The sequence below is a fragment of the Chelonia mydas genome, chromosome 14 (genome assembly GCF_015237465.2).
Source record: "Chelonia mydas isolate rCheMyd1 chromosome 14, rCheMyd1.pri.v2, whole genome shotgun sequence".
In the NCBI taxonomy this organism is placed as follows: Eukaryota; Metazoa; Chordata; order Testudines; family Cheloniidae; genus Chelonia; species Chelonia mydas.
The window spans coordinates 11393643-11465731 of record NC_051254.2 but is presented as its reverse complement, the minus strand read 5'-3'; the positions used below and the strand labels follow the sequence as shown (position 1 = coordinate 11465731).

General features: G+C 40.1%; 1 long non-coding RNA gene across 1 annotated transcript; it reads left to right on the top strand.

Moving 5' to 3' along the window:
• Positions 1–20437: 20437 nt before the first annotated feature.
• Positions 20438–52043, top strand: LOC122462911. The gene is made up of 4 exons (XR_006285813.1): positions 20438–20500; positions 24354–24511; positions 42880–43045; positions 50579–52043. It is a non-coding gene; the product is annotated as an uncharacterized LOC122462911 (long non-coding RNA).
• Positions 52044–72089: the final 20046 nt, after the last annotated feature.

Here is a 72089-nt window from a genome sequence, read left to right as displayed (position 1 = left end):
GAAAGCAAAGCCTGACTGGTGCTTACATATTGTCATAAATATAAAGGAAAGGGTAACCACCTTTCTGTATACAGTGCTATAAAATCCCTCCTGGCCAGAGGCAAAATCCTTTCACCTGTAAAGGGTTAAGAAGCTAAGGTAACCCCGCTGGCACCTGACCCAAAATGGCCAATGAGGGGACAAGATTCTTTCAAATCTGGAGGTGGGGAACAAAGGGTTTGGGCTGTCTGTGTGATGCTTTTGTCGGGAACAGATCAGGAATGCAAGCCTTACAACTCCTGTAAAGTTATTAAGTAATCTAGCTGGAAAATGTGTTAGATTTTTCTTTTGTTTAATGGCTTGTAAAATAAGCTGTGCTGGAGGGAATGTGTATTCCTGTTTTTGTGTCTTTTTGTAACTTGAGGTTTTACCTAGAGGGATTCTCTGTGTTTTGAATCTGATTACCCTGTAAGGTATTTATTATCCTGATTTTACAGAGGTGATTCTTTTACCTTTTCTTTAATTAAAATTCTTCTTTTAAGAACCTGATTGATTTTTCATTGTTCTTAAGATCCAAGGGTTTGGGTCTGTGTTCATCTGTACCAATTGGTGAGGATTATTATCAAGCCTTCTCCAGGAAAGGGGGAGTAAGGGCTTGGGGGGATATTTGGGGGGGAAGATGTCTCAAAGTGGTCTCTTTCTCTGTTCTTTGTTTAAAACGGTTGGTGGTGGCAGCATACTGTTCAAGGACAAGGCAAAGTTTGTACCTTGGGGAAGTTTTTAACTTAAGCTGGTAAGAATAAACTTAGGGGATCTTTCATGCAGGTCCCCACATCTGTACCCTAGAGTTCAGAGTGGGGAGGGAACCTTGACACACACTCTGGAAGCACTTAAACAGTGATGACTGAAAAAAGAAAATACTGCTGTAGGAGTAATGCTTGGATCACCTAATTGTTTAGGCTCTAACCCTGCAAACATTTACTTACGTGCTTAACTTTACTGCCATGAGTAGTTCAGCTGAGTTCAATGAAACTACTCATAGTGGTAAAGTTAACCACATGAATAAGTGTTTGCAGGAGTGGAAACTTAGATGTCCAGATTCTGATCTTAGTTACAGTATAAATCTGGAGTAACTTGATTGACTTTAAGCAACTCAGAACAGAATCTGGCCCACTGTATGTATAATGGAGTATTGATAGATATATGCAGAGAGTCTCTTCAACATACTTTTCAAAAGTGGAGAAAACAAAGAATTGGACTGAGGTTTTTTTTGTCCAAAAAAACCCAAAACAAACAAACAAAAAACAGTTGGGGTTGGATCCTCAGAGGTGATAAGCCCTTGTTGACTTTAACTGGAGTTATAGTTGCCCATCAGCTCTTAAGATATAGGGCATTATTGGAGTCTTTTACTTTCTTTTTCTAGTCGTATAAATTTTTCCCACAGATCTGGTGTGTTCTTTGTTTTCCCCATGTACTGTATGTTTATTGTATGCTGTCCTATTAATGCCCTTGTCTACAATACACGGCAGATATTGTCTTTGGAACCCCTTAAGGTTGTATTGTACATAATTTCATGTTTTAAAAAACGGATTGCATATGTTGTTGATTCTCATTACATAGGAAACAGAAGCAATGGATGCTAGTTAACTCTCTTTGGGTGGATATTTAGACTTGTAGGCAATTCCTTTATCTACTCTTTTATTATCCTGTTTGAATACGCCATCGATTTTCCTGTAAGTTCATCGTATTGTTTACTGGTTCTTTTAGTCTACTGTACATGATGTTGAGCATTGCTTTATTGATTTCCCAACAAGACATTTTAGATTCAAAATATTAATGACTCAAACTGTAAGCATTGGTATATATGTTATCTGCTTCAGGACAGCATCAAACAATGAAAAATGAACAGGCAACATTCCTGCACCTTTTAATTTTTAAGTGTTTTATAACATTTACCTAGAATATCAATTTCTGGTAGACTTCCTCCCCTGAAGATTGCAGCAAAGAGTATCCATTAGAAAGTCATTATTTTTGTTTGAGATGTCTTAAGTTGGGGTGAGGACGACTGTTGTCCTTGTGATGATGCACTATCTGAAATATTTCATTGGGACCACCCTAAAAATGAAACCTCAAACTCTGGCCAAGCGACATGAGCCCAGATCAAAGGCGAAGTTCCATGTGGATCACCTGCACATTGATGAATATGAAATTGAGGGTCATGGTTGTGAATTGCCTGATGTATTTATTTCAACATTTCAGCTTTCTGGATTATTATTCAGAGCTAGCAACAAACCCAAGCCTGGTATACTGGGACATCCAAAAGTACACCTGTTGTAGAGTTAGGACATGTCTATGCCGGACAGTTTTTCTGATATAGTTATAAGGGTAAAACCCCCTATCTGAATCATTTACATTATATGGTTGTGAACGGGTATTCTCTAGGCTGGAAGGGTTAATGTGGCTCAGAAGAGGTTAAGTAACCTGATAGGCCACACCTGAGGGAGAGTTAGGTTTGATAGGCAAAAACTGGTTGGGGAGGGAGCCCAGTTGGGCAGAAGCAAGTATATGACCAGGAAATGAGGGCAGAAGGAGGCTGCAGTGTGGAAGTCTCCAATCATTCTTTGGGCTTCAAGTGGGAAAGGAGGGAACTCAGGGGAGAGCAGAAGCCCTGCGATACTAGCTCTGAAGGAAGGCTTTACTTAGATGGGTGGTAGAGCAGAAGCCTGCTAGAGGAGGAGGAAGAAAAGGCCTATGGAAATGGTAGCAAAGCTTGGGACAGTGCAGGCCTTTGCCACTGATTTTAGGGTCCTTGAGCTGGAATTCAGAGTAATGGATAGGCCAGGATTCCCCTACCAGCCACTGGGGAAGTGGTATAGCTTTGAGTTGGAGGACTGCTGGGAATGATAACCAGTCCAGTGAGATACTTTGATACACCAGGAGGAGAAAACTATAGTGACCTGTCTGGAGGACCAAGCCATGAAGAGGGAGCATCCTGACTTACAAAGAGGGAGCACTGTAACTCCTGGAGTGTGAGAGAGGTCACAGCGTGAATGAGAGGTGGAAGAGGGTGTCAGATGGGATGAAGCTATTCCCCAGATGCAGTCTTAAGGGAGATGCCCCAGTGATGAGTAGAGTGGCCTACTGGGAAATGGCCTTGGTGCTGCATTTGGCTCTTCAGGACTTAAAGGAGGTTAGCTGGTTCTTGAGGACTTGATAACATTTAGTTATGCAAGGATGGCCTGTTCCTGTGTTACTGAACTCTACAGAAAAAATGACATCCTGTCTGTCCAGCATGTCATTTTTGCTCATTTGAGGATTATCCTCTCTATGGAGTGAATTTTGGATGACATCCGCGTGTTGTTTATGGGCTCTATGCTTGCTACTTACTATTCAGTGCTGTCAGATTGCCACTATGAATACACTGTCTTGCACGTTGTTCCCCAGTGGTACCATACTCTAGTATATGCTGTCGCCTATGGATTTCCTTTCTTGCTGTTATGACGGGGGCATAGCACTTTTATATAGGTATTAACAGCTTCATTTCTCTCTCCCACCGAACTTTTCAGCAGCTGTCTTTGTACTGTCAGCCTGAAAAGCAGATGACTCAAAATCTTTGAAAGAAAAAGAAAATAATATTTTAACTCAGACCCCTCACTAACTTTCTGTTTCCTCAGTCGTAGTTCCACTTGATTGAGACAAACTGTCATTTTCACAGCTGGCTGAGACCCACACTGAATCTTGTGCTATCCTTTCTGAAAAATATTCATTCCATACTTGAATCTTTATTAGCAATGTTGCACAGTCATGGCTGTGGTTGTCAGACTGATTTAGAAGGAGTACTTCTACTTCCTTTGCCTATTGCTATCAGATTAAAAGAGTGCATCAGTCCTGCTCTCTCTGGCTTCCTGAATAAAAAGCCACAAGTACTCCTTTTCTTTTTGTGAATAAAAAGCGGAGATATTAACAGGAACCAACTGTTCCTCACTGCTGAATATTTCATATGGGCTTCTTGTTAAATGAATTGACTTCAGCACAGCTTTCTGCCCCTCTTTGTTGTCAGGATGAGCCAGATATGCTACATATATTGAAAATGTAAATGTGTGTGTTTGCTCTTTTTTCCCCCTGCCTACAGAACACTAAGAGCCCTGTTTTTATCAATTCAGAACTTACGATAAAAATTTTTAAATTGGCTTATTAGATTTAACCCTGTTGTAAATTAGTGGAGAATTCCCCTCTCCACTTTCCAACAAATAAAAGGGATAAACATCCTTTGCATAAACATCCATATTCAAATAGCTAACTACATGTTGGGCAAATTGCAAGCCCAGAAAACCAGGAAAATTTACAGATACTGCAGTCAGAAATAATTTGTGAGGCAGGGTGTTTGCTGTAAAGCAAGTCTTTTGTGCTGTTAGGATTAAGTATTTCTAACGTGTTTATGAATTATCTGGTGTAATTTTAGCATTTATAAAATCTACAGTGTACTTGTTATAGCATAATATGCTGTTTTCGTGAAAATATACAGCCCTGGTACAATAGTGTTTGGTTGCCACTAGCTAGAATGGTAGACTTGCTTAGGTGGAATTGCATTATTTTGTAATAGGAATGCCATGCTTGATTCTTAAAATAACTTTATAAATATAGTAGGCTATGAAAACTTCCCCAATATGTTTTGCATGAAAGTAAACATTAAATAGGACAGTGTATTTCAGTTATTGGTTTTGTGACGACCTCAGCTTTTGTGCTCTGCCTTGTTTGTTTATTCTGCAGAAATCTGAGAGCCTTACTGAGGGGAACTACACTTATATTAGCCTCTTTATTACCACTGTGGACCATTCTTCAGAAAATGTTCTTTCTTCTTTGGTAGGCTTTAGGAAACACATTGGACCCAATTCATATTCAGGCTCAGTGGACCTGAATACTACTGGGCTATGCTGTTCATTCTTCAGGGCAGGGACTGTGGCCTTGTATGTGTTCTGTTAGCAAAAGCCCTGTCTCATTAACCCCTTTAAGATTGAATTTAAAGAAATTCTCTTTGGAGTATTGTGTTCCTCAGATCTTACCTTCTCATGTAAAGTCTCAAAAATATCGTGTTTGCCCCAGTTCTAAAAGCAGTCATCTAGTTCACGGTCCAGAGGCAAAAAATAAAAATGCGGAGGAGGGGCGTTATTTTAAACAAACCATACAACCAGCCTTTGTTGGGAGCCTTTACTCCACCTGCTTAGACCTTAACTTGGACATTTTAAAGTGATCTCCTAAAGAGATGTCCAAAAAGACAATGCAGAATAAGCAAGCAGATTGTAGAGCTGGTAGTATATGAGTTGTGTAGCCTGAAACGCCTGAAATGCAGTTCCTGCTTAAGAAGTGACCCTATAGAAAGGCATTGCTGGATTCCATAATGATTGCGTGCTACTGATTTCCCAACCAAATCTGCTCTTTTTTCAAGGAAATGGCTGATTGAATTTCCAGCACTGAATGCTCACCCTGGGCTCTTAGCGTTCAAGCAAGGTTCTTTCCATGTCACACGTCAACACCAGCAGTAAAGGTTCTGCAGGCAAACCTCTGCAGCACCGGTTTCTTCAGATAGCCTCCTTAGTGAGATTTGTGTAACAATATTACAAATTGTGTCATCTCACTTCAGGGACAAGTTACGTACATCTGGGGGCTGGATGCCTCCTTTGTCTCAGCTAATTATTCCCAGAGCCCAAAGAGAAATACATGCAGAATCCTCAGCTGCTAACCATTCTAAGAGATCTATGGAGCATAGGGAGCTATTGCTTAGCTGAATAAGATGGTTTGGCCAAATCAAATCAAATACCTTTGCTGTGATTTCTTTGGTAAAGTGCTTAGAAATCTTTTCATCATTAACTTTCATGTGTGAATAGTGCAGAACTGAGGACCTGAGCTCTTTGATGTCCATAGGAAATTTGCCACTGAACAGGATTGGGCTGTAGTATTGTAAATCACTTGGGAGAAACTTCATTACATATGATATTAAAAACTTTATAATAGCTTTATATAAATGAAAGTCTAAATAGGCTTAGCGATAAACTACTGTAATGAACTCCACTATAGTCTTGGTTGAAGTATATAAATGTAGATGATGAAATCCAATATATAAGTCATCTTGACATTACTATTTCTGCGTGACGGGCTCTGTAAATCAGGCTTGTCTATAATATATATAACCAACATGCTGCAGAGATACCGTATGCTTCGAATACACTTCCAAAATATTTGGAAATTCCTCTGCAATTTAGAACCCTTTCTGAGAAAGCAGTATTAAGAATATTTGAGTCTAAACTTATTGCAGTTTCTTCTGGTTGGGAAATATGTTTTGAGTTCCAATTGAATGTGAGCATATTCTGCCTTTTGTAGCAGAAACAGATGTGTGGATCTTTTCCCAATACATGAGGCAAGTGAACACCTTAAAGAAGTTATTTTGGCAGATTGCATCTGTTTTTTGTTGGATATTATTACTTTTTCTGTCTCTGACAGTTTATCTCATAAACTTGGGGGTTTTAAGATGAACAGTGAGTGCAGTTTATATCGCCAGAATATTTTTTCTTTCTGATTGTTTATTATAATCACTTACCTGAGCAGTTACATTTCCCTTGCATTTTAAAATCTGTTGCCAGAATCTCTTTCCACATTTGAAGATATATGGATTTTATATATATTATTTTTATTTTTTTATATAATGGTCCGATTTATAATTTCTTCCCTTTTACTCTTTATTTGCTTGATGTGATTCAGACTGAATACCTTGGAAACAAGCTGAAGATGCTGATCTAGTACAAATATGCTGGTTACGGGAGGCACAGCAGTTTGTGTGTAGTGGTACATACCCTATTTCAACACCAAAAACATACGGTAGGATCATGGCAAAAAATAAATTTAAGATACCCCAAAACACAATGTCCTAGAATAGGTCAATTAGTAATGATAAGGCCTGCAATTAGGGAAAACATTTTTTTGCAATTAAGTGCTGTCATGCTTGCAGTGCATCATACGCTATGTTTTGTATGCTCTAACCATTTTAGCCATTTTCTGAACCACAAAATATTTTCAATTTGCATACTGCATATTAGGCTCTTGCTTATTAAGGGCCCAGTATTTCAGCTATCAAATGCTCATAAGGCAGCAGCACGCGGGATGAGAAAAGAAGGCTAGCATTGCATTCATATCGTCCTTTTCAGTTAAGAATATCCAAATGCTTTGCAAGCACAAATTAACTTTTACAAAACAGTGTCAGTGAGGTAGATTCATAATTACACCCCTGAGCTGCATCCAGATGTGCTATGATCCTGTCAAAAGGATGCAGCAAGGTTGGATGGCTGACCACCAAGGTGCTAGATCAAGTGCTCCTAGTTATTCAGTCGGTGATTTCCTGAGCCAGTCATGGAAACTGTGTCCTTTCCAGGAAATGCTCTTTTGGATAGGAGAGCAAACCTAAGACATTTCTAGTCATTAAATATCTCATGAAACCTTTATATGAGCAGTGGTGTTAAACATACTGTCTTAGCCAGATTCCAGCGCAGTTAATTTCATTCTGGCTGCTAAAATTTCCATGTGGATTTAAATGAATACAGTATTTGTTCATTCCTTAACCTTAATTGCTGTGGTTGTTTAGCTCCACTGTGAGATACTGAATAGCTTCAGCTTTGCATTGCAGAACTGTGAATATAGTGATCCTTGACTGCGGTACCTCACTTGGATACTGTGAGGCTTAATAAGTTTGTAAAACACTTTGAGATCTTTGGACAAAAGGTGCAATGCTATGTGGGTCTGATTCTGCTCAGGATCCACTTCATTGAACTTGATGGATTTATACAAATGTGAAACTCACAAGAAATAAGAATCCAGTCCTACTCTTTTTTTTTACTTAAAGGCAGAAAGAGCTTAAATGAGTTAACTCAGGCAATATCTCAGGTTAGTGACAGGGTTTGGAGTACAGGATAGGTACCTAGACTTCCAGACTATTGCCCTAGGAAGAGGAAAGAAGCAGTAGCATATCAATCAAGTCTGTACGCTGATGGGCTGCTAGCTAATGGTGTTGTCGATATGGATCGGTATTAATGTTGTCAGATTTCAAGCTTGCTTTTTATCTTGACCCAATTAATGCAGACTCAAAGGATGTCTCCATGTCAGACTAAATGGACTTGTGCACAACAGTTCAGATTCCTCATAAATAGCTTGCTGCCGTTCTTCCAGCTCCAGCCATTTTCTGAAGCCTCTAAACCAGGCATTTTCTGTTTCATTATATGTAAATGTGCATGAACAAAACTCTGCTCTCCCCTGATGGTGACTCTCTGTACACAGAAAAGGCTGCAGCCTTTGGTTTTCACTTGGAATACTGATGACAGTTGTTGCGATGACCGTAGCAGCGCTGCTTAAAATCTACATTAATTCAAGATTTGTAAAGGAGACTAGGAGGAAAAGTAGGCACCTTTTTTCCTTCTATTCCAGCCCAATTATCATATTTTTATTTTTCCCCGTCTGCTGCATGTGAACAGCTCCAGGCTCTGCTGCTGCGTCTGACCCAAAATTAAGGAGAGAGAGCTGATATATGAAGTATCAAAGAGGAGTTGAATAATCAGGGAGCGGTCTCAGTCATTTTTTAAGAATACCACTGCCCATTTCAAGAAGGATAACTTTTATCTTATCAGAAGTATGTGCCCCTTCTCTAGAGAGAACAGTCTTATCTTGTAGATACCCTGGAACTGATTCTTATCTCTCCTAAACCTGTGTAAGTCCCATTGGCTTCAATGAAGTTACTTCTTTACCTCCACCCCACTCTTCCATTTTCCCCCCTTGTAATCCCTCATTGTATGCTAGGAGTGTACGCACTGTAGGACAGAGATTGTCTTTCATACTACACGTACTTGCACAGTGGAGACCTGATCCCCTAAATGGGTGTTTCTGGGCGCTACTGCAATCCAAATAAATACTGTTCCTGATTTGCATTGATTTAACTGAAATCAGAATCAGGCCCCTTGCTTCTTTTCTCTCTCTTGCACTGGGGATCTAGTGCTATGTGTGGCTTTCATTAGATCATGTAGGATAAGAGCATAAACATTCTAAAAGGCTTACACTATCTATGTGCTCTAGACAAAATTAAGTGTCACACATTTACAGTACATAGCCAAAGGAAGAAAGGTGTCTTCTCAAGGGGGAAGACGTTTAATGGTGGTTTCCAGAAGATGTATTACTGAGCTATATGCCACTCCATTATCTGGGAACTATTTGTTTGAAGGGACTAATATATTTTGCTTTTATTAAATATTTCTCCAAATACATGGAAATTTGACAGCTACATTGTACTGTGGTTGTTTTGTATTTGATCTGAATACAAATTCACTGAAGAAATGGAGCGACCCTCCACATTTTTTGGAATAAGAATATGAGCCTCTATTTTGTGTTTGATTCCAAAGAAAAATAAAATAAGAAGTGTTATATTAATCAACAGAAAGAAAGGGAAGACAGTCATTCTACAACAAAAGTACATAAAAAAAATCGCACTGTAGTATTCCAACCAGAAAAGAAATGACCTTGGATCATAGTCTTGTAGTATTTCCAGTGATAAGTGAGCACTTCCAAACTCGTTCAGCTTTGTTCCTCAGGACTTAAAGAGAAAAGGCTTGGTTGTTGGAGAGAACAAGTTTATAATTAGAACTGGTTGAAATATTTTCAGCAAAGCATTTTTTGATGAAAGTGACTTTCCACCATAATGATTTTTTTCTGTGGAAAATTTTCATTTCAGTCAAAATGTTTCTAGGTTTTTTTTTTTTAGCAAACAACCAAACTGAAAACCAGACTTTTGGGTAATTTTTTTTACCAGGAATGGCTTTTAGTTTGGGGTTTTCATTTGGTGGTGGAGGGGCAAAGTCTTTGCAGGATTTTTTTAAAAAATATTTCCGTGGAAAATATTTGGCACTTTTCATCCATCTCTATTTACAGTAATACTTGGCACTTGGCCTTTTCTCTAATGACAACAAAATGTTTTATAAGTATTAGGTAAGCCTCATCTCTCTTAAGGAAGATAAATGCAGTACTATTATGTCCATTTATACCTGGGTAAACTGAAGACAGAACAGTAACCAAAGTCTCAGGCTCACACAGCAAGTAAGTAGCAGAGTCTGCAAATCCCCCTAAGATCTGTATAAGTTACTGTATGATATGGACTGGTTTCACTGCATGGCTGCTGTGACATCCAGCTCAATGCATCTCCAGGGACCACTGGCTTGGCAGCTGTGAGGCCTTGACCAAAGTTTAAAGCAGTCCTAGCCAGTTAACAGGTGGCAACATTCAGCCTAGAGGCAGGGGTGAAAGTAAGTTAGAGGACTTACCGGTACGCTGGAGTCCTGAGCGGGGGGTGGCCTCAACCGGAAGAGGCGGGGCCTTGGAGCTTTGGGGGCTCCTGGCTGCCACCGCTACCCCACGCTGAGCAGGGGGCGTGGCCTCAACCGGAAGAGGCAGGGCCTTAAATCCCCGGGCCCTTTAAATCTTGATTTAAAGGGCCAGGGCTCCAGCTGCAGTAGTGGCGGCTGGGAGCCCAGGGCCCTTTAAATCACCCCCGAGCTACCAGCTGCAGAGGTGGCTGGGAGCCCTGGGGCTCGGGGGCGATTTAAAGGGCCCAGGGCTCCAGCTGCCACTACCGCAGCAGAGCCCCGGGCCCTTTAAATCACTGAGGAGCCCTGTGGGCTCCTGGCTGACACTGCTACCCCGGGGCTCTGGCTGAGCTTTAAAGGGCCTGGGGCTCCGCTGTGGTAGCAGCTGCCGGAGCCCCAAGCCCTTTAAATCCCCGCCTGAGCCCTGCTGCCCGAGCCCTGGGGTAGCAGTGGCTGGGCTCCACTGGGGATTTAAAGGGCCCCGGGGTTCCAGCCGCCGCTACCGCCCTGGCCCTTTAAATGCCCACCGGAGCCCCACCGCCGCTACCCCAGGGCTTCGGCAGCAGGGCTCCGGCGGGGATTTAAAGGGCCGGGGCAGTAGTGGTGGCTGGAGTTCCGGGGCCCTTTAAATCCCCACCGCAGCCCCGCCGCCACTACCCCAGGGCTTTAAATTGCCCTCTGGGAAAGCCGGTCCTGGTACCTGTTATGTTTTGTGCCTTTGATTTTCAGAAGTGGGTCAGAGTTGCAAAGTTGAGATCCAGTTCCTAAACATCCTCAAAGTCCATGAGTGCTTGGATTAAGGATTTTGGTTTGATTCATTACAGAGACAAGAAGCAGCCACAATGATGAGATTAGTTTTGGGAATGTTCATGTCCAGGTTGTGGTTTGGATAGTCTTAATTTTTGTTGATGGTGTTTGAGATGTAATTGCACCCAGATGCTTAAGCGATGGTGCTAATGCTTGTAAATTTCAAAAAAGTAAATTTACAACATAGAGATTCAAAACATGTTTTTTAAATATAGTCTTATGTGCTTAGATACCACCAAATGGTATAACAACCTGAATAAAATGGACCAAAGTTTCATTTTTTTTATTGCAGAAATTAGTCTTCTATTCAGACCTCTTTTTTTTTTTCTCCTTTCTTTCTTCATGTCACCTTGTTTAAGATAAATCATTTGACCCAAACAGGGTTTTACTGAGTGATTTGTAGCTTGCACTAGCCAGGTACTTTAAAACTTTCCTTCTCTTCTTTTTTGAAAAGAAGTTTAAACTTGAAAATGGTTCCCTCTGTTTCATATTAGAGCAGGAGCAATGCTGTTGATTTGAAAACAGTGAGGAAAGCCTGAATGTATGGTCAGTAGTTCTCAAAGTTGCTGGTATCTTTCATAGAATCCTAGGCATGTTCTACCATGATCTGCCAAAAATGGGAAGTTCTATTTTTTTTTTTAAAGTCTGGATATGTACCATAGAAATTGAGATGACCTACATTTATAGTAACTGCTAGCCCACAAATATTTCTTGGGGAGGGGTACTATATTCAGAGTACTTTTAAAGTGCTGAAACTTTGTGATGGGGTCCTTAAGGTTTGGAGAAAACCTTGATGATGTAGCTTTTCCCTTTAAAATGAATTAGCTAGTCATCACTGCATTGATATCCTGGTCCGAGCAATGTCGGCCATGCCATGCCTTCCTGTCATAACAGAAATTGAGGGTGACAAGCAGAATTTCTCTGTGCAGTGACTGTGCTCTCTTGGAAATATGAAATGCATATCTTTGCTACAGCACCAAGTTTGTGCTGACAATGCACTTTTATACCCTGGTGGTCAGAAAAAGTATTTATTTTAAAGCACAGGTGGTACTGTTGTTTTCTGTTCATAAACAATGAAATCGTAACTTAAATTGGCAATGTTAACTCCTAAAACAGCTCCTTTCTCAGTTGATAAACGAAACATTCCAAAATGAGAGAGACATTCCAAAAATATGTCCAGATAATTAATATAAATATGAGCACTGTTCAGAATCTCAAAATGTTTAAAATCCAAGGCCAAACTCTGCCCTCTCCCACCTGTTCAGCTCCACTGACTTCAGGGATGTGTGTTCTCCAGTGGAGTTGCACCGGTATAACTAAGAATTTGGCCAGAATTTGGCCTAAGGAATTTATCCCTTCCAAGACACTAGGTTGAATGTGACCCATGCTGGTTCTGCTCAAGGTTGTTACCATCCGACAATGGCTGAATGTGAAATAAGCTTTAGTCTCAGTCAAGTTTCTAGTGGACAAGTGTCATGAATGGCTATTAGCCAGGATGGGCAGGGATGGTGTCCCTAGCCTCTGTTTGCAGAAGCTGGGAATGGGCAACAGGGGGTGGATCAATTCATGATTACCTGTTCTGTTCATTCCCTCTGAAGCACCTGGCATTGGCCACTGTTGGAAGACAGGATACTGCGTAGGTGGAACTTTGGTCTGACCAGCATGGCCATTCTTATGTATGCCCATGTCTAAAAAAACCCACACCACGGTTGCAACTCTCATTGACAGCCTGAGAAGAGACCAACGACTAAATGAGCATGTAGACTGAACTAACAGATCCCCTCATCCTTAGCAGGGATCCCACTAGGTCAAGGTTGGAATACATTTTGGGGAAGCTTGTACTGCCACTGTACTCGTAATTGTGGATCATTGGACCCAGCCTCGCCTTCCCGCAGCATCATGTTCTTGAAGTGTTTGCCTGTATGGAGTTGATACAGAGATGTTCTCTGAATTGTGCAGTGTTTTGGAGGTCTGACTGTATGGCCATCCTGCCCTTGCTTCTGCCTGTGCAGCCCTGGGCTTAAGTGGTGCAGAAAGCTTCCTGTCGTGGACTGAATTTTGCCTTACCTGACTGGAACTTAATTCATCAGCAATTCCTATAGGATATAATCTCTTCTCCTGTGCCTAGCAAGTGAAAGAACCTGCCCAGCATATAAATGATTTAAAACAGAAGATTCTTTATAATATACTCTGCCCCTCAAGGAAACTAGGCCAAATGGGAGTTGGGAGGAATTCTTCTTGCCATCAGATCTCAACACTGTGTAAATCAAGGCAGGGTCAGATGAGGCTGACCTCTCCCAGGATACGACCTGATGAGTGTCAGGTCTCATCTGAGAAGTAGGAATTCCAGACGCTTCTCCACTTGAGCCATGAGCCCGGAACAGTCTGCCTCCTTAATGATGGCTGAACGTAAACTGTCCCTATGGAAAAAAAATAGAATAGGAAAACAACATTATATTTCAGAATGTGCTCGTGTCACTCAGAAACACTTAGACTGCATGCATAAAGCTGCATTCAATATGTCAAGAGTGTGAATATCTCCATGCACTGAAAGCAAAGTGCATCAGCTCTGCCAGTGTCATGATAGCAAGCACCCCTAACTATTTACAATGGAATTTTAGAGAGTTCAAAAGTGGGTCAGCTATACAGTAAAAAAGATCAGAAAGAACAATAATAGGAAAGCCCAGGAACTGCATCCCAACAGTTCAGCATCTCAGGACATAGTCTATGTAAACAGAAATGCCATTCTTCCTACCCTGGACAAAAATAAATACATAAAAAATATCAGACCTCCTGGGCCACTTTAAAGGGTACTTGGCTTGTCCTATGCAGTGTTGTTGTAGCCATGTTGATCCCAGGATATTAGAGAGACAAGGTGGGTGAGGTAATCTCTTTTATTGAACGAGCTTCTATGGGTGAGAGTGACAAGCTTTTGAGTTTACACAGAGCTTGTCTTCAGGTCTGAAACTTGTCTCTCTCACCAATAGAAATTCCTCCAGTATAAGATATTACCTCACCCACCTTTTCTCTCCACTAGGCTTGTTCGGCAGCTTTGTCAAATATGGTGTGGCAAATTGCTGCAGACTATGCTCGATTCCTGAAGCTTGTTTCTTTTTGACAGTAGAGAAGCTCCTTCTCTTGTTAAGCAGTGCAGGCCTCTAACCTGGGGCAAAACCTTAATCCTGACAGTGACGGTTCCTTTCAACTTGCAGGGTCAGATTTAAAATAGAATTTCTGAAAGGAAGAGTTTGACAGATGAGCAGCAAGGCTGCTCCTCACCTCGTCGCGCCTGGTGAGTGATTGTTGTGTTTTCTTTTAAGCACAGCAGCAGTCTCTGAGCCTAGAGCTACCTGCCTGTCCAATATGGTGCAGTGTAAAGACTCAGCCCATTGCTGTAAAGATAAATAGGGCTTGTATGTTTTGTGCTTCAGGAGCCATGTTATTCCAGAGGCTGATTTAAAGCAGCCAGAAAATTCAGGGACTGGGTTAGAACATCCAGCCCTTTAAATTCACTGTAGGCCCCAAAGCAGGAATCAGGGGAGGCAAAGAAAAATATAAAGGGCTAGACTGTGGCTGGCCTGGTGAAGGGAATGGGGGATAAGGGTCAGAGAGTCTTTCCCAACCCCATCCCCTGGAGGAACCAGTCACAGTTTTGGGTAGTCGTGGACATTTTGCATGGAATCTTTAAAATGAGTTTGTTGGGGGACAAAGACAGGACATTACCTCTGCTCACATCCCTGCTATCAAGGTAACCAACAAGGGGAGCACCCGATGCATCCAGCAGAGGAAGGATGATCCAGCAGTAAGGGAGAAGGATAGTCCATGGTTAGGGTGCTAGCCTCAGCCATGGAAGACTCAGATTCAATTCCTTGCTCTTCCCCAGATTTCCTGGGCAAGGCTGGGTGTAGCCTCTCCGTGCTCCAGTTCCTTCTCTATCAAAATGGTGATAATAGCACTTCTCTAACCCACAGGGGGGCTGGGAGGATAAATACATTAAAGATTGTGAGGTTTCCAGATACTGTGGTAATAGGTACCATAGCTAGACTTACTGGTGGAGCTGTCATTCTGGTGTGAACTCTTTGAAAAAATAAAACCACCAACAATCCTGTATCAGCCAGGGCTATAGAATAACCTCTGGTCCAGTGCAGGCTAAGGCTTTAGGCCATAGTTTAGCCCAAAACATTTGGCTTACCACCTGCCCCATTATATATTCCTAAATTTGCAGCGGCTTGTAGCATACCATCAAGTTCTAGATCTTGATTGCACTGCATGACAATTATGGAGACCTTCTAAATGACAGCACAGTCTTTCAAATGTTCCCACATTTTCATTCGCTAATTGAAGAAAAGTTATGATCCTATTAGTATGATTTTTTTATCTAGAAATTATGGTCTTGTGATAGATGTGCTACGTACATACTCACTGATTAAATATGACAGTAATGAAAATATATTCCATAACGCAGGTTTGGGATGTCAGCCAAAGTGTTCATGGGTAATACCTGTGAATGAAAGAGGATTTGTGAGTACAGACACAAAGATTATGCCATGCCCTGCAGTGGAGCCTCTAGTTCAAAGCCATTCCTGTCTGCCCAGCTAATGGGTTCAGAACAATCCCACCCTCTACGGACTGGTTCTTTCTTTGCTTCAGTATGTGGAGATGCTTACAGAGTCTGTCAATGGAGGTGCTGCCTTTCAAATGAGATGTGAAGCCAAGATCCTGGACCTTGTGTTGGTCAAAGGTTTTCATGGCACTTTTGTAAAGAGTAAGTTTGTGATTCCAAGTGTGCCAGCTAACTCCCTTCTGGATAATTACATCCTCCCTTCCCAAATCCCCCCTGTGGAGTTTTGCTAGGATACCGAACTCTTCATTTCCTATCTTAAAACATTCCATAGTGTGGAAGTATTAAAGTGGTGCTATGGGTGTGCAAAGACCACAGCCTACTATGCTGACCAACATTGTTGCATTGTTTCTTTGCACTCCCCTTCGGTCCATGTGCATCTTTGTTTTCTGCTTAGATTGTAAACACTTTGGGGCAGGGACTGTCTTTTGTTCTGTGTCTGTACAGTGCCCAGCACAAAGGGGTGCTGGTGTGCAGTGCCATTGTTGATTATCAGAGACACAAGGTGGGTTGGTCCAATAAAAGAGATTACCTCACCCACTTTGTCTAATACCCAAGCGGCAGTCAGTGTCAGCAGGTATTACGGCTTTATGTAGTTAGGTCGAGACGAGCCTCTTGGCACTCTGGCCGGCTCCCCAGCACCCATCTCAACCCCTGCACGCTGCTGCTTTTCATAACTCTTCCCTTTCTCTGTTTTTCATACCTCTGAAATCTCATTACCTCAGCCGTCATAAATAATAAAATAATAATAACAGCAGTTCAGAACAAAGCTCAGTCAAGACTCAATACAGTGGGAAAAATGAAAATCATAAAAAGTGAAAGTTAATGGCCCTGCAACCGCTATTGGGAGCTTTGCCGAAACAGGCTGTGCAGTTTCTGCCATATCAATCACCGCTCAGTTAGAGATTCTGCAAGGGCTACCTTGTTGCTATTGTTACTGGGGAAATATCCAGGGCAAGATGACTTCCCAAAGCACAGCCTGCTGTCAGTGTGGCTTGTTAACCTGAGAGAACTAGGGATATGTAACCCAGTCTCAGGCCAGTTCCGATCTCTCCTCGTCCAGGAAACCAACTCTGTCAATGCTGCTGTCTTTGGAGGAAGTAGCTAATCTTAAATTAACAGAAGTTTGAGTGCTGAAAATTTGTTTTGGACATAACGAGGTGATCACAATGTTGTGTAGCACACAAGGTTGTTAGCAGGGGCAAACAACCACAAGTTCTGTGCTGAGGTTCTTTCCATTGATATTGGTTTATTCTTAGCTTTTTATTTTTAAAAGCTTCTAGTCCTTCTGGTTGCAAAGATAGCTTCCAATCTATATATCAATTAACTGGTCTTTCAACTAGACTAAAAGAAGACCATGTTTCTACATGTATTAGCTGGTTAACTAGGATTTGTGAATGCTAGTATATTTAGGATGTGATTTATAGATTTTTATGGTGTCAATGTTTAAATCATATTCATGTTTAAAGGGACACCATCGATTTACAATTGTATATTTATTATGTATTTATGTACCGTTGGCACTTTACAGTACAAACTGAAAGACATGGCCCCTAATTTGTCCATCTTGTGGTTCTTTGAATATTGAGGTTAAGTATACCACAGAGAGCAGTGTGGTATAACTTATGCATAAATACACAGGTCTACCAGATACTTCTTTTTGCAGTCGTCCGAATTAGGAATCTCAACCCATAGGAAGTAAACTCTTTGCACAGAATTCCACAAGTGGGGGGAGGGAGGGTTAGAGGAGTGCGGGGGGGGGGGAATTGAAACCCTCTCTAGACTATGTTCAAGATTCCTATATGTTTACACTAATTATTAGAGAGACAATCTTTCGAGCTTACAGAGCTCTTCTTCAGCTCTGTGAGCTCAAAAGCTGGGCTCTTTCACCAACATAAATTGGCCCAATAAAATATATTACCTCACCCATCTTGTGTCTCTCATATCCTGCGACTGACACAACAACACTGCATACGCTGATTATGGCATTTTGGCTTAGAGGTTTCAAAAATGCAGCTCCCAGTATGGCTCTACATTTGTATGAGAATTAGGTGAGATCTACACTAGAACTTGACTCCTTTGTTTGATATCCATCCTAATGACCTAATATTAACACACGTGAGTATATGCAAATATTTGCCTGCAAGTTTGGCTTCTCAGGATTGCACCTGAGTTTCAATTTCTAATAGCTCCCATGGTCACACTTCTTACATCAGAAAAGGTATGAAATCTTATTTTATGTTAACGCCATTCTAAAGACTATTGAGTCTTAGGGACTGATTCTTCATTGCCCTGTGCATTATGTAGTAATTCACAGCAATACAAAGGGGATACCGTATGCTATCATTCTGATCTGGCAGCATTTTGCACTGTATGGCATTGGTATAATTGACCCGGGGCCAGATCCTGAATGGTGTAAATCATTGCAGACCCATTGAGTTCAATGGAGCTATGCTGATTTACACCAACAGAGGATGTGGCCCTCTATGTCTAGTCTGCTTTAGAATCATGCAATCTGGGGACATATTTTTTTTTTTATTTAAGCCTTTTTGAAGATCTGGAATAAAACCCTGTTTCCACGTTTACATCTATGTAAGCCCACAAGTTGGTTGGATCATGGTGACCTTGCTGGGAATGACCCACTCTGCAATGACCAAACAACCTTGGTTTAAAAAAAAAAAAAGTCAACTCTTCTGCTTCTGATGCACAAAAGGGAATAAAATCCAGCATATGCTTTCTCTCTCTTAAAGTATGTCTACACTGCAAGTGAAGGTGTGATTGAAGCACATGTAGGCATTACCCATGCTAGCTTTAATCTAGTTAGCACAAGTAACAGTAGAGAAGACGGTGGCATGAACTTTGGCATGGTCTAACAACCCAGGTACAAACCCACTAGGGAGTTTGCGTCTGTACTCTGGTTGTTAGCCCCTGCTGCCATATTTTCACTATTATTACGTGTGCTAGCTAGATTAAAGCTAGCATGGGGATGCCTACAATCAGCCTTTCATTTGCAGTCTTGACATACCCTTAGCTGTGGCAGGCTTTGCTGGGCTAACAGGAGTGAAAAGCAGTAAACATTTATTTTAGTGTCAGAGGTGAGCAGATCAGGCTCTGGCTATGTACAAAAGTAGGTCTGCTGAGTAAAAAGTAAATAGCTTCTACTCAGAAAATTGACTCACTTTAAAAAGTACAGCTCCCCTTCATTGTGCAAAACTCCAACTGTTAATTTCAAGAGAGAACACTTTGGTTTAAAAACAGAGAGACAAGCGAAGGGATCATATATCTTAAAACCTTATAGAGCTGTCAAGCTGGTCAGTAAGAGTTTGCCAACACACAATTCAATATCTTGCTGTTACGTTTCCTTTTTATTGTTTTCATCGCCAAAGGACCAGACTTTACAGAATTAAGATGATTAAGCTTTAGAGAGGTTTATAATGAACATACAAAAATGTAACAATGTTTGGAACTCAGGTGTGGAGAAGGGCTCTTGGGAAAATACTACCAGGCTGTCTGATGCCATCGAGAGCACATTCAAACTTTCTTTTAAAAAATTGTGAGGAGGGATTTTCCTAATATAAGCTGCTGAATGCAATGTTTAAAGTGACAAGTGGTGATGACAATTAGAAAACGTGTCCAGTCTTTATGGGTGTGTTGCATTTAGTCTATTCTTTTGATCTCTTCGTAAGCAAGATGCATGCTGCTTGTGTATATTCCCTGGCATTTATTTCCATTAGTTAACTCTGGCAGCAGGTGTAAATATTATCCCAGAAGTAAAAGATTCACCTTTCAGTTTTAAGAACCAGTGGTTCATTATTGGAGGGGAATAATGAAACATTATTTTTCTATAACTGGGTCATTGCTTTCTGGTTGAGGGGAATGGAAGCTATTTAGCCAATTGCAGATTAGCTGCAGTAGTTACTCTCATAGCCATTGAGCTGAACGCCAGCTCAGCCATGCCAGTGAAGAACATCGCAGGAGAGACCCTGGGCTGTCTGGGAGGATGGAGCAGGAGGAGATTCATAGACTTTAAGGCTTAAAAAGGGACCATTATGATCATCTGTTCTGTCTCCGGCAGATCATATTAATGTCTTTCATGTCCCAGGGTAATTGTGTCTCCTTGCTCTCTCTTACCCTTTGGGCTTTTGAACCAAGTGAAGCAGTCTAATAGTTTATAGAGAGCATGGAAATGCAGTGTCCTGTCCTTCTATCTGCAGTCAGAAGTTTATGCTTGTCTTAGAGGCCAGGCAGAGAAAATCTGGTGGTCCCAACAGGCAGCCCTGAGCTCCACCATTGTTGAGCAATGAGTAAGTGAAAGTGGAGTAGGGATCAAATGTAACAGAGTCCCTTTCTAGATTTACCCACTCTAGGAATCCTGGATACAGATGCCTCCAAGATAGGATGGGAACCTCCATTGTTATCATTGCACTTTACTTTGCCAAACTAGGTGGGAGACAGGTTAGACTCAATAACGTATCTGACAGTGTAAAAAAAAAAAAAATTCAACATAGGAAGCAAAGTGTGGGCCAGGTCACTAGAGAGGAGACATTTGGAGAAAGGAGGGACTCCATGCAGCTCGACCGTCATTATTCATTATATTAAAATGTAGACTACAGCTTAAAAATGAACCCCTTTATACACAAGGTGGATTTAAACATCTGATGCATGGGATCCTCTGGTCTTCAACTGACATCAGCTTAATGGGGTGAGTGATAATTCAATTGTATAAATATAATTTGGTATTGTTCCTCTCCTCCATGATATCTGTGCCTGCCCTTGAGATCCCATTCTATTCCATATAGGTTCTTACACTACACTCATCACCACAGTATTCTTCAGATCCCACTGCAGCACCTAGCGAGCTCCAACATTCATCATTTGTGCTGGATTATTTTTGTTTTCTTCCTATAGAACCACATTGTTCTCTTTACTTTCAGAATTATATAGCTATTTTGTGCTAATCGGGGCACTGCCTACTTTATTTGATATTACTCTCATTTAGCAATTATTGCAATTATTGCTGACTATAACAAAGCACCTATGTCTTTCTAGCAAGACTTTATCAAACTCTCCTTTCCCATGCAGTCACCCGGAGTAGCCCAAGCACAAGGAGAAAGTATTGACTGTCCATTGAATTAACTTCAATTTGTAAAAGTTATTTAATTATATTTAGGAAAAAAAATAGGTCCTAAATATTTAACCAGCTCCCCTGTTGGTACAAATTGGTCTAGCTTCACTGAAATCAATGGAACAATGTCAGTTTACGTTGGCTCAGGGTTTGGCCTGTTATGTCTACTTGCCATCAAGTCTCGGTTCAGATAGCTATTTTCGGGGTGTGGGGAGGCAAGCGATGACTTTTGCGTATTAAGCAGCCTCACTGACAAATGTTCCATCATAGTTCATCTTTCTTTTATCATTTGGAGATGAACATAATTATCCATATTTATGGATTGGATACTATGTCATTGGAGCAGCTTCTGTGCAAATTGCATCAAGAATGTAATAGCACAGGGCTGTGTGAACATGCAATTACTTGTGTTTGTACTCAGCGCACACTGAAGCTCCACTTACTTCTAGCCCATGCCATCATTTATATTAAATGGTAACATTACCCAAACCAGGGCATTCTTCCCACTAACTGAAATTTGAATACCCTTTTTTAAGCCTCAGGGCTATTCCTCTTATTCACAGAACCTTCTTCACTTCTGATCTACTTCCTGGATGTCTGTGCTCTTATTTGGAATTTTAATCACCCCAAATCATAGTCATGCTGGAGCAGCCAACTAGCTCATGTCAAGAACAAATATTGATAGGAAGTACAAATTTACAGATGAAGAATGAGGCCTATAAAAGGAAATGGTGTTTATATTAAAAGGTCCACATGCAACACATAGTAACTTAAAATGGGCTGTGTCAGGTGAACGGCTCTAAATAGTTAAACAGAGAGCTGTCCTTAGTTGCACCCGGGGTCCACAGTCAGTCCAAGGGTCAAGTAAGTTGTGAAGGTGGCTTAGAACCACCTTTACTTCTCTCCAGCCCCCAGCGCTTCACCGAGCATGAGCTTACCACATCTCAGGATGAAGCCCAAGGTGTGTGTTTTGTTTTTTTACCCAGAAGCATGGCCAAATTTGGGTTGGTGAGAAAGTTCAAGTAGGTGCAAGATGTTGTGTGTCCAAACTAAAAGAGTAGCTGTTAATAGTTTTTGCAGCAGTTGTCACTCAGTGGTGCCTGATTTTTGCTGACAATAGGGTTGTATCTTAGGGTATGCCGACACTGCAATTAAAAACCCGTGGCTGGCCTGGGCTAAGGGGCAGTTTAATTGCAGTATAGGCATTCAGGGTCAGGCTGAAGTCAGATCAACTATTTTAGCTTCTTGTCGACATTTGCAGAAACTCTGAGACATATAATCTGTGAGTTGTAGATCTCACACCAATGTAGATTAACTGAAATATTCTCTCTTTTGTTGCTTCTATGTCTTATTCTGTTGAGTGACGTGAACTGTGGCTGGCAGTGGGGAGAAAAGAAATACATGGAACAAAATTCAGAGTAGCATTAACTTCCTAAACTTTAACACAATAAAAAGTGTACCAACACAAGTGAATTATAATAATCACCCATCCCTGACTTTGATGGATGTTCTCCTCTCAAATTCACCTCATACTGTTTTATGAACTAGATTATTTGCCTAAATCATCAGCCTATGATTGATTAGGGAAGAAAAATGAGTACATAATCACCTCTCCATATCACACTACAAATAAGAAAGTTTTGTTCAACAGGCTGATTAGATTAAAATAAATCTTACATTTAGTCCTGATGAATGCAAATTTTGTACTGAAATGTTGTGCTAAAATCACATAAGCCACTTACCCCATTGTCTTTCAGATAGTTATTTGCCCCCTTCTCCATATTCTTCTCCTTTAAATGCCTTCATGGCTATATCTACTTCCCAAACTGTGCTGTCAAAGAGGCATTGCCTTAGCTCATCAAAATATTGGGAGCAGCAAAATATGTATTATGTGAGTGACCGACAGACAGTAAGCAAGATGCATTTACTTGTTTACTTAAGACAAAACTTTGATGACCTCTTTAGAAGAATTGTACTGTTACCCAGGATTTTAAGGACCCACAGCACGGGCAACTTAACTATTTTACTCCAGGCCGTGTCAGGAATAAATCAATAGGGACACAGCAATTCTGTCTGATCAAGGATTAAATGCAATTAAGCATGCTCTTATCTAACACTGCAGTTTATTATATTTAAGCACACACAGACATAAGCAATGGGTTTAGAACATCCCAGATATTTACCTCCATCTGGCACGGTATTGAGTAATTACCAGTGGATTCGCAGTGGCAAGTCACTCACCCACCAGGGAGAAAAAGTGTCAGGGAAAACATCTCTCAAGATGACTTCAGAGGACTGCTCCAAAATACACTCTATTAGCTAATCTTTTATAACTAACGGCTACAAAACACATAGGTCGTAATGACTCCTACTGGATCATCACTTTTCTAACTTTCAATACACTTTCAATATCAGAGGCATCTGTATTCAAGGTTTTCCAACCACCCACCAAGGTTTTCAGCCTCAGTTGTTTACTTGTCTTTCCCCTCCTCCCATTCTGATTAGCAGAAACTGTAGCTAGTTTTGACCTTGCTTCTGAAACACTGTCTCCAAATTAACACTTAACTGTATGGTGTTCTATTTTATTAATTCAGGGTGGCTTAATGCACATAATATGGTTGTAATTAGCTTGGTCACATTCAGGGGTATACACACCCCTCAAATCCAGGGCAACAGTACCTTAGAAGAGATGGGAAAAGTACAGTGAATGTTCTTATTTGCTCGGTCCACATTTTAATATGTGAGAGGGAGGCCTAGGGTGACAAAGAAATTAGAAATCCTAAATCATAATTTCTCCTGGCATCCGAGCTTTGAACTGTCTTGAAGTTATACTGAAGGAAGGATGATTACATTTTGAAACTTGTTTTATGTAGAATATATATATATATATATATATATATATATATCCTGTTGGAGGGGTGTGTTTGTTTGTAAATTAAAACATAAGGTTAAAGTGGAAATCTTTTGCAGTGTCCTCTGATTTCTAGGAAAGAACTTGGGGAGATTTTTTTCTCTTACAGACCTTTGAGGTGTTCTATATTTTGGTGAATAGAAGTAATCTATAGCGATTTATCTATCTGAAGGTGAAGGAAAAAAATACCTATAGCCCCGCCAGGGGTTCTGCCAAGTAAAGGTGATTAAAGAAGGGGGGGGTGATTCTACATGAAAGAACTTTATATTTGAAGAGAAATATGCAGTCAAGAAACAAAAGTCAGATTCAACTCAAAATACACCCCGCCTTAAACACCAGGGAAACACTGACTCGAGAAAGTTTTGTGAAAAATGTAGTACCTCAGGGACAGGTCCCTGTCTTTACCTGAGTCTTCTAAAGCATTGTGAAAGCTTCGCAAATAAAAATAAGTTGGCAGTGTGAATATGGAGAAAATAAATGGTAGGAAGTGTTTATACTTTCATTCTCTAAATGAGGGAGACAAAAGTCTGCTGCAGGAGAAGAGAAAAAACTTTGGGGAAACACCAGCTTCATCAGCAGCTAATAATGAAACAGAGTAATTTATGGGGTGAACATAATGAAAAGAAGGCAGAAAAGAAGTATGATGAAGTGTCCACTCAGCAGTGTTTTCCCTGAGTGTGAGTGTCATGATGAGTTTTCATAGGCTGGATTGCCATTCCCAAGGCAAATCCTTCTATCTGCAGAGTGCTAGCCACCTTACCGGATCAAGCCCTTTCAGAGCTCTGAGAATGAAAGAGTTAATGAAAAGTTAATAAAGAAAATATGCTTACAGAGTATCACATCTTTATCAATCAACTGGAAATTATCCCTTGAACTATTTATTAAAATTCCCCTTTAATCTTTTCTATTAATAGAAGGGAAATAATGGACTGGAATGTTTGATACAATTTTGCAGCTGAAAAATAGCAACCTGTTATCCCCTTTTAATGAATCCAGCCTCGTGAGGTGTGCCTTGGAAAAGACAGACTTATTAATGTCTCTGTGCTGTAGATTGACATGGCACATCATTAAAGCGCAGACATAGTCATTACTTTGTGCCACAGTGCTTTGCATTATTAATGTTCCCAGTGCTGTGGGGACACAGGAAATGCATCAGTGCTCTGTGCGTTTCTAAGCGCCATGATGGATTACAAAGGAGATGCCGAGATTCAAAGCCTAGTACATTTGGCCTTTTAAAGTGATTTCCTTCAGCTCCTCCTTGGGTCTCATCTTGCTATAGTACCATATGGGAGTGCCAATGAAACCAATGGGAGATTTGAGCACAAACTGATGACGGTATATAGTCCTTAAGTACTGTGTTAAAGTAATAACATTAAATAAGACTTATTTAAGAAAAAACCTGAGTTAAGACCCAGGGATTCAGCAAAGCACATGATATCAGTGAGACTACTTACATGCTTAAAGTTAGGTATTTGCATAAGTGGTTTGCTGAATTGGAGTCTAAGCTAGAGGTGTGTGAATGACTGTCTTGGTTTTGTTTTTGTTTTGTCCCCTGCTTCAGTGGCCAAACTAAAAAAGCTGAAAAAAATTCATGAAACATTTTGGTTTTGAGGGTTTTTTACCCTTTTTATTAAAATTGAAATAAAATTAAAAACAAAAAGTTGTTTTGCATTGAAAAATAAAAAACATTGTTTAAAAATGTCAGTTTCAATTTTTTCAGAATTTTTTTCAGTAAATTCAACAAATTCATGAAATGTGTGTCAGTTGATCTGAATCTACATTTTTCAGCATAAAAAGGTTTCATGTGAAAAATTGCACCCAGGTCTACCGTACTTTAAAGAAATCCACAGAAATTCAGCAGCAGGCTTCTTAGTCCATCGTGAATTTATCTCATGTTTACTGGTAGGTATAGTACACAGCAAACACAACGTAGTACATAAGATAACTACCTCATCTGAGACAATCAGACATACTCTAATATGTGTGGCTACTGTGAGTAAGCACCACTCCCCTATCCTGGAGGCATTCAGAACGGTCTAACTACTGTATATCATAGACCCTATGCTGCTAACAGCTAAATGAATTTCTCCTTGAGCTCAACTGTTTGGTTGAGGTGTTTGCATTTGGAGCAGGAAGATCAGAATTCTCTCCTAGGTTTCATTATGCAGTTCTGAGCAGATGTAATGTGCAGCACAGTGTGACAATGGTGCTAGGTAACTGTAGATTTGTAACTCTACTTTTGGTAATATTAAAGTGTAGATTTTTGTGACCTACTTACCTACCTAAAGATACAGGCAAGTGTTTGGTTTGTTGAGCTACAAAGGTTGTACAAATATTATTGACTGAGTTTTACTTTTCAATATTTAACTTCAATATACTGTACTTTGCTGACCAAGTTAGCTGCTTATGCAAAGTTCTTATCCCTGACCCTTGCTGCAGGTCTGCATTCATTCTTTTCTTGCAAAACTCCCTTTGACAATAAAAGTTTGATGCATGGAAGTGAGAATAATGTACATTAGAGGCATGTTGTGTAGAACAGAAAGAGGAGAACGGGGCCCTTAATGAGCATGAAGGAAGTGGAATATATTCAACTGAAGTTGTGCATATGCATTTGGTTCTGCATTTTACATAATTTCAAAAATGACAGTTACATATTCAACTTTTTGAACTTTACACATTAATTGTCCGTTTTACTGAAGTACATCAGCAATTAAGCTATACTTCGACATTTTGTGATATTTATTCTTTATGCAAATACACTTCCAGGGCCAGATCCTCAGCTAGTGCAACTGGCCGTAACTGCATGGAAGTTAGTGATGCTAGACTGATTTACGCTAGCTGAAAATCTGGCCCAGACCAGAGTGCAATGTTCTGTTTCCAGCTATTTCTTTCCACTGCATATTAATTTTAAAAAATTACTGTCGTGTTCTTTTTAACTGAAAGGCATTAATTTGCATATGGATTTAATTGCTTCATATTGCCATTGTAAAGAAAAATTAAAATGACTAAAATACTGAGGGGAGCAAGATCGTGTAGATTTACTGGGCGGGGGAAGGGGGGGAGAAATAAGAGGAAGTGGAAATTCTGTGGCATGTTTGTCATACCACTGCATGGCTCCCCACATCCCAGCTCCACAAGGTAAAAACACTGGGGCTGAGGAAGTGGAAAAACCATGAGCAGATATGGAGATGGAGCATGCTCTGTGACCTGCTCCTTTCCAGATCCTACATTATCTGTGCAACACTAACTTCCACCAAGGACCTTGTCATGGCTTGCACTGAAAAGCTACAGGAATGCGGCCTGACTCTGGTGGTCCCAATGGATTTCTGTCCTCCAGAAGTTTGGAGGTCCACAGCCTGAGGAGACCTTTGGTAAGGACAGGCATGATGTGAACTTTGCAGATTGTCCTTGGCCCTGTGTCACCTTCTCAGCTTTATTTTTCTTTCTGAAAATGGGTACATTCTACCCTAATGTACAGTTTAGCTAGGATGTTCAGAGGTATCCAGAGTAGTTAGGCACCCAGCTCCCACTGACTTTTTTTACCTTTGGTTATTTTGATTAATCCTGATTATTTCAGCAGTAATGCAAAAGCAAGGAGCTCCCCAAACCACTGGCTTGTATTGCTGTCAGCTCTAATTGACTAGATGGCAACTTCAGACCTGTGTTATCTCCCATGATTCTAACCACGCAGCGGGTAGTAAATATTCTTTTCAGTTTAATGCACTGAATGAAATTTGTATGCAAGTATATTAGCAAAGCTTGTAAACACTTGACTGAACTATGCAGCTCAATTAGCAAAGAATAATGGGGCAATAAGTAAAGTGTATGCAGTTTCATCAAGCCTTCATAGCTCGGTAAAGTCTATAGCACAATCAGGAAAGCACAAAGAGCTACTGTCAGTGTATCTAACTGAATGTTTGCTTGTTACCATTGACGGGATCAAAAAGAGTGTGCCAGGCAATCAGGAAAATGAGTAGTGGCATCAATATGATCTACAACTCAATCAGGTGCTTATACTTATGAATTAGCAAAGTGTGACACTTCATTTAATTCAGACTATAGAAACGTAACACCTGAAGCAGGCCATCGGATTACTGTAATGTGCCGCTTGATCACTATCAAACAGCATCCAAACAGCTCCTTTAGTAAAACTATATACAGCATAATTTTTAAATTAAGTAAAAAGTAAACTGGTAAAAGCAACACCACGATTAGCATGTAAATATGTATAGTCTGAGGAATCTGTGTCCTGGATCTCAGGCAGGCTTAGCCTATGGTTTAAGGCCAAGACTCATAAACCGTTCTCATGAGATTGTAGACAAAAATAGTGGAAATCATGTGAGAAAAGCTGATCTTTTGCAAGACTTCTGCTATCTTCAGCTGCTTCTAAGCCTCTTCCAGAAAATAGGTCCTTCTCTGGCTTACTGAGATGAGATCCAAGACATCAACATGCATTTGTGGGATTTGGATCTGAGTTTCCAGTACGTGGTCTTCTTTAATGTAAATTTTTGTCCAGTGAACTGCCCTGCTATTCTGCAGTGCAGCATTAGGGTCAGTTCTACAAGACAAGACAAGAAATTGAATTTCGTTGAAGTGGAGTCAGAACAATACTAGTGCAGGTTGTTAAGAAAGGCATACCTACCAGAGTCTACGGCCAGGCACAGATGAGAGAAAAAAATGACCATGGTAAAAGGTGAGCTTCTGCATTCCACAGTTAATGGTCTCTGAAAGTCATGTTGTTAGTGCTACAAAGAAGAATGTAATTGGGGATGCTTGCCAATATCCCGAGTGTCAAAGTCTGCTTTTGAATTCATATGTGTCGATTAAATTGGAGTCATAAGTACAGCCAACAGCAGAATTTCCTCCTTAAAATATTTATAACTCAGAAAATGCTAGTTGTATTCTCTACCTGTATTAGAACCATCAAGGCTCCCTTAAAGTTTCAGTGCAGCAGGTTAGGATATTTTTCTGGATGATATAGGGTATCCAAACAGCTGCCTGTAAAACTTTTTAAATATAAGAACATTTTTATCCTCTGGAGGTTGTGTGGTAATAGTAGGAAGGGAAACATCTACCTGTCTTGATCTGTGTTCCTTATCTAATTAGGTTTCCCTCACTTCACTACTTTGGCACCTTATGTGACCTGAATATGCAACAGTTCTAAATTTCTCAAAGAAAGACCTCCTACCCCTTCTGTTTTATAAAGCCTTCTCAAAACAGAGAATGTCTTATTGCCCTTATATAAATCCATGGTATGCCCACATCTTGAATACTGCGTACAGATGTGGTCTCCTCATCTCAAAAAAAGATATACTGGCATTAGAAAAGGTTCAGAAAAGGGCAACTAAAATGATTAGGGGTTTGGAACGGGTCCCATATGAGGTGAGATTAAAGAGACTAGGATTTTCAGCTTGGAAAAGAGGAGACTAAGGGGGATATGACAGAGGTATATGAAATCATGAGTGGTGTGGAGAAAGTGAATAAGGAAAAGTTATTTACTTGTTCCCATAATAGAAGAACTCGGGGCCACCAAATGAAATTAATGGGCAGCAGGTTTAAAACAAATAAAAGGAAGTAGTTCTTCATTCAGCGTACAGTCAACCTGTGGAACTCCTTGCCTGAGGAGGTTGTGAAGGCTAGGACTATAACAGGGTTTAAAAGAGAACCTCCATGAATTTATCTAGTTAAGTCCATTATTGGCTATTAGCCAGGATGGGTAAGGAATGGTGTCCCTAGCCTCTGTTTGTCAGAGTGTGGAGATGGATGGCAGGAGAGAGATCACTTGATCATTACCTGTTAGGTTCACTCCCTCTGGGGCACCTGGCATTGGCTACTGTTGGCAGACAGGATACTGGGCTGGATGGACCTTTGGTCTGACCCAGTATGGCCATTCTTATGTTCTTAAATGGGTTTCATTTCAGTGCTTGTTTCCAGGAGATAATGTTGTTGGGCCATCATGTTGCATCATTATTATGGGAATGTCTGCTTAAAGGATGTGTTTACCACTTTGCCTTAAAATTGGCAAGACTCAAGCCCATTTCTCTAAACGTGTGCACACTGTTCACAGGAACTCATTGAAAAATGCTCTATCCAATGTCCCGGAAGATTAGACCCTTTACAGAGTCACTCTCTATCTGCCATGATAGGTTGCAAAGGCAAAAGCAATCTCTGAGACAGCTTGGCTTTTGTTCATTGAGGTCTTTTAAAAATGAAAACAAGGACCTTTCAGTGGACTAAGATTCAGATTATATATACATATATATATATATATATATATATATATATATATATACATTGGATACATACATATATATACTACTGTATTGGAGTACCGGTATACTATTTCATACTTTATTCATTTAATTGTATTCTAATTCTTTGAAAATTGGTATTCCATTGGTAAGTATAACTCTTAGATAACCAGAATTTTTGATTAACCGGCACACACCCCATTCCCCCAACATGCCAGATAACAAAGCTTTTACGATATATATATATATATCATTTTTTTCTCTCATCTCATATACATATATGTGTATATATGAGATGAGAGAAAGAAATGATATATATATCGTAAAAGCTTTGTTATCTGGCATGTTGGGGGAATGGGGTGTGTGCCGGTTAATCAAAAATTCTGGTTATCTAAGAGTTATACTTACCAATGGAATACCAGTTTTCAAAGAATTAGAATACAATTAAATGAATAAAGTATGAAATAGTATACCGGTACTCCAATCCAGTAGTAGTACTGCACTGCAGAGTGGTTGGTTTCTTGAAGCACTTAGGTGAATTCAGGTAAAGTATAAAGGTATACAGTAGGTTATTTTAGGACACTACATATCACTCTGGGCAGTGCATGGCATACACCCAGATCACTAAAAATACACTTAACACTAAAACTATACTGAACATAATTTAATGTTTCTTTCATCATTCAGAAGGCACTTCAGGATCTTGCAGTGCCACAGGGTCATCATTATCAACATCAATTATCATTGTAGATGTCGAAGGTGTAGGACAGTGTTTCCCAGATGTGGGACGCCGCTTGTTCAGGGAAAGCCCCCGGCGGGCCCGGCCAGTTTGTTTACCGGCCAATGGGGGCTGTAGGAAGCGGCGGCCAGTATGTCCCTCAGCCCACACCACTTCCCGCAGCCCCCATTGGCCGGGCACAGCGAACCGCGGCCAGTGGGAGCCACGATCAGCCGAATCTGCGGCTGCAGCGGGTAAACAAACCGGCCGGGCCCGCCAAGGGCTTTCCCTGAACAAGCAGCGTCCCAAGTTTGGGAAACACTTTTGTAGGAGATTGGGCTGAATCTGTAAGGACCTTATGACACACCCTGGAAGCTGCTTTTTTGAATAAATCCCTGATATCAGCCTGCTTGCTTGTCTTCTGCCTCTTTTGCATAAAAGTAGAGTGCAGAATGTGCAATTGCATCACCTCCTGGACAATATACTAGTCCTGGTTACTAGATTGAAGATTTGTATTGGGAGAGATCAGAAATGCCAGTTAATAGAGCTTCCTGGTTGATAAAGTGGAGGATAACATACAGCTTTTACTGTGTGTGTGTGTGTGTGTGTGTGTACACAAAGCCTGTAATGTTTGTGTTTTTTATTTATATTTATATATATATATAAACATTACAGTCTTTGTTGATGCTTTTATATGAGGATTCCCATAGCAGATGTTCTGTAAGCACTGGATTTTTCTGGTTGATGGCAGGAGATTAGGAGGGATAGGGAGAGATTAATAAGAATACTAAACAAGCCTAAATCTTGTGCTCTTTGAAGAGGTTTCCTTGCGTCTTTGAAGTTTTAATGGGTCTTAATGCAAAGCAATGTCTTCTTACACAAAACTAAATTCTTTAATGTAACTTTAAATCTAGAGCCACTTGTTGTCAAAGCTTTCATATAGAATCTTATCCTCTCATATTTTATTTAAAATATTTTTAAATGTAATGATACAGAATATATTAATTGATCAATAGGCTGTCTAGGGACACATAAAGCTTCTTATATTGATCTAACTGCTCAACTAGGTGATTATGGGTAGAGAAATCGATATGGTATCTTGCCAACTAATCTTCATCGATGCCGGGTTAAGTTAAAGAGCTCCCACTTAAGGCTTGATATATGTTCATTCACCTGGACAGTAGTTTTTTCAAAGTATCATTCTGTTGTATATAGAAAAAATGAAGCTATGGTATCAAGTAAAATTAAATCCAGTAAAGTCAATATGAAATACTTCGGTGTATACAGTTTAAATGGAAAGCATACCGTAAATGCCTAACATTATCATAGGGACTGGGGAACAACTAGTTCAGAAATAACAACTGCCCCCTTCTTTGCCCCCTTTCTAGGTTGGTAACCTACATCAAGCCTTTCTAAAAATTCCAGAATGTGAGGTTAGTGAGGTAATGTCTTTCTTTTATTGGCCCAACTTCTGTTGATGAGAGAGACAAGCTTTTGAGGCACACAGAGCTCTTCTTCAGGTCTGAAGCTTGTCTCTCTCACCAACAGAAGTTTGGTCCAATAAAAGATACTATCTCACTCTCACCATCTCTCTCTAATACCTATCTGCCTACTCCAGCCATAGCTACCAGTTAATGTGCAGTTCCATGGCTTATCCCCAGCATTTCTTGAGGCAGAGTGGTGTGACTATACACCAATGTTTACGAGTGACTGCAAATTACTTATGAATATGCAAATTAGCTAATCGACTACTTTGAATAAAATATCAATGTGGATCTCCATAAAAGTTGTGAGCTCTGCTGGTTCCGATCTCACTTACACTTGTGTAAATCAGGAGTAATTCTGAAGTCAATTAAATATTTCTAGTGTAAAAACAGAGAATTCAGGACCTAGGTTTCATTTTTTACCTCCTATTTTGTCTTCATTGAATGTTGTCACCTCTAACAAACTGATCATGAATCGCTAATATTTTTTTCTTAAAGCCTCAGCTCCTGGAGTCTTGGCGCTCATTTCAGCTTTCATTTAAAAAACAAACCTTCTAGCCCATGTGCTTACGGAGAAAAACTTGAAGATGTACTCCTAATGTCTCAAAACCAGAAGGAAGATTTAAAAAATACCCAAAAAATATTATTTTTTAACATTTCATGATTTGGCGGGGGGGTGCAGGCTTGGTAACTTGATTTTTTTTTTTCATCTGTAGGGTGCATTCATCAGACCTGTATTGACTAAGGATGAGAGGGCTCAGTACTTAAAACATTATTGAACTTGAATGTCTAAAAATGTGCATACAACAACTGTGTGTCTGATTTCAGTGTGCAAATATCACAGTTTTAGTTGCAAACTGGGTGTTGCTGAATACGGTTGATCTGTTATGCATCCAATTGGCCAGCTGTAGACGCAATCAAATAATTACTTCAGAGAAAACAGGCAGAGATATACTCACTTCTATGCAATTATGTGTCACCCTTAATCACACCCTTACGTTTCCTTCAGTTTAAACAGTGTTGCCAACTCTTGTGATTTCATCATGAGTCTCGTGAGATTGGGTGTTTTTCTTAAAACCCCAGCTGCTGGAGTCAGGTGATCACCTGAGAATCTCAGCTTTCATTTAAAAAAAAAAGTACATTTCTAGTCCTCATTGTTGCACAGAAAAGCTTGCAAACATGCCCTTTGTGTACCCTAAATGGCAAATAAAAAGAACCACAAATTTATTTTAAGCCAGTTTCATGATTTGGGAGTGGGGAGGGCTGTCCCATGATTTTTAAATGCTTGCAGTTGGTAAGGTATGTTTTAAATAATATAAATTTCTCTGAGTAACTAGATTTAGATAACTAGGAAGTGGAAATTTGGATTCATATGTGTGGGTGATTCCCTCAGTCAAAGCTATAGATATCTGTCTTGGAGCAGGATGCTAAGGAAAGCAAAACAAAACCTTAAAAATAACTAACCAAATTCATCCCAAGCGTAACTGGGCAGAATCAATAGAGTTGCACCAGGAACCTCACCCAAAGTGTTTATTTTCTTTCATTACTGAAGATCTGTCCTGGTTATGACTGAGCTATATATTACTGCAAATAACATGACACAGTATTGATTGCCAAACACTGTCTCTATTTGATTCTGTGCTCCAGGTGGGCAGGAATTCATTATTTCATATATCACTCTTAACTGGCTGTTGTGATTCCATAAATTCAGGTGGCTTTGCAAAGTTAAGAAGCAAACTTTTTTATTTTTAAAGGATTTTTGAGTGCCTCGTAGTGGCTAATATGACTATTGTGCACTAAGGGAGCAGCTCACTGCCACTGGTTAATTATAATTTATACTGCATAAGGATCCAAAATATCCTAGGTGCCAGACACACAGCAAAGACACAATCCCTGCCAGAGCTTACAGTCAGAAAACTGATTTGTTATTCTGATTTATCTGCCCTTATACCACAGGGCCTTCAAATGGACAGTGCTTTCCAAATCTTTCTTTTTTTAATGCAAGATGGCAGTAGCCAAGGTGCACAGATAGGTGAGCTAAGAAAAAAACTGACTGGCTGACATACACCTCCCTGGCCCATGTCTTCTTCAAAGAGCCTGGTGTTAATAAGGAGAAAAATGCAAAGCTAATGTTTTGCTTTCTTCATTAACTTCACTGCAGAGAGCTTCATTAATGCCTCAGAGAGTCACTCTCATATTTTTGGCTGATTACATTAATGCACAAATTTCTGAAGTGTATTTATAAGCATTTCTATTCTGCTCTGAAATACAAAACTATTTGTTGAACTCTTCAACTATTAAAAGCATTCTATTGTCAAAGCACTGGGAAGATGTTGGTATACCATTAAATTTGCCTTTTTTTTTAATGTTTTCAATTATTCCCTTTAACAGACAGATCTATGTGGGAATTTATTGTTTTGTATAGTTCTACAATTAGTAAACAGTTTTGGTTACCTTCACCCTTTTACTTGGGGGGTGTGTGTGTGTGTGTGTGTGTGTGTGTAATTAATTTAGAGCTCTAGTTAAGCTAACGCGAGTAGGTTAATAGGGTGAAAAACACCTACATCTCAAACACTTGAAATCAGCCCTGATTTCAGTTCAACCACTGTGCATGAACCAGTATTATTTTGCTCAGTTATTTAGTGTTCACCAACATAGAGCAAAAGCATATGTATCCATCTCTATGGAACTTGTCTGAACTAATGTTCATGAGGTGTGCCACAGGATACTTTACTTGTGACCCTCACTGGCTGAGCCTACTCCATGTGATTAAAAGAATCCAGGCAAGCCATTATTCAGGGTATTTTTTAACTGAGCTCTCAGTATCTGTTTCTGTAATGTATCACAAGTATCTGTTTTTGTAATGTATCACATTCAAAAGAATCACTTTTTTTTTTTTTGCACGTAATTAGGAAAATAACAGTAGGGCAGAGGAAAGGGGTGAATTTTGCCTTTGACAAAAATTCCATACCTATCTCATACAGGTGGAAAATCTGTATTTATTTATTTTATTTATTTATTTATTTATTTTACTTTTAGGGCACAATGCAGCATTAATGCTTATCCAAAATATATTCACACTGGTTTATTCCAGAAAATGCACTGTAAATCTTCCAAGGAGCTTTCCGGTACTTCCTGGTGCTGACTGGATCATAAATACAGCAAGAATGGACACTTTTGCAGTATAGTATTTCACTTAAAACTGGAGTGGATAAATCTCCGATATGCTCTTGGGAACAGTCATGCACTGCTCTTTAGGATGGACTAGGTGACTTAATAATGTAGGTCTTTAAGGTGGCTGTGGCAGGGAACATATCTTGCTATGTGGTGGTTTGGGGTTTTTTTTAAGCATCATGAAGATCTCTGGTATTGTATGGAGAACTGAGCCAGCAAATCCTTACTCATTTTAGTAACTACATCTGTCACCCCATTAAAGGCAATGGAACAACTTACATGATTATAGATTACTTATATAAGTAAGGAATGCAAGCTTGCGCCTCCTCCCCCCCGCAAAGATCTTTATTAATTATAAGACTACCACCGTGTTGGCCAACACATTAGGGGTTGAACTGGAGACCTCCAGAGTATATCGCTTGAGCTAAAGCTCTCTAGCTGGGGTATTAACACGCATATCCTCTGCAGATCAGGCCCAGAGGGGGACCTGTCTCACACACTTACCAATGGGTTATGGTAGCTGTTGTGATTTCACTAACTCTACTACTCGCTGAATAAAGGAAGGGTATTCTCCACAGCAAAACCCATGTAGGAGGGTGGAAGTGGAAACCCCACCTGCTCACCTCTCTTGAGTTCAACATCCTGCTAGTAGGGGGTTTAACAGCTGCTACCGGAGCAGGGAGGTGCAAATTGCCAGAAGTGTGGGAAGTAGCTACTTATTTGAGGCACTTCTAACTATTCCTGCCAGTGATCTTGGTAAAATTAATCCGATCCCTAAGCAGAACGTATGCATATTTTAGCAGTTGCTACTGCATATCCTGTGCTTGTCTTATTTTAAATGATAACTCTGTGTCTACAATTAATGGAATCAAGAATTATTTTTAAACCTATATGAAGCAGATGATGAATTCAAACACATTTTCACGTTATTTTCTGTCAGGAAACATCTGTGCAAAAAAAAAAAAGAAGAATAATACTCTCGAATATTGTGTTCCCTTAGTGATGAATGTACTCATGAGAATACAGTACATCCGCAGAATAATTTCATTACATTTTTCGTTTGACTGGTTTGTGCCTGACATTTTCCTCCAAGACGAAAACTACAGGAATCCTCTTTCCTTCTTGGCAAATGCTGCCATTGCTGCTGTATTGTTGAGCCTCGTCAGTAACAATCTTGGCTGCACAATACAACTGAATGGCCATTCAGAGCTGTATCCATATACTGGAAAATTAGGGCATTAGCCCTATGGAAAATGACAATCCATTTTCCAGGCATTGAGGACTATGTGACTTTTAAACCATCTGTTTCAAACCAAGATTATAAAACTAGTTATTCTGTCTCAGTTCCTGTTAATAAGAGCTCATATACATAAATTATCCAAGAGTGAAATTCAGCTCGGGGCAGAATGCCGGAAGAAGGTCTCTGTGCCTCTTTATTTATTTGTATTACCATAACTTCTAGGAGTCCCAGTCATGGGCCAGGACTCCATTGTGCTAGGTGCTGTACAACTTATGTCCTGCTAAAGTAGGATTTAAATGGTATACGGGCCTCAAACAGGGACTGGAATTGGGTGTGCTGCCATTTCTTTCTTTGTTTTTTTAGTTTCCCGCCAGTATTCTCAGTTTCTGACATTGCAACATTCAGGCTTTATTTCTTCCTCCACTATGCTGTGCTCTCTCATCAAGCCCTTTCTAATTTAGAGTTCTCTACGTTCCTAGATACAATCATAGTATAGTGCCCCCTACTGGGAAGCTGTTTATTGTAGCTGCATATGGGGTGAATTTCACAGTTATTTCAGCTCTGAGAACATAAGGTCACTTAACCTCTCTCTTAGCTGTCAAGCATAGACAGTGTCACCGTTTATTAGGAACTCGAGGATATATCCACAAGTGTAAACCTCATGTGTTCACACTGCTGATCAGCAAATTCATCTGACATCTGGCTGTAATCAGCAAGAGCTTGGATGTGTTATGCTGTACTTGCTAGCTGCATATATTTTTTCCAGTAAAGACAACAGGATTCCTTAAGGACACATTAGGTTGCACGATAGACCTCTAGAGCCCTTTGTGTCTTCAGGCTAGTCATTGTTTTCACCACAAAGCTATTAACTACAGCATATGAATAGGAACCAGAAGATTACAGCCATAAGGTTGTGTCAAGAATGCAACCCCTTTTTACATTATTTGAAATATATTTATGTTGTGTCAACTTATATTTTCATTACAAAGTAATTCCCACAAGTCACAGGAACTGAACTGTGAATGCCCCGTGTAGTGTGTGAAAAATGGAAGTATACTTATTACTTAAAGTTTTGATTGACTGACCAGTCCTCTTCTCCTGTCAGGTTAGGTTACCAAGACGAGGCATGAATGGAGGAGTGAGGAGGGGGAATTATATCACACTGCAATGGTTCGACTCTGAGGTGGTCGGAAACTTTCCAAAGGAATGTTTATTCCACACAAAATGCTGATTTGTCAAAATCAAAACACTCTGTGGGGAATGTGTAGATTTTGATGAAATTTCAGTGCAAACCAAGCAGGTTTCTGATGGAAATTTGCCTGGTTTCCTGCCAGGTTGATCTGCTTCCCTGGGTCTTGGGCAGCCTAGGCTTCCAAGTTGTTTGGCAGCCCACCTGGGATGCTGCAGTGCAGCTGGAACTCCCAGGGCTTCAAGGTTCCCTGGTTTCTGGGGCATCTGGCTGCTTGACCAGCTGGCCCAACTCCTTGAAATATATTTTCTGGTCCTCTCTCATTGGAATTGTGCTGGGTACCATTACGTGCTGGAGAAAACATAAAGCCATTGACATTATAAACCCGTGTCCTGCAAGCTGCTGAGCACTCTGGCTCAGGTCCGGCAAAGCACTTAAACAGTATGCTCAACTTTAATCACATCTATAGTCCCATAGACTCTACTCACATGCTTAAAATTAAGCCTGTATTTAAGTGCTTTGATGGATCAGGACCAGAGTTCAGCAGCTTGCTGGATTGAGTCTGTGTGATCCTAAGCACCTCTGTGATCCTAAACACCCTACACCTTACTGTAATAAATTTTGTACAAAATATACCTTGTAAGGTGTCAATGGAAAGCTCGTGACTCACTGGTTTTTAATATCATCACGTCATGTAGGTGCAAGCATCCGATGCCAAGTTATGGACATAAACTGAAATTATAATTCTTAAGAATGTGTTCGACAGTCGAGCAAGAATGTCCCCACCCTAAGAAAGCAATCTGGTTTCCCCACCTGGGAGTTACTTCCATAGTGCTTTGAAAGACATATTGTGTAAACAGACCCATCAAGCTAACAAGGGGTGGAAGCAAACCTCAGCTATTGTGGCAGGGAAGGAGATTGACAATCACATGTCTAAAGTTCATTCAGGTGTACTGGAGGGAGACAGGAACTAAATAATTTACATTTTAGTAGACATAACTCCAGCAGGAGATTAAGCAGTCAGAAACTTCCTTCAAGACAGACTCCATGTTGCCTACCTCTCAGCTGGAAATTGACTTTTATCTGGAGGTATCCTGAAGAATCATTTCAAAGATTCATTTCACTCTGAAAGAGGGGGACCGAGAAACCCTAAGTTATCTATCTTTCACCTAAGGAGACAATGGTACCAGTCCTTTGATTTTAGGGGATAGTTCCAGAGTGAGAAGTTTGGTCTGTCATCTTGATGGTAACATGTGGTGAGGATTTTACCTTGAACCAAGTCTAGTTTAAGATTTAATTACTTGAAGGTATGTTATCTTTATTTCTCTTGTAACCATTTCTGACTTTAATCCTTAGACTTGTACTCACTTAAAATCTCTCTCTTTGTAATAAAGTAAATTTGTTTTATTTTTAATCTAAACCCATCCAGTGCTGTGTTTGGACTGAACTGTTTGATAACTTCCATCAAAGTAACAAACTCTTGAATATTGATTCTTTAAAAGAGTAATGAACCTTAACATTCCTCTGATTGTTCTGGGACAGGCCTGGATATTTCAGAAAACACATTTTTGGGACAATTCAGGGCTAGGGAGAGTGTGGCGTCACCTTATCAGTTGTTAAGCAAAGCAGATGGAGAACAGTGGAAGCTGTGGTATTGCAGGCAGGCTTCTGGATCCAAAGGGTTGGAGTCATCACGGCTGCCCAATACATAAACATAATGCCTACTTGTGGACTGTGGGCATCCCAGGCAGAGAGCTACAGTAGCAAGGCATTGTAAGGCATTCAGGGTGACGGGTAAGAGGTGACACAACTCTTCGCTGGTCTGGATAACACTCCAGAATGTGACAATCTGTAGTTACATCTTTTTCTGATGGTGTGAGACAGAAATTGTTGAACAGGGAATTGACCTGTGTTGGGGCCATTTTCAGTAGTGTTATGAATTGGAAATAGTACCAAATATCACAACAACTCAAAAAGTCTTACAACTCTAGCACTGTAACATTACGATCCTCCAATGCTATCGGTATTCAAGATCTGTTGTCTTTGGATGATCTTACTATAGAGATGGGTTGTTTTTCTTCAGGATGGGTGACTGTCATCATTTGGGCTTCTGAGGGTTTTTTTAACCAGTGGAAATCTCCCCAGGAGTTGGGGTGGAGGTCAAGCTAGGTCAGGTTCCTAAACTACTACTTCGAATGGCCTCTGCGCTTTCCTGCTGGTGGGACAAAGGAACCTGAACCAGGAGCTTCCAGAATCTTCCCCAACCACCCCTCAGTTCTTTCTACTGGCTGAAACTGGAACTATTGCAGGTTACACACACGTTGTCCTCAATGCTTTCCTCACCAGTTTTTTTTTCTGATTATTTGGGGGCAAATTTTGTTTATAGCTAGTTTGTTAGTGTTTCCTTTTAAAAGAAAAGGGGACACTCCCCCTTTTTCTAGCCTCAAACCCCTCTAGGATGGGAGGGGGAGTGAGGGACGAAGGGCCCCAATGGACATTGCTTTCCACAAGGTTCTGCAAGCTCGCGGCACAGGAACCTTGATCCTATTATGCAAAGGCCACTCAAAGAACTCCCGTAATGGGTAAGTGAGCTTCATTTCTTTCCTGCCCTGTAATTTAAACACATCTCTCCCCACCCCTTCCCCCCACCCCTGACACACACAACCTCCTCCCAGGATAATTCAGTTAAAAGACAGAATGTTCCACTAACTAAAAGAAACCTGCGATATGTGTTGCCAGGATAGCACATGTGGGTACCAGATACTTAGTGTGTATACTTTATTCTTTTATCCACATTTTTCTCTCTCAACCATTCAGCCCTTTTTATTACTGACCTCTCTCTCTCTGTATTTGTTTTTCATTCTGCTCTTTGTCATATTCTCGTTTCCTTTATTTTTCTATAGGATTATTTTTCACAAAAATTGTGGGGAAGGGGGGAAGTGGTTTTTCTCCCCTCCTGCTCTCCTAAACTAAACATTCAAGTTCAAGATGAACTTTCAAATTTGTAATGTTTGTGTGTGTGAGGAGTTAGGCACAATGAGTCCTCCCACACCAATCCTGAGTTTTCGGAGCAATTTGCTGCTGGTTTATCTTTCATTTTAAGTTGGTAAATGGCATCTTTCCCTGCTGTCATACTGGCAATTTTTTTTTTAATTATCCATTGGTCTGAGTTGTCTGCTTTAAAGATGAACAGCTACAAATGCAACTGGAAAGCTGCATTAAATTATCCCGATCAGCAGTCTATTAATACACAAACTCTGGATAAATGTGTATAGTGTGTTATATTTGGCTTCAAAGTTTAGATTTTTTTGATGCATGGAACTATGGACCATGCACATAAATTTCACAAAGTGTCAACAATACCATTTAACAAATTAGTTAGACCCCTATATTTCAGATTTAGCACTTGATTACTAGAGTACCGCAAACAGTGGATACAGAAATACATCGATGGTGTATGATCCTTCTATTATTGTCAAAATTCAACACTCTTTTCATATTGCACATTCTCTAGTGCATTCTCTATGGGCTTGAATCAATGGCGTCAACATCAGACAATTATTTATCTGCATCTTGCAAATTACAAAGCTCCCACTGTAACAAGGTGGCATAATTAAATGTTTGGTAGCTAACAATCTTTTATGCATGTTTTATCAACTCCATATATGTTAACCGAAAGTTATTGCTGTAGCAGAAAATATTTAATCAATGTTTCATGCATATTTCTGACAAGGCCCACAACACCATAGGATAAGTACGTAAAAGGAATATATATTACTCTAATTCTGTTCAAATATCTAAAATATCCCATACTGAAAAACCTTTCTGAACTTTTGCAAAACAACTTAACAAAGAGGTCACCAAAATCTGTTCAGGTAGCAAAGGTATCAGACACTGTGTTCTGTTAATCCAGAAACAAAAAGCCAAATTCTCTGCTGGTGTAAAATTGATGCAGTTCAGTTGAAGTCAGCTTTCCAGATCTTTCATTATTCAATTGACTACCCAGGACACTCTCAATCATTACATTACTTTGACTGCTATTATGATACAGACTAAGGGTCTGAGTGAGCAAGGTGCTTGAAGTCATGCCATTTACGCCAGGGAAGTGGAGAGTATATTGCACGCACCGCTTTCAGATGAGGTATTCCATCAGCTTTCACAGAAAATGAGAAGAAAAAAAATCCTGTTCTGTGCAGTTTTTTCTCTTTTTCCTGTTTTCCACAAAAATATTTTTACAGGCTAAATTAAATTAAATAAAATGAAAATTAAATAAAATTCACTGTTAAGATACAAATGTCTACTTGGGGCAAATGTGGAAAGATCTAAAATGTGTTCTGAAGTAGAATTTTGTTCTGCATATAGATACAAAACATGAAGGGGAAAAAATGCCAGATGGGGATTTTTTAGTGTGGAAAATACATGCACCAGAATGCTCTTTATTAAAGAGACTTAATGGCTCAGGGTATCAGTAATGGGTCATGGAGCATATCATGTCTAGGACACTGGTTCAAATGTAAGCTAGGCTGGTAGTGACCAAATGTTGCTACCCTCTGACAGCTGTTTGAGTATCTACCTTTGAGTCCAGTGCCCAATGGACATATGTGAACATCACAAGCACAACATTATCCCTGTTGACCTACTTCTTGTTGAAATCAGCTGAAATACAAAGAAATGATTGAGACTGACCTACTATTTCAACTCTGGAGGTCACCACTCAAAGTCAAGATTTAGGGATAGTATGGAGAAGCCTGTATTACTGTTGTTGTTGTATCTCTTGTACTTAGACTAGACTTCATTCTCCAGGGCTGCTGCCAACAGTGATAATACTGTGAAATACTGTGGTCATTCCAAGAAACAGGAGAGAAGACGTTACAGCGTTGGGGAATTTTTCTACAAGGCTATATGGATGTCTTGAAAATGCATGTGCATTTTACCATCTTGTATCTTAGTCAGTCAATTCTCTGCTGCATTTGCAACATATTCTTTTAGTTTTGCAGAAATCCTCTCCAAAGATGCAGCTCCATCTATCCAGCTCCTTTGACGTGCATGACATAAATAAAATAACTACAAGGGAGCGTGAAAGGAGGAAGAAAACTTGGGGGTGCATGCCCCTTCCTGCTCCATTGGCAGGTTTCTCATGAGAGGTTTCACACAGGTTTGTTCTTATGGCTTTCCATTTACAAAATGGTTGATGAGGATGTACTTGAAATCCCTGTACCACCCAGCAAGAAGTAGAATTCTTCCCTCATTAACAGCAGGGCACCAGAAATCTACTTCTCCGCCTCACTCCCATACAATTTAACTTTCTTGAAGTATAGGATTTAGACTTGTCCTTCAAATACTTGGGGGGGAAAATCTTCAAGGTCTTTCATGAGAATATCTTCCAATGATGGGAGGATTCTAACTAAAAAGCTGGGTTTTTTAGCCTTTTAAAATCCAGAATCTGAATGTGGCTATTGAGTTACTTGAGGAAGTCACAGTCACAGTGATCAACCCAGCTGAAACAGTCAATCTTCTCTGCATGAGATCATCCTAAATCTTTTCCCTGGACTTAAGCTATTACAAACATCTGTGTATGTTTAAAACATACCAAGTTTATTTCAAAATGTTTTCATCGTGTTTTATTAGCAATGGGTGAAGCTCAAATGGTCCAGAGGTCTGGCTCAGAGAAGCATCCAAAAGTCTGGTTGCTTCCCCAAACCTTTCCTGAGCCACTTTGGGTTTCCAAAATTTGGAGTCCATATGTCTTAAAACAGTGGATTTGTTTTCCCTTTTATTGATCATCCAGCATTAAGAACCCTAGTCATAAGGGGCAAAGATAGAAGGCTGAACTGTTAGCCCTTGCTGTGCAGAGATTAGAGAAACGCAGGAGTCCAAGATCAGGGTGAATGCAAGACTGTCTTTTTCCTGTTTATACAGATCCTTGCCTCCTTGGCATATGTCTCCAAGTGGCCACCCTGAATAACAGCTCTAAATGTTCACAACTAACACCATATCCCCCTTTCTGAAAAGGGAAAGGTACTAATACTTTTATCCAAATTTCTCATTAAAAATAATGTATAATAAGAATGGACATATTAACGAAGTAGTCTCAAGGAGCTCTGGCACATCCCTGAACAATCCCCTGTTTTTGAGAATCCTTCACTGAAATGTGTTCTCCTGGATTCAGCACTGTGAAGGATTTGACTCTATGATGCCTGTCAAAGTCCCTCTTCTGATGGTTATTATACTGATATTCCTTCTTTTGTAGTCTCAGGAAGTAGGTTGCTCTAAATGTTCACAACTAATGTTTGCAGTGTCATTGTAGCTGTGTTGGTCCCAGGATAATAGAGAGACAAAGGTGAGATAATATCTTTTATTGGTCCAACTTCTTTTGTGGGAAAAACAAGCTTTTGAGCTTACACAGAGCTGAAGAAGTGCTCTATGTAAACTCAAGAACCTGTCTTTTCACCAACAGAAGTTGCTCCAATAATGGATATTACCTCACCCACCTTGTCTCTCATCTAATGTCACATTCTGGACCAATAGCAATTGGTCATGTTTTACAGTGTGTAAGATGGCAGTGCATAAGATTGTCCAGACTTCAGTGGACACACTGAGGCTGCTATTATGCACAGCATGTCACATTTAAAATAGAGTGTCTCAAAATTATTAGCACTTGTGTGTTTATCTTCTGTTCATAAAAGACAGACTAGTTGGCTATAGCTGCTAAATATAGGTTCCAATGTTTTAATCCACTAACAATCCATTATCCTGTTTGTTAGAATATGATTGATGGGGTGCAGGGATCCTTCTTATACCTTACTACCCCTTAGAACTGCAGTAATTAGATTTTGTTGTTGTTGTTCTGTAGATAAAGGTCAGAAATTCTTCCTTTTTAGTGAATAGACATTATAATGGACCTGTTCCTTGGGATGTTGAGCGCATCCTTGAATTGACAGTCCCCAGGGCAATTAGAGACATGCAGGAAGTGCTCGGTGGCATGTCTGATCAGACCCTATGGCATAGTATTCAGAGTAACTATTCTCCTAAAATGACATAAAATATATGATCAGGTTAAAAAAAAGAAAAGTCCACCATGGTGAAGACTCAAAGCTAGGTTGTGAGGCCCCCTATTGCTAAGACATTGTTATTTTTATTCTATATTAAAGACCATTTATAAGTGTCGTGGAAAGTGTTATAGTTAAAAACTAAATAACCTTGTCAAACAAGCTCTAGATTGCAAATGGCTCTACTGTGGCTATACATAGGAACAAGCAGCAAGCACCCCTCTTTGTGGCCTGCCTGGATCTTTGCTCTGTGCATGGAGGGAGATTAACTTCTGCTATATCAACTGCCATCACGTATACACATGGGCGGGAATGAACAGAGAAGGGCAAGGAGTGGGTGAGGACTTTGGCCTAGTTGATAGAGCACTGGACTGGGACTTGAGAATCCTGGGTTCCATTAGTTTTGCCAATGGTCTACTGGGTGACCTTAGGCAAGCCACTCCCCTTCTCTGTACCTTGGTTTCCCCATCTGTAAAATGGAAATAACAATACTGAGTTCCTTTGTAAAGTGCCTTGAGTAGTGATGAAAACTGCTATATGAGAGTTAGGTAATACTGTTGACTCCCTCCCCCCTCTTACTCTGACAAGCAGAGCTAGTGCCAAGGAAGGGAGCATGCTGCACCCTCTGAAAGGTTTTAGAAAATTTATTCTCCTGCAGGAGCAGCAAGGGGGAAACTTAGAGTTCCAGTTCATCCCTGGGGCTGCACCTGAGGTGGAACAGCTACACACTACCCTTCATGCAGGGTGAAACATAAAGTCTCAGATTATCCTGAAGGGCAAGTACAAGACTCTTCAAGGCACAGTGAGCAGCATGAGCTGCCGCCTGATGCCGGTGGCACGATTCATGGAGAAAGATACTATTCACTGGAATTAAAAGTGACAAAATCTAGTCCAGCCTCATCAGATGCAGCCATTTGTAATGGCTTTCCCAGGCGCTAGTGTGAATTGTGAAGGGTTTCCTGCACCGAAGGGTCTCTCTTCATGGGGAAGCTTTACCAATTATTCCAGTAGAGTTACACTGATACTGTTTTATACCAGTGTATGTCCCCATGTGGAGTAAGTGTCCATGTGGGGAGTTATACCAGAATAACCAGTATAACAATATGTGTTTAAGTTTATACCGCTTTAACTTTCCGATGTAGACAAGCCTTAAGAAAGTTTGGCTGGTTGGATTTAATTTTGTTTTCTCCTACATTCTGTAGTAGATTTCTCGCTTCCTATAAAGCACGGGCTCTTTCTCTTCACTGCATGGGTATATGATCAACTCCTGAATACAGCACTTTGATACCTTGTTCACATCTCTTTGAAAATGTACACTCCACCTCCTCTTCGCCTCCCACATCACTTTACTTTGTGGGGAAGTGACACCAGGGCAGTTTTTGCGCTTATCCTGACCTTTTCTTCTTTCAGAGGACTCTGAGTTCCCCTTTTCATGTTGTGTGCATGCACACGTCCCATTCACTGGGCTTTGTGTCAGTTCTTGATTTATTGATAAATAGAAGGTGTCTTGTTTCTTTATCCAACTTTGATCCCTTTAAAAAAAAAAGAAAAAGAAAACCACAGTCAGAAGAACAGGTAGATAGTAAGTATGGAGAATTTTCTGACAGTCACTAGTGACTGGAACATCCAGTTATGATTGTCCTGATTGTGGACACATGTTGCTTAAATGTTTTATTTATTTATTTATTCTCTCCCTCTCTTTTAAGTTAAGATGCAGTCACTGTCCCAAATTGTGAATGCTGATCAGTATAAAATAATTACAAAAATGTGATATTTTTCTGAACAGTAAACAGGGTGAAATGGCGAGGCTTTCAAATGAGATCCTCCATCAGAGCGCCCTAATAAACACACCTTCAACACATTCTGACCTCTTCATTTTTCCTTGCAAAGATTAATAATAGGTAGCTTAGCAACGATGCCTGTATTGTCAGCACATGTTAGAGACTTGGCAGCATTCAAGGTCGATGTGCAATAAGCTTGGATTGAATGCCATTAACTATATGCCACTTTGCCTCTGGAGTTTATTGCTAAATTTTTATTCCGGGGGAAGAAAATACAGTGCTGACACAGCTCATATGTGGACCACATTGGAAGGTGTGGAACAGTTTATCTAACTCAGGAGTGAAAAATGATCAGAACGTCTCATTTGAAATTAAATCTGCATCAGTTATCACTAAGCATAGTGGCAAATTCTGCATGCAACTTCAGATATTAATAAAATGTAAATAGTTATGGAAGAAATAATTATCATGCTTTTTAATTGCTGCTGCATGCAAAAATAACAACTCTGTGAATCTGGGAGAAGAAACCAGGTAGATTGTCATTTGGTCCAATCCTGTGAGATGCTGAGTGTCCTCTACTAAGTATCTTCAACTGCCAATGAGTTTTTAAAAAAATGAAAGAGAAATACAGAATCACTAAACCAAATTCATTACTTTTTGTCTGTAGCTTTAGACCCAGATAGGCAGGAGAACAATTCTCCATCTCCTTACACTTTATATAGGCCCCAGTACAGGAGAGCACATTCATCAAGTAAAGCATATGGCTAAGTCCCATTGATGTCAGTGGAACTTAAGGATGTGCTAAAAATAAAGCATGTACTGAAATGCTTTGCTGAATAGAGATAGCTGTGTGCAGGGGAGACATTTAAAGGTGCAGAACTCAGAAAACGAGCAGCATCTCAGCTTCATGGTTACATGTACCACATTGACAAAAGGCACATTTCTTGACAGGTAGCTCTTCTCACAAGTTCCAGCTCAAAGGGTGAAATCCAAACTCCCTTGAAGGCAATTGCAACACTCCCATAGACTTCAAGGGGGGGGCAGTATTTTGCCCAAAATGTTTCACCCTTTGGAATAATCGTACAAACTTTGGAATATTGATCTGAACAGAATCTTTGACGCTTCTAAGCTTTGCTATCCACGAAGCTTTATATCACTGCTGTGACCAAGTATATTTGCAGAACTATTTATGTTTAAGTTGGATATTCAAAACACTGGGTAACACAAGACAAAGGGTGGCAAACTTCTCACTGAAACTTCAAGCTTTAAAATGCTGTAATATTTAATTTCTGCCTCTGTCATGATTTATATCTAGCTAGTGCTGCTGGATTTATATCTATCCCAAATGCTTTGATTGCACATTCATTTTTTATTGCCACATCGCAGGTATCTCAAATCCAGAAGTCCTTGCTTCTCCTAGTGTATATTTTTTACATTTGCTCTTATGCATGGGGTATCACACTGTTCTAGAGCTTGCAGGATTGGATGGTAAGTGAGAATGACAAGCATATTTTGAATTCTATTTATGAATCTACCGTGAGCAAAAAGTAAATGACCCTGGTGCATCAAGAGTTTTTTGTCTGCACCTCCTACTAAATTCTTGCAGCTCACCATGAAATAAAGAAAAGCATAAAAATGTAGCCAGGAACACTAAGTTGGACATAAAATAATTTGTATTTGTTATCTAGCAAACATTCAAAGGGAAGTGTCAAAATGTGTTGTTTTTATAAGAATATGTAAACTAGAGAATTGTAGGGATTGGAACTGGAATGAACCCATCCAGTTCATTCCCTCCCCCTGCCCAATGCAGGACTGTAAAATTTTGGGTATTTTGTCTAAAATAATTTCAGTGTGATAGGACTGCCTGAACTATCCTGGGAGAAAAGTTCCACCGCTTAATGGATCTCGTTGTTGATGCTTTCTGGTCATGCAGCCTGCATTTCCCCCCATATTTTAATTTCATTCCATTACTTGTAGTTACAGACCCCCTGAACCACCAGAAATAACCTCTCCACCTCACTGATGTTCATACATTTCAGCTATTTGTAAATTGTCTCTGCATTAGAGGAATGGTTTAAAATAACTAACTAATGCTCCAATTTTGCACCAGGCTATGCTAGTATGGACCCCTGTGCCCAGTATGAGTACCATGATGTCATGGTCATGTACACAGGGGTCCATGCTAATGGAATCAATGCACATTGGCTGAAATATGTCTAACTTGGCTGAGCGACAGTGAAGGCTCTGGAAAATTTCCCATGGACTTCAATGGGAGTTGAAGGTGAAAATTGGATCACTTACTTTAGATTTCTAAATATGGTTCTAGAGCTATAAGTTTAGGCACCCAGGTTTGAAGGTGTATGTTCATGGGTACAGTCAAAGCTAACCAATGCATCTTGAATTTCAAATATCAGATACTCGCAATAAATTGCTAACAATCCATCTATAGTCCAAGAAGTCTTTACTGATATTATTTAGTGATTGTTTGCACAAGGAATAAACTTGAGGAAATAAAAAATCCGCTTTTGGGCATTCAGTAAACAGATATAAAAGAGTGCTTGAGCAAGAGCTCCATTGTGGGGAGGGGGGAACTGCTGGCAGGACATTCTCTGGCCCCGGTTAGGAAAGCATCCCTAGCAGAGGTGGGATGAAACATTTTTAGTTTTATTTTTCTTGGATGAAAAATAGCTTTTCAACCCAACTGAAAAATTTCACCAAACAAATTTCAGTTTTGGTTGATATTTTTCCAGTTTTCCATTTTAAAAAATGGAAACTAACCCTCCCACCCCCACCCCCCAAAAATTGGTAGTAATTTCTGAGTTTGGGGAAGGAAATTAAAAAAAAATGTTTTTTTCAATGCAAAACTGAACAATTCCACAGAAAAAAATTAGTAGCATTTTGGACTACCTCTAACCCCTAGTAAGTACTTAAGTACGTGCTTAAGTACTATAAAGTCAATGGGATTTAAGCACCTACTTTAAGCATGTGCTCAAGTACTTTGCAAAATAAAGACTTCTCAGAGGGCCCCACACCTTTGAAATTGGCTGTCTACTTGGTGCAAAACAATCTGAATCTGACTACCTTTAAGACACATTGCCAAGCTTTCCCACCCCACTCCAGGCACCTATGAATGTGGGGGAGGGATGGGACTTGTCAGGATGGGGAATTATTCATGAAAACGCTTGATTTCTGGCAAGAAACAGACAAGAGTACATAAAATAAATATATTCCCCATCATTTGCCCAGCGATCGTAATAAATCCATGTGCATTCAGTAGTCTTTGTTGTGTGGGATAATGCTGTATTAATTTCAGTGCTGTGTGTGTGTATCCCAGAGACAATAAAACTTACTCCTAGAGGAACAATATCTGAAGTGTCTTCACCAGTGATAGTCATGCATTCATTAATATATCATTCTGGTCAGTCTCAGCAATCATATGTTAGTTTCTGTGTCCCGTTGGGGCTAAAAAAATCTTTAGTCTGCTTAAATGAAACGTTGCTTGACTGGGCAGCCTTATGAACATTTGTGCACTTATCCCCATGGCTTGCTTTTGGAAAGAATTGAAGATTGCTTCTATACTGAAGGAGCTTTTTAAAAAAAACAAAAAAACAACCCTTCACCTTTTTGAAGTTCTTTTTGTGATCCTGAATGTTCAAATGAATATCAAGCCTCTGTGCATTTAAACATAATGTGGCTGCTTAGTAATGATGAAGGGGCTGCATGGAGGAAAGATTAAAAGGTCTAGATTCACCCAGTGTGGCACTGGGAGATGTAAACTACTTCTCCCTGTGCCATCAAATGATGTTTCCTCCATTTGGAACATGTTTAGTTTGTGCCAATAGTTCCCTTGTTCTTTAGACTGTCCTCTGCTTTATTGGCCAGGGAGTTGACGTAGATCTCACACTCACATTTGGTCATGGCCTGGAAAATGCCCCCTGGTCCAGGTGGGGTCGAATATGATGGAGAGTGTTGGTTAGTTCATGTACCTTGGCTACAAGCAGAGTTCAAATGGATGAAGCAAACTGGGCGTTCTTCGACAAATGGGTCTCGTCACCTGCTGTATGAAATCCATGTCTTGCTTATGGATGCAAAAACATCTTTGCACTGAGACAAAGTTCAGGACCTATCAAACCTGTGTACTATCTGTATTGCTGGATGGGTCGGAAACGTGGACTCTCTACCACGCAGATATGGACCAGCTAGAGGCATTCCATATGTACTGTCAGCACCAAATCCCGAGCATAAAGTGATTTGACTTTGTGCAAAGTGTCACAAACTCTCAAAGGGCTGGCCTTTCCTCAGTCACTCTCTATACTCAACAGCAGTGTTCTGTGCTCTTTGGCCATGTTGCCAGGATGGACAAAAATGCCCCAGCACACCAGGCTTTCAAACTGTCCATTGACATGCAAAGGGGTACAACCCGAAACTTACCAGGCACCACCTGCAGGGCCATTCCACAAATTTACAGATTCACAGGATTGAGCCAGCTCAGGGAAGTTCACTTCACAATGTCTGTTGTGACACCATCAAGCATAGTCACTCTTGTTGGTGCAATGGTTCTTAGTAGACAGTGTGTGTTCGCTTGATTATTGAAAGCTATCACCTTCCGCTCTCCTGGCATAAGGGAGTTTGTGGCCACATTGCACCACCATAGCATCCATCTGTTGGTCTTTGCACTGCTGGGGCCTCTGCTCCCAAAACCTTGGCTGAATGGAGCCCAATATTGGTAGCTTGAACAAATGGACAGCTAAGGGGGAATATGAAAATGGTCTGCATGTATTTGAATGGAGTTAACAAAGTGGGGGAGATGAATTGTTTAGGGGCGCCTAAGGAGAGATCAGTTGGTTTAATTAGTATGAAACTAAGCACTGGGAAATTTAGGCAGGACATAAATAATAATAAAAATCCTAAAAAGTATAACATATTGTGGAAGAGTCTTTGGTGGAAATGGTGGAACTTGAAACTAGAGTCATTTGAAACTAGAAAACACAGAAAAATATAATGTCAGGAACAATACTACACAGATATGGAGATAAGTTTTTTTTTTTCCTTTTTAATTTCCATGCTTCAGTACTTCAGGAAGAGATTTGCAGGCAAAGACTGAGGGGTAATGGCACCATGCTGATATATAACTATTAGATTTGGAGGGACTGCTATTATGCAGTGATTTCTGCTTATATAAGGTAAAGGCCTGGCTGAAATTGTTTTTCTCTTTTGCATATCTTCATACTTAGTTAGTAAAATGTCACTTCTGATACTTGTGATAAGAGAAAACAAAACCAGATCTAAATGTATAATCTTCCAATAAAGTCAACTTTTTCCACTCCTACTTCTGCACCTCAGTCAATCTCTGAGTTGTTTATGATTTAGTCTTGGCATCTCTTGTTAAAAAAAATCAAAGGCAAACCAATATATCCTGGGAAGAATTCACAGTTAATAAACCTAAAAGATAAGCTTGGAAGATAGATTAATGAATCATGCTTATGTTTCTATTTCTTAATTCCCATCACAGTACTGAATCAGAAACTCCATTTGGAAGGCTTCTAACATAATATATCTTCCCTTCCTTTTGAATTGTCTCATTGCTGGATGTTTCTCAAATGCATTTACATATTGACCAACTTGGTACAACCAAGTTTGGGTACATCCAAATAGTATGCCCATAGTAAATCAAATACAAGTTTATTTCACCTATTCATTTTACTTTTAGCATTGGAAAACCCTTGTAGATTTGGTTATGAAGTCTGAACACGCTTTCTTAAGCAGTAAGAGCTTGTGTCGTTTGGCAGTCAGTTCAGCTATTAATTCTTGGATTCAGAAATACAGTAGCAGTTCTCTACTCTTTCTATGAAGCTCAGTATACTGTGCATGTAAAAAAAACAAAACAAAACATTAATCACAACACACCCTCTGCTACTGCCCTGTGATCCATGATTAAACCGATCCTGCTTGAGAACATAGTGTAAAACCAGGCCTGGCTTTCATCCCATTTATCGACTTTAGGTGGCACAACCCTTCCATCAACATTAAGTAGCCCCATGAAATATGTTCAGAGTGAGCCTGATTCCTCTGTCCTTATGGATGTAAGTAGCCCCCCTGAATGTACTGGGGCTGTTCTGGTGACTGATGAACATTGGATCAAGCTCATGGAGGATCAATGTCAGTATTGCATAGAGCAGAAAATCCCTACATTCTTCAGTAGGTACAATTGGAATGTGTCATGATGTAGTTTCAAATTAGTCAGCAGATCATAATGGTTTATCTGTGTTCTTCGAGTAAATGTACAATGAATCTCGGGGAGATTATTAATTAAAATATGTTTTTCATTGATGGAAGAGTGGCCATCTAGATTGATGTGCAAACAGAATGTGTGAAAATGTTCCCTTTTGAATTGTACAAAGCACTGCATTTCAGTTTTTAATTACCCTGTTGAACCAGTACATGACTCATTGTCTAATGAAACTGATGCCTAAAAGCAATACTACAACATTTGTTAATGGTTTTGGAATGGTGACAGATCAGCTCCGTGGCTATTCTCGCTATCAGTAAGTCAGTGCATGTGATTTGACATCTGGGCAGCAAATCCACTTCAGGCACTGATCCCATCTGGTATGGCTAGAACTGGTCATTCTGCTGGAGCCAGGCAAAGTATGGAATGGAGCTGCAGGAAGGCTGTTTAGAGGCAGCATGGCCTAAAGAATAGGGCACTGGACTGGAAGTCAGGAGACTGGAGTTTGTTTCCAGCTTTGCCACTGGCATGTTGTGTGACTCTTGGCATGTCACCTCACCTCTCTGTGACTGTATTCCCGCTCGCACGCTCTGTCTTGTCTACTTGGATTTTAAGTTATCTGGGATAGGGTCTCACTATGTGATTGTACATCACATAGTGCAATGGAATCTGATCTCAGTTGGGGCCTGTAGGCTTAATGCGATAGTTATTATTATAATTAATAATAATCATTAATCAGATTTTGTTTGATTAATTGTCAGAGGTGATCTGTTTCCAGATTCATCCCCTCTCAACTACTGATTTATTCGCAAGTTCAACTGAATAATTATTTTTGTATCAAACATTTTTCACATTTTGATATTTAATGATATAAGCATCTTCCTTTGATACATGGTCTCGTATTCTTTAGCAATGTTATATGTGAAAAAGGGCTCCATTTTTGGTTTGTGATAATGTGTGAGGAAGAAATTGAATTTCAAGCAGTTTTGCATTTTGTAATGAATAGTTTGCATTGGGGACACATGGATAGGGGCAGGACCGGATTAACCCATCACTGGGTCCTGCGCAAACACACTTTAGGTTTGCTCCAGCCACCCATCCATCTGGTTTAGCCCATCCATTGTCCCCCCTCCCCCCCACCCCCCATCCTCTCTCTCTCTCTCTCTCTCTCTCTCTCACACACACACACACACACACACACACACACACACACACACACACACACACACACACACACACACACACACACACAAATCTGGGCCCTAAACACGTGCCTAATTTGGCTCTGTAGTATTCCGGTTCTGGGTAGGAGTCCTGGCACTTCCTAAACTGTATCTTTTGTGTGAACAGAGGACATCAATCTCCAGGGCTTCTCTGCTCAGTACCCTCACCAGATTCCCTCCTTTTGTACCTTTGACCTGACCTCCAGGCCTACTTTTTTTGCTGTTGTTGCTGCTTCTCTCTAAATTGTGTCTTTGCGGCCCTTCCCTACTCCTAAGCGGGAGAGGGGAATGTCAATGGTTCTGTACTGGCGCCATTTCAGGGGGCCCCATCACCTGTGCAGAGGTCCAAATAGGCCAGAATTTATCACAAGAATCTGTAGTGGGATCTCTGCTGTTCAGCATATTCATAAATTATCTGGAAAAGGGGGTAAATGGCGAGGTAGCAAAGTTTGCAGATGATTATTAATTATTCAAGATAGTTAAGTCCAAAGCTGACTGCGAGGAGTTACAAAGGGATCTCACAAAACAGGGTGACTAGATAACAAAATGGCAGATGAAATTCAATGTTGATAAATGCAAAGCAATAAACTTTGGAAAACATAATCCCAACTATACATACAACATGATGGGGTTTACATTAGCTGTTACCACTCAAGAAAGAGATCTTGGAGTCATTGTGGATAATTCTCTGAAAACATCTGCTCAGTGTGCAGTGGCAGTCAAAGAAGGTAGCAACATTTGCAGCCATTAGGAAGGGGATAGATAAGAAGACAGAAAATGCCATAATGCCACTTTATGAATCCATAGTACGCTCACACCTTGAATACTGCATTCAGTTCTGGTCATCCCATCTCTAGGTGTCCCTACACCTCTGACTGCCAGAAGGTAGAACTGGATGACAGGGGATGGATAACTTGCTGATTTCCCTGTTCTGTTCATTCCTTCTGAAGCATCTGGTTCTGGCCCCTGTCAGAAGACAGAATAGCAGGCTAGATGGAGCACTGGCCTGACCCAGTATAGCCATTCTTATGTTTTTAATTAGTATCATGGCACAAAAGCACAGTGACCTTTGCTGACTGACTTGTCACAAGGGGCAGCCCCAAGGAGGTGATTTATACCCAATAAATCTGTCACTTTCAGCAGCGATAGAGAATGTAAAGGACCATTCTTGATAGGATGCTCTCTTGCTTTTCTATTGCTTAGTAGTTTCACTGATCCCCTGTCTTAGCTGTTCGTTTGCCATCCACTTGTATTTCTTATTTCAGTTTCTACTCCTCTGTAGGTTATATCTTCCTGCCCCGTCATCATCTTTAGTGGCAGAAATTGACTACCTTTAAAGCTGTTGATCTAGACCTGTCAGTCTTTTTTTTTTTTTCTCAGCTTTATAAGTGATGCTGTCCAGGCGAAGGACACGATAGTAATGGACAGTGTGGATATGCATGCTCTACTTCAGGCTGCACTGTTTGTGAGATGCAAACACGTCCGCACAGTGTTCTGCTGAACACAAGGAAGCGGAAAAGAAACGGCAATATGAGGGAAGACCTGCACATCCTATACACTATGGATAGAAAGTTCATGGGACTCTTTATCACGAAGTTGGTAGTTCATAAGCTCTTCCTGTCTTTGTTTGTTTGTGTGTGTTTACACTAAAGAATGGATACAGAAAATCCTATTGTTCAATTTCAAAATGAAATGATCCTTTTTTATTGTTGTCTTCTGCTAGCTCTGTGGTGGGGTCATGCGGATGGCATCCTGAGGTTCGGTAACCACTTTGAAAGGTTGTAACACTCCAAAGGAGGGAGTGAGTAAGAGAGAGTGGTATAATTGGGTAGACAAAAATGGTGCTAGCTACGTAGCTCTCCCTTAGCTTAAACTTATGCCTGGACATTAAAGCCCAGATTTTTAATGGTATTTAACAGCCTAAATCCCATTGGCAGTTAATGGGATTTAGGTTCCTAAGTATCTAAATTCCTTTTCAAAGTGAGATTGTCTCCTAAATCAGTTATGCGCTGCAATGGCTAAGCACAGCAGTGTCTAAATATTTTTAAAAAACTGGGGCCTAAATGCCAGAATTAGAGGTGTGTGTAAATTAATCTAATGAATTCTAAAGAGAGACCCAACTCTGTGAAACGTGCACCTTCTTCCAGCTCCTCTTACTGGGTACATGATACCAGTGTAGGCTCCCTCTACACACAGCCTTACACTTAGTTATTTATATACTTTAAACTCCCACCTACTTTCCACCATTTGATTTACCTCTCATCATACACACCACCTCTGAGTTTGGCCTGCTGAGTTAGCCAATTAGGACTGGAAATGAAGAATCGGTGGATCATGTTCTGCCCTCACACATTTCATTGTTAAACTAAAACAACTATTACAGTTTGTCACAAAACAGAATTTCCATCCTATGGGGAATTTTGAGATTTAATTTTGTCCAGAATCTGGAGGAAAAAGTCAACCGCTCCGATTTCTCATGAAATGAAATATTCCAAAAATATTTTGTTTCAACCTTCTTGAAATATTTTGTTTCTGTAAGAACTCAAAATCTTTCATTTTGACGTTATCATTGCAGCCCTACAATATAATGTATAAAAGTCCAAATGTTTTGACTTTAATATTAGATTATAAATTGGATTGTAATATAAAAGTCAAAACAACAGTCTAAAATGAAACGTTTTGCACATTGCGGATCAAAAATGTTGACCAAAAATCAGTATGTTCCCGCAAAACGTTTTGCTCTTGTTGAATCAGCATTTTTCGAATGAAAAGCTGTTCTGTTGGAAAACTTTTAACTGGCTCTAGAAAATACATTGACTTAATGAGCTAGATTGTGTTCTCAAACCAGTGTAACTGCATACTGATGTACTGGATTTACATCAGGATTTACACCAGTGGCAGCATAATCTGGCCAAGTAAATTAATTTGATCTTTGTAATCCGCTGGTATGTCTCCCAAACCAGGAAACACTCGCTGCTGTGCCTGAGTCTCTTTCAGGGTAGTTTTATTCTTCAACGTAAAATTTAGGCAGAACATCAAGACAAAAAGGAGTTCCTCTGCCCACCATGGGCTACAGCTCCCAGAGGCTTTTCCCCTTGCTTCTAATTGCTGAAAGGAGGACCTATCCTTCTTTTTAATTCCTCTGCTTCAGAGCCTACTGCAGGAGTCCAATTCCTTCTCAATTGAGCCAGTTGCTGGCTTTTATAATCACATGCTCCCTCCCCAGCTGGGTCTGATGATTGAACCAGGATGGCTGGCCCCAGGCTTTGACCCTTAAAGGGACAGGCCACCCTGTAACAGTCAAATTCTTTTCTCATTTTTTCACCAGTGTAACATGGTTGACTTTAAAGTAGAAGCACCTGATTTACACAGCGCTAAGTAAAAGGATGTCATGGTCATTCAATGTAAAATTAACATTTCTTAATCAATTGATTGATCGTGGCATCCAGTTTGAATTTCTTTATGCAAAACATCCAAAAGGCTTATATTTTTTGTTGTCTGTTCTTTCCACTTTTTGTCACAAAGGCTTTCTTTGAAGATTGCTTTGAACCACTTATCACGCAACCCACCACTGTCAAATGTTCAAAAGTCTGTGTTCTCTGCTTTTGCATTAGATAGCAATTGATTGCTTAGTTTTTTGCCCTGTGTTATCAGTGAATCAGAGTTCAATTCAAGATGGTAAAAGAACATAATATCTTGAAAGAGAATTAATCAAATTGTAAATACAAGCTGAAATGATTTTGTCCATAGATCCATGGCCAATTTCCGTGGTGCTTTAAAGTAAAATATTTTGAAAAGTTAATAGCTTTCATGTAATTTAGAAACATCCCTTTGTTTGCAGGGGATAATCTGATGTGATGAAGTAACTGGAAATTATTTACCTGTTGCGTGTGAGTAACTTTACAGACAAGTTTTGAGTTCAGTGGGACTCTTCTTGTTCATAAAGTTACTCGTGTGAAAGTGTTTGCAGGACCTTAATTTTATGTCTTCATAGTATCAAAACGAGGGAACTAAAATTAGAAAAAGGTAAAGAAGCAATGGATCTCAGCTTGAATTATTTTATTGATATAAAGCTCCAGTATTTTTATAAGTTTTAATGGTACTTTGCAGGACAAAGACACTTGACCAAACCCTGCTCTCATTTAGGGTTAGTTTTAATTTAGAGTAACTCTATGGACTTCAAAAGAGGTACTCTAGATTTATGTCCGTGTAAGTGAAAGCAGAATCTGATCCACTATGGGCTTGATTCTGATATCAACTACGCTGGTGTATAATTGATACAGGATCAGACATCAGGTTCTGTATCTCTGTAGTGCTATGTAGTAGGAAGCCTTAAGATCCTGAACTTTGCAGTATTGTCTTTCTGGCTAGAAAGTACGGCAGGGATGTTTTAAAAAGTTTAATCGGGAGCCATACAAACTCCTGATTAAGCTTTTTAAATAACAAAGTTTAAGTTAAACCCTACGGGGCATAAGAAATCCCCAGTGCAGTGAATACAAAACCATTAATAGGAACCACTTTTAATTTCTGCTTGGAATTTGTTAGTGGAGTGGTGTGGTTAATTAAACTGTGATATCACTTTGATTAAAAAAAAAAGTACATTCATTTTTACTAATCAGAGATTTTCAGAAATAGTACAGCTAGCTACAGCTATCATTTTATTTTGGAATAGGAACTAAAATGTCTCCTGGAAAAAGCTTGCCCTCTGCTATGTATCAATCATCACAGCATAAGACCAGCATGAAAACGCACGTGCAGTACAAATTGCATGGTAATGAAATAGCAATCTGTGCTATATATCTCAGGCAGGCGTGAGCCACAGAGTTCTTACCTATACTCATGATTATATAGAGCTTTTGAGCACATCTGCAATAGTGTAAATCAGATGTAACGCCATTCATTCACCCTAGTGTGAAACCAGAGTAAATGCGATCAGAATCAGGCCGATGAACTCTATTGACCTCCCTGCCCATTCACCTTCATTTCAAACTGACATCTGGTACCATTCCCAATAAGTTCTGTCTGATATCAGGGGTTATTGCACAGTGTAGCTTGACCCAGGATATAGATTGAAAGCATGGTGAACCCCAACAACATTCTAGCCCAGGGTGTGATTCTCCTGTTGCTGAGACTGGGGTAAATCGGGAATGACTCCACTGAAGTCAATAGAGTTATTCTAGTGTGAGAAGAAACACAGTGAGAGTTAAAGGTGCGCATTGCGTCCCTGCCAGTACTTACATAATCAAGCCAGTAATCAGCAGGAGAGCTTGAAGACGCTACTGGTAGTTTGAGTCTCTGGAAAGAAAATAGGCAAACAGCACTAGGGAATTTTTACAAAATGTTAAACCCTTTGCGCTTTGGATCACAAAGGCCTTGCCTCTTGCATCATCCCTGGGAAATTAAGAATACTGTAAAATGTCTTGGTTGCCTGCAGAGTTTAAATCTAATGATCCTTTGTGTCAGATTGATGAAGAATAATTGCAAGTGTGTATGATCCTGACTGCAAAGGGTGCAGCTGGATCCTAATGTGGCTGGCTTAATTCTGCCAGGTTCTGGTGAGAGCTTCTCATGTCCTTGTCATGTCAAGCCGTATCCCTTCCCAGATAAAATATACCATTTCCACTGGCAAGTCTCTTTCAAGTGAGTTTCAGATTCCCTCTCCCTAAGGATGTAAATTTAAAACTTGCTTTTCCCAAGTATTAGTGAGAGTAGGGGTCAAATTCTCTGCTCAGAGAAACTCCTTCAAAGCCAATGAATCTGCACTTGATTCCACCAGCAGTGAATTTGGCCCTAAATTTCAATCATTTGAATATTCATGGAGAGTAAACACAAAGTAGGAGTGAGCTCAGCCAAAGTAAATTCATTGTGTAAAGTCAAGGAAATACTCAAGCGTGGTTTATTTTCCAGTATTCACCCACCTCTCCTTTTAATCCACTTTTCTAACTTCATTGGCTGAGCCACAAAAAGATCAAGTAATCTGCCCTGTCTCAGATTAAGTCAGTGGCTCAGTATTGGAACTCAAGGGTCCTCCTGGTTTCCATTCCTTTGCTCAAACCTGCTTAGTCCCTGCCTATGAAAGAGACCAATTATTGCTTGGGATAAAGGGACAGGCTTCCTGCTATTTCTATTCTATTAGAAGTGATGCTCTAATTTAGCAAAAATGTGAAATTTAAGGTGACTCCGACCTCTTTTTGGCTCTCCCATAGTGCCTGCTGCTCCATTATGCTGGGCTCAGTTGACAGTTTCATCACTGAACCTGCCAGCTGAAACTGTGAAAGGCCGCAGAAGCAAGAAGAGGTTATTCTATTAGGCCCTATACTGCAAGAAGCTGAACTGCTCCTTTGAGGTGCTCAGTGCCTCGCTCTGAGAATGCTCAGACAGAGCACCGCAATTCATTGTCAGAATCAATACTCCTATATAAGGAAAAGTTTTAGGATCAGATAAGTGTGATGGAAGGATCATGCATGGAATAGTCAACGCTGTCCTCAACTAAGCATGATCCTTGCATGCTTTGCATTATCCATGCGTGACCCTTGTTGTAATGGTCTGAAAGTCAGGATTGCCAGGTGCTATTCCCAGCTCTGCAACTGACGTCATTATAATCTCGATCAAGCCACTTAACCTCTCTTATGCACGTCTGTAAAGCAGCTATAACATATAGCTGTTATAGGGTGCTGTGATGCTTAGCTGTGCATTGTTTGTAAAACACATTTAGAAATTCAAACAAAAGGCATTAAAAGAAGCAATTATTACTTTTTGAAACTGAGCCTGAAGGGACTATGAATCTCTATGCATTTTTACCCTTCCTAATTTAGGATTGTGATTAACTTTACTGATTGATCAGCAAAGGAGAGAGCATACAGAAGGGAAGGGGAATGAAGAACAATATGGTTAAGACCATTCGTTGTGAATGAATTGTGAAAAACTCATTCCAGGCAAGTTTCAGAGCAGCAGCCGTGTTAGTCTGTATCCGCAAAAAGAACAGGTGTACTTGTGGCACCTTGGAGACTGACAAATTTATTTGAGCATAAGCTTTCGTGGGCTAAAATCCACTTCATTGGATGCATGCAGGCAAAGTGTTAGGCTCACAATATTTGATTGACGGGTTTCACTGGATTTTCCAGTCAAGTGTAACATACTCTTCTGAATGCCTTACGGGACGTGACCTGATGATGTTAATGCTCTGTTTCCAGATGAACAATCTTACATGCATATCCTGTGCAATGGGTATGTAAAAGGAACAATCTGTCATGCATATCCTGGGAAGACACAGCAGAGATTAAATTGGGCAGGGAGGAAGCTTTAAATTTAAAAAAAGCAAAAAGGGGGAGGGCTTGAAATGGGAATCTGACAATGCGGTGGGGAGCTTTGGGAGCTTACCAAGAAGTCTGACTGAAATGGGATACACCCATTCAAGATGGTGTGTGAAAGCTGGTACCTGAGCTAAGTTTGTTAAGCATTTGAAAGATAGCTATTCATCATCATTAAAGGGTCTATGTATTCCAGTGGTACATCTCCTACACAAAGCAGTGAGTCCAAACCCTATAGTTCATGTAGGACTAGTTTGGAAAGCAGGAGTAGTCACCCTGGATCAAGGGAGGCTTGATAAGAGAGAGCTCTGAACAAAGCCCAGGGGCTACTGGTTTCCAAGAGCACAATGCTGACAGGCAGGCTGGAGTGATCAGAGAAAGGGGTTTGCTTTCAAGGGATGTAAGTCGTTCACTTTCTTCTTTTTTGCTCCATAAATAAGCTGAGTGAGACTTATCTGGCTTAGCTTATGAGAAGAGTGAATCTAGATATGTTAAGCAACCTGTTTCTTTTGTTTTAAAAGCATTTTCTCTCTGTTTTCAATAAATTTTGACTTTACGATCACTGTGGTATGGGTAATTTCACACAGGGAGAATCTTGTAGCATCTAATGGAAGGTGATGATGGGTAAAGAGTTTTGATGCCCCTTTCTGAGTCTCAGTCACGGGACCTGGACAAAAGTGTCCTATCCCAATGGAACACATGGAGAGAAGCTGAAAGACCAACCGAGTGGCAAGAGCTGGTAGGGGTGCAGGTCACAAGGAGGAAAAGGAATGATCCAGTTTGTTTTTCAGTGATACTCTGGAGTGAACAGCTGAACTGTGGATTCTGAGCTGATGTTCTATGCAGGGCAGTAAAAGGCAGAATAGTTCAGATGTCTGGGGGAGGATAGGAATAGGCTCAGCATCCCTTACCACTGCTTTAGAAATCCCAGAAGGCAGATAGGGTGAAGGACCCAACTACACGCTAGCCAAACGCATTGGTAGTGTTCTTGTGCTCTGCGTATGTGTGTGTGTGTGTGGGGGGGGGAAATGGGTGCAAGATACTTCCAATATCCAGCCCCCAGTGAAGTCAATGGGAATCTTTCCATTGATTTAGTGGTAGCTGAGTAAGACACGTAGAGTCTGATTTGAAGCCCAGTGAAGTCAATGAGAATCTTTCTGTTGAGCTCAGTGGGCTTTGTATGAAGCCCTTGATGTAGAACAAGGCAGAATTGAGCCTACTAAGTGCAGAAATCAGTGAGTGAATATCTTGTCCCATTTCTGTTTGTCAAAGATGAACAAAGAGGCGAAAAAAAGCATATTTTGATACATATTTTTGAAGTCTAAATGCAGAAATCTTAACTTTGGAACTAAGTGTGATGTAAAGGTAACTAATCTGCTAGAAAGTATATTGCTCTGATGTGACAGTGCACAATTCTTATCTCATTAGTGACTGATATTGCGTATATGAAATGTGCAAATGCACTATGTTTTTGTCATATAAAATATGGTTAATTTTGCTCAGGCCCACGGAAATCTCAAGATAATTTCATCAACATGGTCTGTAATGAAGTAGATTTCAGGACATACCGGCTCAGAGCACTACTTTCTCAGAAGTAGAAATAGCAATTCTTAGTCCCTCTCTGGAGGATGCAGACAACTATAAAAACTATAAATATTTTAAACTGTCCCATTTAAAAGATTAGAAATCTGCTACAAAGAAATTGGCTTTCTTTTTTTGTAGGAGAGGAGGAGAATAACAGCAAAGGAAATCAAAATGGAAGAAAGTTGCCAGCTAAATCTAAGCAAACTCTGAGGAATGAATGATTGAGTTTGAATAGAATAAGAACTCACCTCAGTGTTTGTGGCTCTGGCAAAGACTGGTAGTGTAACAAACTGGCAATTTAGTGACTGGTCCTCCTAAGGATAATAGACTACAACGGCAGCCAGTTATTGGAGTTACCTCTTTAATTCAAGTAGTAGAGACCTGTGCTGAATGACTTGGGTTCAATGACTTGGGGAAGTAGTTGTTACAAGAGTGGAAATGTCATACAATGAGAGAAGTCTTTTCAGGGTATTTTCATTTGTAAAAGAAGCAGGAAATCCTTGTGGTTCTTGTATATGTTCATCTGTCCAATAATGTATTGCCTTTTTGTCTGTTTAAGTATTCAGCTTGGGGCAAAGCTTACTGCCTTCCCTGTAGCCATGGAGAGCCCAGCTGGAAGCAGAGTTGGTGTAATTTTCCTGTGTTGGGAGAATAGAGGTTGGCAAAGTGTGTACCCATTGCTCACTATAGAGTCTACCATGGGGGAGGCTCCCTGTACACATCTGCACTGCACAAAAGGGTTTTTGATGTGAGCCGGGAAGGGGTAATATGGGAAGGGCTGATGGACTTGATGCTAACAATATAGCAGTGGCAACATGTGTCCTTTTCAGTGCACGTAGAAAGACAATGATCCCCGATTCAAAAAGTTTTACAGTGCAGCATTGCCCCCAGCAAAGAGGGTACAGGCATCATGCAGCATACTCCAAGCAGGAGGTGAATACTGAGCAGCACTGATTGGACTCTGTAACCTCTGCAGTGAATAAACTGACTAGCTCAAGCTCTAATCCCCTTCTTTAGATAAGGGAATGGAGGGAGAGAACAGTAATCACCTATGTGTAACTTGCAAATGTTTCTGAATGGCTCTGAAGAGCCTGTATTGAATTGTTGTCATCGCTAATAACTGGCATAATTTCTAAAGCACAAATGTAAGGGCACTAAAGCATCTGTATTCATGTTATACTGGGAAAATAATAATAATTTAAAAAACACAGTAAAGAAACAAAGATGCTTCAGGTAGGCAATCCCAGTCACATGTCTTCTGCCTGTCCATACCGTGCCTATGAAGATGAGTGCAATGGGGATGCCTGTAGATTGTTTAAAAATGAAGCACAAATAAGAGAATTCTGCTACAAAATATCAAGTAACCATGCCCCCAACCTTGCAAAGTTCTGTCTCTGTCTATCACTATGCCCATCTGTCCTAAAAGCCCTCCCTTGGAATTGCTGTGCTTAGTTTATTGTATAAAATGTATTTATTTATATTAACTTTAAAAAGTTCTATGCCTGAAGGTTGGGCTTTTCAAAAGAGCCAAAGGCAACTGGCACCCAAATCCCATTGGGCTTCTGGCACCTAAATGCTTAAGGCTTTTTTGAAAATCCCAACTGCATGGTTACACTTTTCTACCTGGAGAAAGAGATGAAAATATCTCTTGGAGGGTGCTGCTGCACTCTTTAAGGACCTGTTACCAGAAAATGATCCAGAGCTACAGGCCCTGAATCTCATGTAAAATTCCGCTGGAGGATTAGGCCTTGTTTTATGCAGTGCCTTGATGCCTCAGTGAGAGGCAATTTACAAAAACCTAAAATAGACGGATTTGGACTAGGCCCCAAGTGTTTCCATAAAAATGTTACACATTCCCGGACAAATTAAAATTTCATGTTTTGATTGATATAGGGTTTGTAAACCACAAAGATAACATACTGAAGTGCTTAATTTCTGTGCTCCATTGACTTTAATTAAACTTGCCTCTGGCTTATGAGCTTTGATGAACTCGGCACAAATACACACAAACAAAAGTTTCCTCATGTGGCTGGATTTTCCTCACTAGGCTTCACTCTTTTGCCACCTCTTGGGAGTCTTATGTGTGTGTGTGTGTGTGTGTGTGTGTGTGTGTGTGTGTGTGTAAACAGGTTAGTAGTATGTGTCAGAGACATTACTGCAATGAAGGTGTCATTCAACTCCGCTACATCTGATTGATGGCCAGAGACAGAGGGTGTCTGCATTCTGACCCTTATCAGAAATCTGTCATATACAAGCCCCAATAGCAATGAAAATGAGGGAGTAACTACCCAGTTTAGAGCATGAAACTGAGGCTGTTGGTTGCACACTCTCTCCAGAGTGTGTGTGTGTCATGAATTACTGGAAGTAGCACAGTATTTGAGATGTATGGATAAAGAACAAATAAAAAAACCTGACATTTGTTTGCACAAAAAAAAATCGTATACCAAATTCTCAAGAATGAAAAATTGATGCCTCTGACTTCACAAATGTTCAGCAGCCTAATGAAAAATCAGAGACTTTTTGTGAAGTTTTAAGAGGGAGGCGGAAAAATAAAACACTGATTAAGATGGTGGGACATCGTACCCAGGGACGTGACAAAGCTGAGCTTAATGGAGGAGCAAGCCACCAACAGGAATGAATGGGGATGCTGTACTGCTACCTGTGTCTACAAAGGTGCTTTGGGATGAATGAAACAACAAAATATTCATTTATTTTCATCAGCTCTAATTCTGTCTCACTTAGGGCCTGATCCAAGGCCCAGTGAAATAAAAGGGAGTCTTTCCACTGACTTGCATGGGCTTTGGATCGGGCCCTTACACAAAGTCCGGAGTAGCTCTTTTGAAGTCAGTAGTCACATCCCTGCACAGCTGGCATGATTATAGAATCAGGTCCGTTATGTTCAAGGCGGAATGTATTTTTTTTTAAATAGTTTCACTTTGTGAGTGAGCGAAACCCTCCCTAAGAGTCCAATTCAGACTGGTCTACCTATCCTTCCTTGCTCAAAAGCTCACCGAATGGGAAACCTTGCTGTATTCTGCACAAATCCAGCCACCCCGCAGAACCGTTATTTAATGCGTTTTGTGAGGAGCCTACTAGGACCAGGTGCCGTAGAATACTTATTCCAGCCTCCTTGGAACACCAGTCTTGATCAGAACATAGCTTTTCCCTTAGCCAGCAACACAAGCTGTCTTTCAGTTGATCCTGCCAGGAGCAGCACGCCCACTCACTATAGTTTCAAAGCTTGGGTCAGATCGCTGCTACAATAATTCTGGCTGAGAATACTGTCTCAGTATGCACATTCGGTATTCCTAGATGGTTTATTGGCAGCCTGCATCCATGCCCTTCAGTTAGGATTTCACTGTGACTGCTCTGGAGGTAGCATGTCAGTTTAGCTGAGGTATAAATGTCATGCAAAGGTGGGTGCAGGTAAGATAGGTAGCTTGCACAAAGATGAACTTCCATCTGGATTACATAAGAATCCCTCCTCTGTGAAAACTAGATTGACATTGGGGCATATATTACTCCTACTTACATGAGTACATTGTGCTCAGCAGGTCCTGTTGAGTTGAACCAGTTCACATGGGAGTAGAATTTAACCCTCGCTTTTAACATCGGCAATGATAATTTATAACTGTTTTGTACTCCAAAGCTAAAACACATACCTGGATAGTGGCAGACATGTTTGGGTTTTTTTCAGATGTTTCCGACTAAAATCATAATGTATTTGATTGCAGCAGGTAGATAATATGTGGGTGTACGTGTACACACATGCACAGAGTGTGACCCTTTTGAGACACAGGGACAAAGCATTTCATGAGCAAACAATACTTATGGCATAAAAGCTCCAGGATGCAAGGTAGAGTCCCACTCCTGCTCCCTCTGAAATCCAGTAGCAACAGTCCCTTTGATTTCAATGGTGGCAGAATCAAGCCCTTACATGGGTTCTGGAACTAGGGGTGCTGCTGTATTGGCTGGCTTGAAGTGGTTTCCATCATATCCAGCGTTTTACAGTTTGGTTCAATGGCTCTCAGCACCCGCACTGTACAAATTGTTCCAGCACCTCTGAGCCTTTAATTACTGAAGTGGCAGAAACCAAATTGGATCAGTTTTATGAATGTCTTTGTTCTTTTTGGTGATCATTTTAACAGATTATCCTATGGGCAATAACTGCAATTGAGTCTAATTATATTATTAGGGTAAATGCATGTAAATCAGATAAATGGAACATAATCAGTTATAGAATTTGGTGGGGAACATGCACTGTGCATGGGAATTCCATGGCTTTTCAATTAATGGAGCTGTTAACGACCATTAAAGATGATAAAGCTTCATCTTCTCATGTCAAACTATAGTACTAGCACACCAGATGGGCATTAAAAATGTAGACCGGCTTGGGTGTTCCAGCAGGCCTGGATGGAGAGGGTAAGCATTCAGGGAATTCTATCAAACTCATTTCCGAGGATACTCAGATATACCAGAGACCCCATGAGCATGTGTATATGGGGCAGAGAACCTAAGCAATTTACAAGGTATAGAACTGGAGATACATTGGACTTGAGGAACATTATTTTCAGTATCACACTTCTACGTCAAACACAGGAATTTAAGGATTTTAAGTACATAAGATATAAAAAAGAGCAGATTGTCAGACTATGAAACTGATTTAACTGGCCCTTTATTCCCTACTTCCCCAAGGCAAAATCCTCTTTTCAGATCTGCATGGTACAGTAAATAGTCTGCTCTCTCTACATGTGTGACTCCATCTGAGGCTGAGAAAGATCAGGGTACCAAAATGGAGTACTTCGGTGAGAACCTGAAAGTATGTTGCCCTTATGGAGGACATTTGAGCCAGCTAGTAGTAACTCTAATTTAATGTGACAGAACTGAACCATCCCAGCACTGCAAGTTCAAGAATCATTTATATTATGCAGTTTAAGAATTGTATAATTCAATTTTAAATGTATGGGAAACGCATCACTGCAAAATATGAGTCACAAATCGTGGCTTCTCATCTACACAGACACCAGCAAGTCAAGTGGGGAATGATCCTGGGACTTTTCAGCACCAAAAAACACAGACCTCTTCTCAAGTCAAAGGAGAACAAGTCATATAGCTGGTGGAATTGGATATGCTCATGTGCAAGTGGGCCAGAGTATTATACTCTGCTCCTGTGAGTCTTATGGTGAAATTCACGCCGTGCAGAGGGCCAGAACAAGCCCTGTGCAACACTTACGGCCCCCTCAGTCCTTCAAACATTATTAGGCTACAAGGAACATAATAATAAAGGATTGAAGTGGTGCGCAGGTACAGGCACAGGGCTAATTTTCACCCTTTAAAAATGTTTTTGGTTTGCTATCCTCAGAAGGTTCCAATTCAGGACAGCACTTAATCCCGTGCTTAACTCTATCCCTGTTCTGGCAGGAACTTAAGCATGTGTTTAAATCCTATTGACTTTAATGGGAGTTCATAGATCCCTAGATTCCAAGACTGGACCATTGTGATCATTTAGTTCGACCTCCTGTATAATACAGGCCATAAAACTTCCCAAAATAATTGCTAGACTATATCTTTTAGGAAAACATCCAATCTTGATTTAAAAACTGCCACTCACGGAGAATCCACCATGATCTCTGGTAAATTGTTCCAATGGTTGATTACCCTCACTGTTAAAAATTTAGGCCTTATTTCCAGTCTGAATTTGTCTAGCTTCAACTTCCAGCCATTGGATCATGTTATACCTTTCTCTGTGAGACTGAAGAGCTCATTATCAATATTTGTTCCCCAAGTAGGTACTTACAGACTGTAATCCAGTCACTCCTTAACCTTATCTTTGTTAGACTCAAGCAGATCAATCTATTTATCACTAAAAGGCCTGTTTTCTAATCCTTTAATCATTTTCGTGGCGCTTTTCTGACCCCTTTCCAATTTATCAACATCCTTCCTGAACTGTGAATACTAGAAATGGACACAGTATTCTAGCAGTGGTCACATCAGTGCCAAATACAGATATAAAATAACCTCTCTACTCCTACCTGAGACTCCTCTATTTATGCATCCAAGGATAGTATTAGCCCTTTTGGCCACAGCATCACACTGGGATCTCAGGTTCTGCTGATTATTCACCCCAAACCTTTTTGAAAGTCACTGCTTCCAAGGACAGAATACCCCATCTTGTAGGTATGGCCTACATTCTTTGTTCCTAGATGCATACATTTATATTTAGCCATATTAAAACACATTTTATTTGCTTGAGCTCAGTTTACCAAGGGATCCAGATTGCTCTGGCTGGGATGATTTAACTGGGACTTGGTCCTGCTTCGAGCAGGGGGTTGGACTAGATGACCTTCTGGGGTCCCTTCCAACCCTGATATTCTATGATTCTCTGTGTCAGCTACCTCTCCTCCTCATTATTTACCACTCACCCAATTTTTGTGTAATCTGCAAACTTTATCATGATGATTTTTATGTTTTCTTCCAGGTCATTGATAAAAAACATTAAATAGTGCAGGGCCAAGAACCAATCCCTGACACCACTAGAAACACACCCACTCAACAATGATTGCCTATTTACAGTTACAGTTTGAGACTTATCACTTAACTAGCTTTTAATCCATTTAATGTGTGCCATGTTAATTTTATATTCTAATTTTTAATCAGAATGTCATGTGTTACCAAGTCAAATGCCTTACAGAAATCTAAGTGTTAGATTAACACTATTACTTTTAGCAACCAAACTTGTAATCTCATCAACAAACGATATCAGGGTAATATGACAGGATATAATTAAAACCCATGTTTGTTGACATGAAATATATTACCCTCCTTTAATTCTTTATTAATGAAATCCCATATCAGCCACTCCATTATCTTGCCCATGATGGATGTCAGACCTACAGGCCTATGATTACCTGGTCATCCCATTGACTCTTTTTAAATATGGGCACACCACCAGCTTCAGTTCAGTCTTCTAGACTTCTGCAGTGGTCCAAAACTTCTTGAAAACCAACATTAACTGTTCAGTGAGTTCCTCAGCAGCTCTTTTTTAAAACGCTTGGAAGCAAGAAACCTGAAATTGCTGATTGAAAAATGTTTAACTTTAATAGCTGCTCCTGACCTACTAATGGAATGGAAAAAGTATTATCATCATTGTTGACCACATTATCTGTTTTCCCCCCAACACAGAACAGAAATATTTATTGAATACTTCTGTCTTTTCTGTATTATTATTGATAATTTTACCATTTCCATCTAGTAACAGACCAATACCATTGTTAGGATTCCTTTTGTTCCTAATATACTTTTTTTTAAAAAAAATCCTTCTTATTGTCCTTAACTGTGCTGGCTGTAGATTTCTCCTTGTGTCCCTTATCAATTTTCTACAGTTCCTAGCTTTTGATTTATATTCATGCCTGTCAACTTCCCCTTTCTTCCATTTGTTATATTTTATTTTTTAACTTTTTTTGTATCGCTGCCTTCACTTCCCTGTCTAAACCAGGTCAGTTTTTTAAACAATGTGCCCTTCTTCTTTGATTGTGACTTATTGGGCATTTAGTAAAATGTTCTTAAATTCTTCTTCTTTGCTGATATGGATCATAACTGTTTTCAGCCTTGTGAAACTGGCCCTTTAAAGCACTCCGTATATGTATTACTGGTCTGGACTTTATTCTGTTTGCACATTAGAAATGTGATCAAGTCATCACTTGTACCTAAGCTACCATTAATTTTTAGTTCTGTGATTTAATTCTGTGACTAGTCCATTAATATTTAGTTCTGTGATCAGTTCCACACGTGCTTTACTGCTTTCCTAAAAGAGATGGTTTTCTGACTTGGGGCCTCAGTAAGGAGAGGTGCTATTATACCTATTACCAGAAGAGGGAAGTAGTCTTGGATCAAATGTGGATTACTACATTTATGTTCTGGTAGCCTGATGACTTCTTCTTTGCTCATGAAAATGTAATGTTGCAATTTTTAATTACCATAATACTGATATCATCTTTAGGGAGTAAGTCAAAGTAATATTATAGTTGATTTTAAAAAAAAAATATTTTGCATAATATATAACTCAATAAAATTAGATTTTTTTTCTTTAAGTTGGTGGTAATTTTCTTAGCTTGTCTAATGTTAAAAACATAGAGAATTCTTCTGTCTAAGAAAATGTATTCTGGTGTCTGATTGGAATTCCTTTTCTTCCTCATTCCTAGCAGTATGAACGCACAATCTATTCAAGGGGCCAAATTCTGCTCTCATTTCTGCCGGTGTAAATCTAGAGTAACTCCAGCTTTGACTTCAGTGGAGCTACTCTGGATTTGGACCATTTAAGGGCATGAGCCAAACGCCTTTGAAATCAATGAGATTTATCTCCATTGACTTTGCTAGGATCAGGTCTCATGTGAGAGCCAAATTTAGGCCATTACTACCTGGATTTAAAAGTGCAAAAAGGGTTTTCTGTTTCCAACCCCATTTCCTAGTCTCTGGTCTAGCCTAAGAGCTGGTGCCAGTAAACCAAGCCAGGACAGCAGCAGAAATTAAAATGAAATGGCGATTCACTGAATGAAAAACCACATTAATCTTGCATATTTTGCATAATAGCTTTACTGGCTATTTTAGATCAAACTATGCTAAAGCATCTTGAATATAAAATACACTGAAGTTGGAGGACCTAATGCTTCAACTTTCTCCTGTTTTACACCCGTCTAACTCCATTGACTCCAGTGGAGCTACTTCTGATTTACACCAGTGTGAATGAGAAGAGAATTGGACCCAGTGATGTTAAGGAAGTGATTGGAGATGGAAGAAAAGATCACAGCTGTGAAGAGATAAAGGGGCCCTTTTCACATAATGCTGCCGTACAAGTCAGTCCGCATTCTCCTCCTATTTACATCAGTGTAAACCCAAGCCGACCGTCGCTGGAGTCTGATTTATTTTGCTGTCAAACTACAGTAATGCTGTAAATAACTGATTGGATGATCTTTGCCTAGGAGGTTGAATTTTTAAATTACAGCCTGGGAATGTCACTTCAGAAC